The following is a 71,514-nucleotide window of genomic DNA, read 5'->3' as shown; positions in this document are numbered from 1 at the left end:
ACCCCGGAGCCAAACGCTCTCATACCCAGAATGGCTGCTTCTCAGTGTCCGCACCTCGGCTCTGGAAGGCCCTTCCACCGTATCTTAGAGTTTGTAGCGCCACCTCGGCTTTCAGGCGCAAGCTAAAGCCTCTGCTATTTGAATAATTTCAGTGTTTTGCTCCCCTCCTGTTTTCCCTGTCTTGTCTGACTTAATTGCTGAAATCTTTAGCTGTTTTATTTGCTGTTTGTTTCGTCTCTGCGCTTCTATACCTTTGGGCGTTGTCCCAGCGCGTTACAAATAAAAGAAATAAATAAATGTATCCGTGCCAGGAGAGTATAAATACAGTGTTCCTCGCCAGCCCTCCTTCTCCAAGTGTCCAGGCAGCCCCTGGGCTCTTTATCCAGAAGCAGATACAATGTATCTGTGCCAGGGGACTGTGGATACAGTGTTCCTCGCCAGCCCTCCTTCTCCAAGTGTCCAGGCAGCCACTGGGCTCTTTATCCAGAAGCAGATACAATGTATCTGTGCCAGGGGACTGTGGATACAGTGTTCCTCGCCAGCCCTCCTTCTCCAAGTGTCCAGGCAGCCCCTGGGCTCTTTATCCAGAAGCAGATACAATGTATCTGTGCCAGGGGACTGTGGATACAGTGTTACTCACCAGCCCTCCTTCTCCAAGTGTCCAGGCAGCCCCTGGGCTCTTTATCCAGAAGCAGATACAATGTATCTGTGCCAGGGGACTGTGGATACAGTGTTCCTCGCCAGCCCTCCTTCTCCAAGTGTCCAGGCAGCCCCTGGGCTCTTTATCCAGAAGCAGATACAATGTATCTGTGCCAGGGGACTGTGGATACAGTGTTCCTCGCCAGCCCTCCTTCTCCAAGTGTCCAGGCAGCCCCTGGGCTCTTTATCCAGAAGCAGATACAATGTATCTGTGCCAGGGGACTGTGGATACAGTGTTACTCACCAGCCCTCCTTCTCCAAGTGTCCAGGCAGCCCCTGGGCTCTTTATCCAGAAGCAGATACAATGTATCTGTGCCAGGGGACTGTGGATACAGTGTTACTCACCGGCCCTCCTTCTCCAAGTGTCCAGGCAGCCCCTGGGCTCTTTATCCAGAAGCAGATACAATGTATCTGTGCCAGGGGACTGTGGATACAGTGTTACTCACCAGCCCTCCTTCTCCAAGTGTCCAGGCAGCCCCTGGGCTCTTTATCCAGAAGCAGATACAATGTATCTGTGCCAGGGGACTGTGGATACAGTGTTCCTCGCCAGCCCTCCTTCTCCAAGTGTCCAGGCAGCCCCTGGGCTCTTTATCCAGAAGCAGATACAATGTATCTGTGCCAGGAGAGTATAAATACAGTGTTCCTCGCCAGCCCTCCTTCTCCAAGTGTCCAGGCAGCCCCTGGGCTCTTTATCCAGAAGCAGATACAATGTATCTGTGCCAGGGGACTGTGGATACAGTGTTCCTCGCCAGCCCTCCTTCTCCAAGTGTCCAGGCAGCCCCTGGGCTCTTTATCCAGAAGCAGATACAATGTATCTGTGCCAGGGGACTGTGGATACAGTGTTCCTCGCCAGCCCTCCTTCTCCAAGTGTCCAGGCAGCCCCTGGGCTCTTTATCCAGAAGCAGATACAATGTATCTGTGCCAGGGGACTGTGGATACAGTGTTACTCACCAGCCCTCCTTCTCCAAGTGTCCAGGCAGCCCCTGGGCTCTTTATCCAGAAGCAGATACAATGTATCTGTGCCAGGAGAGTATAAATACAGTGTTACTCACCAGCCCTCCTTCTCCAAGTGTCCAGGCAGCCCCTGGGCTCTTTATCCAGAAGCAGATACAATGTATCTGTGCCAGGAGAGTATAAATACAGTGTTCCTCGCCAGCCCTCCTTCTCCAAGTGTCCAGGCAGCCCCTGGGCTCTTTATCCAGAAGCAGATACAATGTATCTGTGCCAGGGGACTGTGGATACAGTGTTCCTCGCCAGCCCTCCTTCTCCAAGTGTCCAGGCAGCCCCTGGGCTCTTTATCCAGAAGCAGATACAATGTATCTGTGCCAGGGGACTGTGGATACAGTGTTCCTCGCCAGCCCTCCTTCTCCAAGTGTCCAGGCAGCCCCTGGGCTCTTTATCCAGAAGCAGATACAATGTATCTGTGCCAGGGGACTGTGGATACAGTGTTCCTCGCCAGCCCTCCTTCTCCAAGTGTCCAGGCAGCCCCTGGGCTCTTTATCCAGAAGCAGATACAATGCATCTGTGCCAGGGGACTGTGGATACAGTGTTCCTCGCCAGCCCTCCTTCTCCAAGTGTCCAGGCAGCCCCTGGGCTCTTTATCCAGAAGCAGATACAATGTATCTGTGCCAGGGGACTGTGGATACAGTGTTACTCACCAGCCCTCCTTCTCCAAGTGTCCAGGCAGCCCCTGGGCTCTTTATCCAGAAGCAGATACAATGTATCTGTGCCAGGGGACTGTGGATACAGTGTTCCTCGCCAGCCCTCCTTCTCCAAGTGTCCAGGCAGCCCCTGGGCTCTTTATCCAGAAGCAGATACAATGTATCTGTGCCAGGAGAGTATAAATACAGTGTTCCTCGCCAGCCCTCCTTCTCCAAGTGTCCAGGCAGCCCCTGGGCTCTTTATCCAGAAGCAGATACAATGTATCTGTGCCAGGAGAGTATAAATACAGTGTTCCTCGCCAGCCCTCCTTCTCCAAGTGTCCAGGCAGCCCCTGGGCTCTTTATCCAGAAGCAGATACAATGTATCTGTGCCAGGGGACTGTGGATACAGTGTTCCTCGCCAGCCCTCCTTCTCCAAGTGTCCAGGCAGCCCCTGGGCTCTTTATCCAGAAGCAGATACAATGTATCTGTGCCAGGGGACTGTGGATACAGTGTTCCTCGCCAGCCCTCCTTCTCCAAGTGTCCAGGCAGCCCCTGGGCTCTTTATCCAGAAGCAGATACAATGTATCTGTGCCAGGGGACTGTGGATACAGTGTTCCTCGCCAGCCCTCCTTCTCCAAGTGTCCAGGCAGCCCCTGGGCTCTTTATCCAGAAGCAGATACAATGTATCTGTGCCAGGAGAGTATAAATACAGTGTTCCTCGCCAGCCCTCCTTCTCCAAGTGTCCAGGCAGCCCCTGGGCTCTTTATCCAGAAGCAGATACAATGTATCTGTGCCAGGGGACTGTGGATACAGTGTTCCTCGCCAGCCCTCCTTCTCCAAGTGTCCAGGCAGCCCCTGGGCTCTTTATCCAGAAGCAGATACAATGTATCTGTGCCAGGGGACTGTGGATACAGTGTTCCTCGCCAGCCCTCCTTCTCCAAGTGTCCAGGCAGCCCCTGGGCTCTTTATCCAGAAGCAGATACAATGTATCTGTGCCAGGGGACTGTGGATACAGTGTTACTCACCAGCCCTCCTTCTCCAAGTGTCCAGGCAGCCCCTGGGCTCTTTATCCAGAAGCAGATACAATGTATCTGTGCCAGGAGAGTATAAATACAGTGTTACTCACCAGCCCTCCTTCTCCAAGTGTCCAGGCAGCCCCTGGGCTCTTTATCCAGAAGCAGATACAATGTATCTGTGCCAGGAGAGTATAAATACAGTGTTCCTCGCCAGCCCTCCTTCTCCAAGTGTCCAGGCAGCCCCTGGGCTCTTTATCCAGAAGCAGATACAATGTATCTGTGCCAGGGGACTGTGGATACAGTGTTCCTCGCCAGCCCTCCTTCTCCAAGTGTCCAGGCAGCCCCTGGGCTCTTTATCCAGAAGCAGATACAATGTATCTGTGCCAGGGGACTGTGGATACAGTGTTCCTCGCCAGCCCTCCTTCTCCAAGTGTCCAGGCAGCCCCTGGGCTCTTTATCCAGAAGCAGATACAATGTATCTGTGCCAGGGGACTGTGGATACAGTGTTCCTCGCCAGCCCTCCTTCTCCAAGTGTCCAGGCAGCCCCTGGGCTCTTTATCCAGAAGCAGATACAATGTATCTGTGCCAGGGGACTGTGGATACAGTGTTCCTCGCCAGCCCTCCTTCTCCAAGTGTCCAGGCAGCCCCTGGGCTCTTTATCCAGAAGCAGATACAATGTATCTGTGCCAGGGGACTGTGGATACAGTGTTACTCACCAGCCCTCCTTCTCCAAGTGTCCAGGCAGCCCCTGGGCTCTTTATCCAGAAGCAGATACAATGTATCTGTGCCAGGGGACTGTGGATACAGTGTTACTCACCAGCCCTCCTTCTCCAAGTGTCCAGGCAGCCCCTGGGCTCTTTATCCAGAAGCAGATACAATGTATCTGTGCCAGGGGACTGTGGATACAGTGTTACTCACCAGCCCTCCTTCTCCAAGTGTCCAGGCAGCCCCTGGGCTCTTTATCCAGAAGCAGATACAATGTATCTGTGCCAGGGGACTGTGGATACAGTGTTCCTCGCCAGCCCTCCTTCTCCAGGTGTCCAGGCAGCCCCTGGGCTCTTTATCCAGAAGCAGATACAATGTATCTGTGCCAGGGGACTGTGGGTACAGTGTTCCTCGCCAGCCCTCCTTCTCCAAGTGTCCAGGCAGCCCCTGGGCTCTTTATCCAGAAGCAGATACAATGTATCTGTGCCAGGGGACTGTGGATACAGTGTTCCTCGCCAGCCCTCCTTCTCCAAGTGTCCAGGCAGCCCCTGGGCTCTTTATCCAGAAGCAGATACAATGTATCTGTGCCAGGGGACTGTGGATACAGTGTTACTCACCAGCCCTCCTTCTCCAAGTGTCCAGGCAGCCCCTGGGCTCTTTATCCAGAAGCAGATACAATGTATCTGTGCCAGGAGAGTATAAATACAGTGTTACTCACCAGCCCTCCTTCTCCAAGTGTCCAGGCAGCCCCTGGGCTCTTTATCCAGAAGCAGATACAATGCATCTGTGCCAGGAGAGTGTAAATACAGTGTTCCTCGCCATCCTTCCTTCTGTAAGTGTCCAGGCAGCCCCTGGGCTCTTTATCCAGAAGCAGATACAATGTATCTGTGCCAGGGGACTGTGGATACAGTGTTCCTCGCCAGCCCTCCTTCTCCAAGTGTCCAGGCAGCCCCTGGGCTCTTTATCCAGAAGCAGATACAATGTATCTGTGCCAGGGGACTGTGGATACAGTGTTCCTCGCCAGCCCTCCTTCTCCAAGTGTCCAGGCAGCCCCTGGGCTCTTTATCCAGAAGCAGATACAATGTATCTGTGCCAGGAGAGTATAAATACAGTGTTCCTCGCCAGCCCTCCTTCTCCAAGTGTCCAGGCAGCCCCTGGGCTCTTTATCCAGAAGCAGATACAATGTATCTGTGCCAGGGGACTGTGGATACAGTGTTCCTCGCCAGCCCTCCTTCTCCAAGTGTCCAGGCAGCCCCTGGGCTCTTTATCCAGAAGCAGATACAATGTATCTGTGCCAGGGGACTGTGGATACAGTGTTACTCACCAGCCCTCCTTCTCCAAGTGTCCAGGCAGCCCCTGGGCTCTTTATCCAGAAGCAGATACAATGTATCTGTGCCAGGGGACTGTGGATACAGTGTTCCTCGCCAGCCCTCCTTCTCCAGGTGTCCAGGCAGCCCCTGGGCTCTTTATCCAGAAGCAGATACAATGTATCTGTGCCAGGGGACTGTGGGTACAGTGTTCCTCGCCAGCCCTCCTTCTCCAAGTGTCCAGGCAGCCCCTGGGCTCTTTATCCAGAAGCAGATACAATGTATCTGTGCCAGGGGACTGTGGATACAGTGTTCCTCGCCAGCCCTCCTTCTCCAAGTGTCCAGGCAGCCCCTGGGCTCTTTATCCAGAAGCAGATACAATGTATCTGTGCCAGGGGACTGTGGATACAGTGTTACTCACCAGCCCTCCTTCTCCAAGTGTCCAGGCAGCCCCTGGGCTCTTTATCCAGAAGCAGATACAATGTATCTGTGCCAGGAGAGTATAAATACAGTGTTACTCACCAGCCCTCCTTCTCCAAGTGTCCAGGCAGCCCCTGGGCTCTTTATCCAGAAGCAGATACAATGCATCTGTGCCAGGAGAGTGTAAATACAGTGTTCCTCGCCATCCTTCCTTCTGTAAGTGTCCAGGCAGCCCCTGGGCTCTTTATCCAGAAGCAGATACAATGTATCTGTGCCAGGGGACTGTGGATACAGTGTTCCTCGCCAGCCCTCCTTCTCCAAGTGTCCAGGCAGCCCCTGGGCTCTTTATCCAGAAGCAGATACAATGTATCTGTGCCAGGGGACTGTGGATACAGTGTTCCTCGCCAGCCCTCCTTCTCCAAGTGTCCAGGCAGCCCCTGGGCTCTTTATCCAGAAGCAGATACAATGTATCTGTGCCAGGAGAGTATAAATACAGTGTTCCTCGCCAGCCCTCCTTCTCCAAGTGTCCAGGCAGCCCCTGGGCTCTTTATCCAGAAGCAGATACAATGTATCTGTGCCAGGGGACTGTGGATACAGTGTTCCTCGCCAGCCCTCCTTCTCCAAGTGTCCAGGCAGCCCCTGGGCTCTTTATCCAGAAGCAGATACAATGTATCTGTGCCAGGGGACTGTGGATACAGTGTTCCTCGCCAGCCCTCCTTCTCCAAGTGTCCAGGCAGCCCCTGGGCTCTTTATCCAGAAGCAGATACAATGTATCTGTGCCAGGGGACTGTGGATACAGTGTTCCTCGCCAGCCCTCCTTCTCCAAGTGTCCAGGCAGCCCCTGGGCTCTTTATCCAGAAGCAGATACAATGTATCTGTGCCAGGGGACTGTGGATACAGTGTTCCTCGCCAGCCCTCCTTCTCCAAGTGTCCAGGCAGCCCCTGGGCTCTTTATCCAGAAGCAGATACAATGTATCTGTGCCAGGAGAGTATAAATACAGTGTTCCTCGCCAGCCCTCCTTCTCCAAGTGTCCAGGCAGCCCCTGGGCTCTTTATCCAGAAGCAGATACAATGTATCTGTGCCAGGAGAGTATAAATACTGTGTTCCTCGCCAGCCCTCCTTCTCCAAGTGTCCAGGCAGCCCCTGGGCTCTTTATCCAGAAGCAGATACAATGTATCTGTGCCAGGGGACTGTGGATACAGTGTTCCTCGCCAGCCCTCCTTCTCCAAGTGTCCAGGCAGCCCCTGGGCTCTTTATCCAGAAGCAGATACAATGTATCTGTGCCAGGGGACTGTGGATACAGTGTTCCTCGCCAGCCCTCCTTCTCCAAGTGTCCAGGCAGCCCCTGGGCTCTTTATCCAGAAGCAGATACAATGTATCTGTGCCAGGGGACTGTGGATACAGTGTTCCTCGCCAGCCCTCCTTCTCCAAGTGTCCAGGCAGCCCCTGGGCTCTTTATCCAGAAGCAGATACAATGTATCTGTGCCAGGGGACTGTGGATACAGTGTTACTCACCAGCCCTCCTTCTCCAAGTGTCCAGGCAGCCCCTGGGCTCTTTATCCAGAAGCAGATACAATGTATCTGTGCCAGGGGACTGTGGATACAGTGTTACTCACCAGCCCTCCTTCTCCAAGTGTCCAGGCAGCCCCTGGGCTCTTTATCCAGAAGCAGATACAATGTATCTGTGCCAGGGGACTGTGGATACAGTGTTCCTCGCCAGCCCTCCTTCTCCAAGTGTCCAGGCAGCCCCTGGGCTCTTTATCCAGAAGCAGATACAATGTATCTGTGCCAGGAGAGTATAAATACAGTGTTCCTCGCCAGCCCTCCTTCTCCAAGTGTCCAGGCAGCCCCTGGGCTCTTTATCCAGAAGCAGATACAATGTATCTGTGCCAGGGGACTGTGGATACAGTGTTCCTCGCCAGCCCTCCTTCTCCAAGTGTCCAGGCAGCCCCTGGGCTCTTTATCCAGAAGCAGATACAATGTATCTGTGCCAGGGGACTGTGGATACAGTGTTCCTCGCCAGCCCTCCTTCTCCAAGTGTCCAGGCAGCCCCTGGGCTCTTTATCCAGAAGCAGATACAATGTATCTGTGCCAGGGGACTGTGGATACAGTGTTACTCACCAGCCCTCCTTCTCCAAGTGTCCAGGCAGCCCCTGGGCTCTTTATCCAGAAGCAGATACAATGTATCTGTGCCAGGAGAGTATAAATACAGTGTTACTCACCAGCCCTCCTTCTCCAAGTGTCCAGGCAGCCCCTGGGCTCTTTATCCAGAAGCAGATACAATGTATCTGTGCCAGGAGAGTATAAATACAGTGTTCCTCGCCATCCTTCCTTCTGTAAGTGTCCAGGCAGCCCCTGGGCTCTTTATCCAGAAGCAGATACAATGTATCTGTGCCAGGGGACTGTGGATACAGTGTTCCTCGCCAGCCCTCCTTCTCCAAGTGTCCAGGCAGCCCCTGGGCTCTTTATCCAGAAGCAGATACAATGTATCTGTGCCAGGGGACTGTGGATACAGTGTTCCTCGCCAGCCCTCCTTCTCCAAGTGTCCAGGCAGCCTCTGGGCTCTTTATCCAGAAGCAGATACAATGTATCTGTGCCAGGAGAGTATAAATACAGTGTTCCTCGCCAGCCCTCCTTCTCCAAGTGTCCAGGCAGCCCCTGGGCTCTTTATCCAGAAGCAGATACAATGTATCTGTGCCAGGGGACTGTGGATACAGTGTTCCTCGCCAGCCCTCCTTCCAAGTGTCCAGGCAGCCCCTGGGCTCTTTATCCAGAAGCAGATACAATGTATCTGTGCCAGGGGACTGTGGATACAGTGTTCCTCGCCAGCCCTCCTTCTCCAAGTGTCCAGGCAGCCCCTGGGCTCTTTATCCAGAAGCAGATACAATGTATCTGTGCCAGGGGACTGTGGATACAGTGTTCCTCGCCAGCCCTCCTTCTCCAAGTGTCCAGGCAGCCCCTGGGCTCTTTATCCAGAAGCAGATACAATGTATCTGTGCCAGGAGAGTATAAATACAGTGTTCCTCTCCAGCCCTCCTTCTCCAAGTGTCCAGGCAGCCCCTGGGCTCTTTATCCAGAAGCAGATACAATGTATCTGTGCCAGGGGACTGTGGATACAGTGTTCCTCGCCAGCCCTCCTTCTCCAAGTGTCCAGGCAGCCCCTGGGCTCTTTATCCAGAAGCAGATACAATGTATCTGTGCCAGGGGACTGTGGATACAGTGTTCCTCGCCAGCCCTCCTTCTCCAAGTGTCCAGGCAGCCCCTGGGCTCTTTATCCAGAAGCAGATACAATGTATCTGTGCCAGGGGACTGTGGATACAGTGTTCCTCACCAGCCCTCCTTCTCCAAGTGTCCAGGCAGCCCCTGGGCTCTTTATCCAGAAGCAGATACAATGTATCTGTGCCAGGGGACTGTGGATACAGTGTTCCTCGCCAGCCCTCCTTCTCCAAGTGTCCAGGCAGCCCCTGGGCTCTTTATCCAGAAGCAGATACAATGTATCTGTGCCAGGGGACTGTGGATACAGTGTTACTCACCATCCTTCCTTCTGTAAGTGTCCAGGCCTTGTGGTCTGAACAAACGCTACGAACATCGTAAAGTGCTGTGAAACCTCGAAGAGTTTGGAACTCTAATTTAGGGTACAAAGGTTGAAGTCAAGCTTCTGAGTGACTGTGCAGTCCTAACAAGGATTCCCCTACTGAGAGAAATGCCCCCGCCAGGAAACTGAATAGAGCACCCTTCGCTTTGGTGATTAAGAAACCAAGACCCTTTAGTTAGCTGGTAAATGTTCCTTCTTGGCGCTAGCCCATCCGCATCATCAGAACTCTTGAATTAGTGATGAATTTGCACCTCGGCTTAAAGGAGCATGAGATGTGGCCCCTCCCCCATCCGCCCGCCACCACGTGATCAGTTGCGTTACTTCTCGATCTTCACGTAAAGAAGTTTCATCAACAAAGTCTCACTTTCCTTTGGTTTTCTTCCGATTCAAATCAGCTCCTTGTGGTTTATATCGCAATTACTCCACAAATCCGAATTTCCCAGGTGTGTTGTGTATAACAATTTCTCCGCATATTATTGCAATCATGTCTTCTGCACAAAATGACACGCGGTGCGATTTAGGATCTCAAACCTACTATTGTCCAAAAACGACTTGAGCTTAGGTTAATGTATAGGCTGCAGAGGGGAACCAAAATCTGATCCTAACAGCCCCCCCCCCCCCCACCCTCTGGACAAACCTGGCACACTCCATCAGGGTAACAACTAAGAGTGATGGGTGGCAGGTTTTGAATAAATCACAACCACGGGCATGGTTTGGGGCAACCGTCCAATCCTATGTTGTTTAGATAGTTGTGGCATTACAGATGGGGAAATCCCATCAGGCTTAGTCCTACAAAAGTGGGCAGCCCGGTGCAAACTCTTAGGGCACATCCTGAGGCTCTAGACCACAAAGAGCCGCAGGCATGTTTCAGCATTGTCAGCGAGGTGACGCTTAGGACGCTGGGCACTGGACCGCCGAGGCCACGTCACACTCAGGGTGACTTGTGCAACACTGCGGAGGGATTTATGGGAGGAGTGGAATCAATCATAGCCACTGGCATTGCTGTGGGCACACCCCGAAGCCACTGTGGCTTTCATTCTCCCCCTTGTGGTCGGAGCACAGGCCTGAGCGTGCAATCAACAAGCAGGGCAGCTGTGCAGGTCTGGAAGCAATTAGCAAGCAGGGCATGGCCCTCAGCAGCCTCGATCCTGTGCCCAACCCAGCAAATGAGACTTTTATGTATTCGTGGATTGGTGGTGTATAAGGCACCACAATTATACAGCTTAATTCAGAGCCATGGGGAGTCTGTGGACAGGGAAGGGTTTAAGGGGTCTGGGGAGAAGTGTAGACCCGGGGATACGGAAGACGAGGAAAGGACGGTTGGGGGTACAAGTGTAGCCTAGTTGAGAAGGGGGCAGGAAAGTGTAGGAGGGGAGTGTTATGAATGTAGACCAGGGAAGAAGGGAGGTGAGGAAGGAAAGGAGGGAGATGGGGAGAAGTGTAGACAAGGGGATAAGGGGGGGCAGAGAAGGTTAGGAGGAGGCATGGAGGAGTGTAGACCAGAGGAGAAGGAGGGAAGGTTAGGAGGGGGGGTGGCAAGGTTGGGGGGAGTATAGACCAGGGGAGAAGGAGGGCGGGGAAGGTTAGGAGAGGGGTATATTTTTTTTTTATTTTTTTATATGTTTTATTGGTTATGTTTTTTTTAACCTTTAACATAACATGATTCGAATCCGCTTTGACAAACATCATATGCATCCAAATCCAGTGGATTCCTTAAAAAGAAGAAAGAAAAGCCATCCTTTGTGTCCAGTTAAAAATTAGAGATTTACGGCGAGGAGACGTGTGGGGTCAGTCCCTGCCAGATAGTTCTGACTATTCGGGTCAGTTGGAGCCTCTTTTCCTCCCGAGGTTCTTTGAACTGTATCTTGGGTGTTGTTTACCAGAAAATGTTCTATGAACTTGAGCACATCAAGCGTTTTACCAAGCTTCTCCACTGCTATCAGTCTCTCCCAATATTCCTCTTCTGTGCTTGAGGTAATAAGTGAGACATAATCTCCCAGACATTGCTTTCTTTCAACTGCTAATTTTGGACAGGATAGCGTTAGTGTTTCCACAGTGTCGACGTTTTGCATCCATAGGCGCAATCTGTTTTCTTTGAAGTTGCACCTCTTTGGTTGGTAGGATGTTTAGTCTGCAGCGCATCAGCAGATCCCTGTAGTGGGAGTAGCGTGGTGGATCTTTAATGTTTTACGTTCCCAGATGATGTTATGGCATAGTTTGTTTCCATGCTTTAAGGTACTCGTTTCGTCCCAGTCATTTTCCTGCAAGATTTTCTAATTTGCTTTGTTGGGATTTGTTCTTACAGTATCTTCGTTTATGTTATAATGAGTTAGAACCGTCTGGCATTTCACTTTCCACAATTGGAGGTTTTTGTCCCTTTCTCCTGTCGTTGTTTTAGCCAGAATCTCGAATCTTGGGGGAGTATAGACTAGAGGAGAAGGAGGAGGGGGAAGGTTAGGGGGGCATGGAGGAGTGTAGATTAGGGGAGAAGGAGGGCGGAGAAGGTTAGGAGAGGGTGGGAAGGTTGGGGGAGTGTAGATCAGAGAAGAAGGAGGGCAGGGAAGGTTAGGAGGGGGTAGGAAGGTTGGGGGGGAGTATAGGCTAGGGGAAAAGGAGTGCGGGAAGGTTAGGAAGCTCCAGGGGAGAAGGAGGGCGGGGAAGGTTAGGGGGGCATGGAGGAGTGTAGATTAGGGGAGAAGGAGGGCGGGGAAGGTTAGGAGGGGGTGGGAAGGTTGGGGGGAGTATAGACCAGGGGAGAAGGAGGGCGGGGAAGGTTAGGGGGGCATGGAGGAGTGTAGATTAGGGGAGAAGGAGGGCGGGGAAGGTTAGGAGGGGGTGGGAAGGTTGGGGGGAGTATAGACCAGGGGAGAAGGAGGGCGTGGAAGGTTAGGAGGGGGGTGGGAAGGTGGTTGAGTGTAGTATAGACCAGGGGAGAAGGAGGGCGGGGGAGGTTAAGAGGGGGGATGGAGGAGTGTAGATTAGGGGAGAAGGAGGGCGGGGAAGGTTAGGAGAAGGGTGGGAAGGTTGGTGGGAGTATAGAGCAGGGGTGAAGGAGGAGAGGGGAAGGTTAGGAGGGGGTGGGAAGGTTGGGGGTGAACTGGAGGCTTCCAGCCGTTTAAGATGAGCAGCAAAACCCTGGAGATGGGTGGGGATGCAGATTTTAATTAACATCAATAATTCAGACAATGCAAATAGCTTGGCAAAAGTTTGTCTGTTTTAATGCACGTAAGTAAAACAGGGAGTACAACGAACATCAGCAATCGCTCGATACTCACCTCTCAATCATTTCATAAAAAAGATGGCTTTTCTTGGCTCAGTGAACTCCTTAGCTGAAATATATTCTGTTTAATTCAATTGCTTTTGTAACTGCGACACTGATATGAGGCCTTCTTGCTTTGTTCCGTACTCCTTTATACGTAGTGGAAACATCCATCCTTTACTTGTCCATATGTATTTACATATGTATATGTTGGCGCTTGCCGCGGTCTAATCTATTTAAAGCATGTGGCTAGCTTCATGATTGCTTTGCTGCTCGCGTTTCATTGCATCTGTACACATTTAAACTCAGTATCTTCATCAGGTCTGTGGCATAAGTCTCTTCATCTTGATCCCAAGATGTCGCTTATCCTTGGTACTTCTTTGTTTCTTGTAAATCGTCTCCCTCTCTGGTCTAGTTATCATCTATCTGGGTGTCTATTCAGCTTTGTAAGACATTACCATTCATCCTTGTCTTTTAGTTTCTTTGCTTCGTCAGGAATCTCATTTAAATGGCCATCATATTGTCTTGGATGCAGGTATGGTTTCCTCAATGGGTACTTCACTTCCCATATTCTCTTAGGTATAGGTATTCTTATGGGTACTGCACAGAGCCCACGCTCTTCTCTTTCCTGGTTTAACTGCTCAGTATACGTCACATCTTTTGGTTCATACGTTTCAGGTAATGTAGGCGGGACCGGTGGAGTGGGGGTCCTTGGCTCCTCCTCTACAGGGGGAGTATAACCAGGGGAGAAGGAGGGGCAGGGAAGGTTAGGAGAGGGGTGGGAAGGTTGGGGGGAGTATAGACCAGGGGAGAAGGAGGGTGGGGAAGGTTAGGAGGGGGAACAGAGGAGTGTGGACTAGGGGAGAAGAGGAGGCTAGGAAGGAGGGAACATGACACATAGGGCTACAGGAAGCATGCCCTGGATGTTAACAGGGCTTTGTAGCGGAGCCAATACCCATCTTATTTGGCATAAGATACTTAAAGGCCCTATGAGTACAGGTAAGTGGGAGTTTGAGGGGGGTTGAAACCGTGCCTGGGCCAACTCCCCCCATTCGGGGAAGACCTTCATTAACAGTCGCTTTTTAGGGTTCTCCTGATTTTGAGCCAGTTGCTCTCCAGCCTCCATTCAGTGGAACACATCGCCAATATATATATATATATATATATATATATATATATATATATATATATATATATATATATATACATCTATTGACATATAATCAATTAACAACAGAGGTTCATCATATAACGCTGTTCAAGAAGATATATCCTATCAAACCCATATAATACAGCAGATTACAAAAACGCCTAGAAATTGCATATCCAACTTCAACATGTTTCTGCCACGTTTGCTGAGTGTGTGGAATTCAACAGGGCAAGACATTATGGCCACACCTAGTAATCCTGGTGTGGAAAACTGCATCCAGCAGTGCAAGAGAGCAAGACTTCAATTTCGCCCCCCTTGGAGTGACCACAATACAGGAATTGTGCCAGCAGTACCTATGTTGGTTTGCCCGGCAAGCGTTGAGCCTGATGCTGCCCATTGTTTGCGCCTGAAACAAGAAAGAGAGAAGGTTTTGCGCTGTCCCTTTAGAAATAACAGGAATATCCAAGGTGGCTACCTGAAAGGTCATGCTCAGGAGTCTGCGCCATCGACCTCTTTGCCCTTATCACAGTATACAAAGAAAGTCAGATAACACTAGTCTACTCTCCCCCCCCCGGACGCCATGGGATGTCCCAGACTGAAGGGTAGCTTGACTTTTTAAACAAAGCCATGAAATCTTGAAGGGAGTCTGCGGTTCTCCAGATCAATACAGGCATGGTGCCCTTCAGGGTGTCGCGGGAGTAGCGGGAACAAGTGGAAAGCGTCTAGGAGTACAGAGAGGGTCCTCACTGTGCATAGAAGCAAAGGTCCTGCATGCATGCGTGCCACATTGACCTGGACGCATGTCCTAAGGCTGGTTACCAAATTCACCTGGAAGTGGTTCCTAAGTCTTATGTACCGCGTTGACCTGGAAGAGATTTATAAGGAAGAGCTGCTGCAATGACCTGGAAACAAATTGCAATGCAAAGGTACTGAATTGGCCCGGAAGAGATTGCGAAGGCCGAATGACCACTCTAATGTGGAAGAGACTCTGTTGCCCTAGTACCGCATTGACCTGGAAGTGATTCCTAACACTTTGGTACCTCAGTGACCCGGACGAGACTGTATTTGATTCCCAGACTGGGAAGCGATTATTGAGTGGGTGCAAGATTGCACAGTAAGCAGTGGTCAGCCTCACCCACACCTCTTGGCCATGGCCAATAGGATGTGATAGTTGCACACCATGCAGCATAAGTGAGCACTGAATGAGAGGCACGTGCCAGCAGACCGCCCCGAATGGCAAAAGTGCGCTATACTATCGCCCTTCACGTTGCACTACAGTACAATACAATCAAGATTTCTTCTACTGCTCTGTGAATTCCACCCTGATCAGAAAGCTCTATAAATGGACCCGCACGCAGTGACAGAACGCTTTGCGCAGAAATAATGGCAGTTTGTCCCACCCTAAATTTGTGCACCTTAGGGCCCAAATCATAAAATTATTTGCGGGGGAAATTGGGGATTTGCGCACCAAACTACGCGTGAAACCCTGTATATCGATTCATGGAATCGACTGCGCTGCACTTTTTTGTAACTTGGGCGGATTTCGCCCAAGCCTCTGTGAGTGGACGAGTGCCTTGCGCGAGACACCACACAGAGCGTGGGCAAGGCCTGCGCAGAGAGCGCAGTAGAGGGTGGAAATCGAAAAATGAGGAACAAGGGACAAAGTGGCCGATATGAGTGACGGGCCACAGGCAGTTCATAGCACTCCCTCAAATGCACATGACAAAACGTATTCATGGATGTGACCGCGCAACCTCTCGCCTGCAAAATGCCCACGCAAATGCCTCTATCTCTATGCCTCCCGAAGGCAGGCGTAAGAGCACTTGCACATAGGAATCGCAGCGTGGATGGGGTTTGCATGTCAGATTTAGGGGTGCATCTAGGCAGCCGGGGATCCAATCGGACTTAGGGGGTTCACAAACGCAGTGTAGTGTGGTGCAGGGATGGTTTACGGGTGTTCGCACTCATATTTTCAGAGTTTTAGCCAAGTTATGATACATCGTACGCATGTCATCGGGGTGCCGGTAACAGTTACGGGGCACACCGCGCACGGTCCCCAGGATTCAGGCCCCCTTGCACTGTTTGAAAGGTGCGTGTGTTCGTGCCCTGGGGAGCACGCAAAGGTAGTTGTTCTGGCTGTTATTGCTTTGCGTGGGAGCGTATCGGGGGCGTTCCGGCTGCGACTTGCGTATACGGTTAATTTGCGCCGAAGGTTACATGAATACGCAGGGCATGCATTATTTATTCTGCGCCCAGGCTCGCGCAGTGTCGTTCCGACGCGCAGCCATTGCGGGTGAAATTCGTGCTTTTCCATGAATGGGGTCCCATGTATCTGCACCCTGTCCCCGTGCACCCTGGCCTGTCGCAGCCACTGAAAGAGCCCCGGCGCATTGTCCGGAACGCAGCCGAGGCGCGCAGGAAGGGCGCAGGGAGGGCGCAGAGCCAGGGGCCCGTGCTGCCATGCCTAGGATGTGGTGCAGTCGGACTGCGAGACAGTGGGGAAGGGGAGAGAGGGTGCCCGGAGGAGGGCTCCCGGCAGCTGCCGGAGTGGGAGGAGAGGGGGAGGGCCCGCAACCCTCTTCCCGGAAAGCACATGCTCGGCTGAGAGTTTATAAGGCGGAGCGACGAGCGCTGGAACCAGTCCCCAGTCCCAGCTCCTGCTGCCGGAGACAGCGGACCCCCCTGAACCTCCTCACACCCCGGACCCCCAGAATCCCCAAGTACTGAAAGCACCCGCAGGAGACAGCAAACCGGAGAAAACCCGCTAACCGGAACTGTGCAGGAGTTCCCGAGGATCTGGGCCCACTAACCCTCCAGGGGTACGCGAACTCCCCCCAAAAAATAAGCAGAAGTATTCTCGGACTCTGTGCCCAAGGACCCCCGGGGAGCCTCAGAAAACCAGGCACCGCAGCAGAACTTGGAGGACTCACGCAACTTCAGACCCCCGGAGGGCACCAAGGAAGGGTGCGCCCCTCGAAGGACCCCAGACTCCACGCACAAGGACCCCCTTCACCCCAGGAGCCCTCGTTTCACCCGGAGTCTGTCTCACGGAGCACCCTTTACAGAGAGGACCCCCAAAGACCCCTCCTATGGAGCCGCGGAGGAGGACCCCCGAGGTGAGCCTGGAGCGAGGGTTACCAATATGCCGATCTGCGCTCTGACGCGTGCGGTAATATACCGATCCGTGCTGTAATAGACCGACGCACGCTGTATGCAGCACGATGTCTGGGCATGTCTATGCCATCGGTTTAGCATTCCGCCATTGTGTGCTGAGAGATACCTGTGCGTGCTATAGTATCACGCAGTGTGATGTGCTATAAGGGTGTGTGTGCTGTCGCATAGCTATCTTGCGCTTCGACGCTATGCACTATAGCAGGCGGCGCTATACACATGCAAGATAACACCTGTGCATGTTCATGCCAATCAGAGCTGCGGTGTGCCGGTGCGTGCTATAATCCATCAAAGTGTGATGTGGCATAGGACGAGTGCTGCGGTTACTGTGCTCCACCTCTACTTCATGTCCTATGTTATGTGGGATTCGGCCCACACATGCCGGTCTGTGCTGTAAACTGATCCGGGCATTAATAATATGCAGGCCTGGGCATTAACCATAAGCTGCTGCTTTCAGGACCCTACTCGTGGCAGGCGTGGTGTAAGGCACGCAGCGCCCCCATGCCGCGGGGATTTATGGTATAATGCACGGGTGTGTGGTGTGCTGGGGCCCACTCGTGCAGTCAGTCGCCTGTGTGCTTCACACGCCAGTGCATGCGTTGATGTGGGCGGCGAGCCTGCGCCAGGTCACCAGTGCTGTCTCGTGTGCTATAGCGCCCAGTGCGGAGATAAGCGCTCGCTCATGTGCTGTGATGTCCCGCCAGCTCCTATGATATATGATGTTATGTTGTGTTCGCTTCATGGTGTGATATGACGCTTTCCGATGCGACATTTCGCCCTCTCTTGTTGTTTACTGGTCTCTGTTGTGATGTCCCGCTCTCTGCTATGACGTACTGCTCTGTACACACTCTGCTGTGTGATGTCACTCTCTGGGTGGATATGCCGGTATTTGCTGTGATATCGCGCTGTCTGCTAGATGTACTGCTCTGTACACACTCTGCTGTGTGATATCACTTTCTGGGTGGATATGCCGGTATTTGCTGTGATATCGCGCTCTCTGCTAGACGTACTGCTCTGTACACACTCTGCTGTGTGATATCACTTTCTGGGTGGATATGCCGGTATTTGCTGTGATATCGCGCTCTCTGCTAGACGCACTGCTCTGTACACACTCTGCTGTGTGATATCACTCTCTGGGTGGATATGCCGGTATTTGCTGTGATATCGCGCTCTCTGCTAGATGTACTGCTCTGTACACACTCTGCTGTGTGATATCACTCACTGGGTGGATATGCCGGTATTTGCTGTGATATCACGCTCTCTGCTAGACGTACTGCTCTGTACACACTCTGCTGTGTGATATCACTCTCTGGGTGGATATGCCGGTATTTGCTGTGATATCGCGCTCTCTGCTAGACGTACTGCTCTGTACACACTCTGCTGTGTGATATCACTCACTGGGTGGATATGCCGATATTTGCTGTGATATCGCGCTCTCTGCTAAGACGTACTGCTCTGTACACACTCTGCTGTGTGATATCACTCTCTGGGTGGATATGCCGGTATTTGCTGTGATATCGCGCTCTCTGCTAAGACGTACTGCTCTGTACACACTCTGCTGTGTGATATCACGCTCTGGGTGGATATGCCGGTATTTGCTGTGATATCGCGCTCTCTGCTAAGACGTACTGCTCTGTACACACTCTGCTGTGTGATATCACTCTCTGGGTGGATATGCCGGTATTTGCTGTGATATCGCGCTCTCTGCTAAGACGTACTGCTCTGTACACACTCTGCTGTGTGATATCACTCTCTGGGTGGATATGCCGGTATTTGCTGGGATGTCCCGCTCTTTCTGGTGAGGTATGCATTCTATAATGTGGTATATCGTCGCCTGTGTTTACGTGCTGCCGTCCTCTGCGATATGCTCCGCTGTCTGGTGGGATATCTCGCTTTCCCGTGTGACATGTCGTATAAACCTTCTACTGAATGTTTCTCCTCGCGCTCACCACCCCAGCAAAGGGTGCAAGCTTCAATTTGAAAAGAGGGGCATGTTAGGCGACTCCCCCACCCCCTCCCGCGTTTCGAACTATTCAATGCAGGCGTGGTGTTTGTGTGTTTGCGGGGTGACCCCCTGCTGTGAAGGGGGGAGATGCCTCTTGGGCGCTGCGCCTGGGTGGGCTCCGCAGCTTCCTGCCGGAGGGCAGAGAGCTGTGCTGCAAAACGAAGCTCCATGCGGTAATCTGCAGCGCGGCCCCCAAAATGAAACTGAAAGTAAATGGCTGAAAAGGGTGCGGGGAGGGGGGGGGGGGGGATTGGACGATTGTGTCGCAGGTGTGGTGCACCCTAGTTTATTGGGGCGGGGCTGGTGGGGTAGTGAGAGGAGGCCTGGGGGCCAGGGAGGCCTGGGGCCAGGCATTTCCCGTGCGCGATCCCCCCCGTTTTTCTCCCAGTTGCCACCAGTCATTTAGTGGGTCTCTGATATTATCCTAGAAAAGTGGTGATATCCCAAAGAAATGTGATATTTCACTGGAGAAGTCAATTCTGTGAGAACACTCCAGTCGCCCCCCGCACCCTCCTCCCCGAACAGTGCATGGATGTCCAAGGCAAATGTCCCCTCACAGCGTAACATGTTCAGTTAGTCTAATAAAGCTATCAAAACGTGCGTTTTTTGCGGCTTGAAAACGCCAAAGGTGCAGGTTTACTCCAGGGGGCTTCCTGGACCCCGACTCCTTCTGGCAGAGCCCTTCCCTTTGGGTCCTAGATCGATTTCTTACAGAGTATTGTGTCAGGCTGGTTTATCACATGATTAGTATCATTCCAAGCCACCTTTCTGGAACACAAAAGGCTGCTTGGGGCCTTGCACGGATAGCACTGCACGCGTGCATGAAACTAGAGCCGCGTGGGGGAAAGGGTTAACTCTCAGGTAACTGCAGCCAATAGTTACAACCGGAAGCAGGAACAGCAAAGGCGCCCGAACTCAAGGAGGAAACCCAGGAACCAGTCAGACTGGATGGGTGGCAAGGGGGGTGCACCCGGCCTGGGAGGCAGAAACACGGGCACCCCAGGAGTCACAGACTACCTGGCGCAGAGGCCTGGACACACCACAAAGGGGGGGGGGGGGGGGGGCGTGGAGCCAGCCCGAACATGTCACAGTCACCGGAGTGACCACCTAAGTCCCGTCCCCCCCACTGATCTGAGGAAAAAAGTGAAGGCTCGGGGGTCAGTGTTGATAAAGTGCCCCTTTATTCATTGGTCACCCTTCCTTTGCCCCTCACATACATTTCCAGCCCAATGGGGAGGCGATTTGGCCTGATATGATTTGATGTCATTTATAACGCGCCTGTACACAAGTGTTTCTCGGCGCCCCAAGACAATGGAGGGAAGCAGAGGGAGGACAAAACAAACCATCTTACAAGGCCTTGTGTCATTCAGATCGTGCAGGTGCACTAACGCCAAGTGCAGGGAAGGGAGAGGGATGGGAAAAGTGCAGCCAGGGCAGCACGGCTCTGGAAAAGTGCAGCCCGGGCAGCACGGCTCTGGGTAAGTGCAGCCCGGGCAGCACTGCTCTGGAAAAGTGCAGCCCGGGCAGCACGGCTCTGGAAAAGTGCAGCCAGGGCAGCACGGCTCTGGAAAAGTGCAGCCAGGGCAGCACAGCTCTGGAAAAGTGCAGCCCGGGCGGCACGGCTCTGGAAAAGTGCAGCCAGGGCAGCACGGCTCTGGAAAAGTGCAGCCAGGGCAGCACGGCTCTGGGTAAGTGCAAGGAGAACAAGGGGCTGCAGGCATACAGTTATAGCCTCGAAGTGTGTGGTAGGTCCGGAGGCAGTGCAGGGGTGACTGAGCAAGAAAGAGCCTGGTACCCAGTGCCCAGGGGCAGTGCAGGGCTGACTGAGCAAGAAAGAGCCTGGTACCCAGTGCCCAGAGGCAGTTCAGGGGTGACTGAGCAAGAAAGAGCCTGGTACCCAGTGCCCAGAGGCAGTGCCGGGGTGACTGATCAAGAAAGAGCCTGGTACCCAGTGCTCAGAGGCAGTGCAGGGGTGACTGAGCAAGAAAGAGCCTGGTACCCAGTGCCCGGAGGCAGTGCAGGGGTGACTGATCAAGAAAGAGCCTGGTACCCAGTGCCAGTGCCCGGAGGCAGTGCAGGGGTGACTGATCAAGAAAGAGCCTAGAACCCAGTGCCAGTGCCCGGAGGCAGTGCAGGGGTGACTGATCAAGAAAGAGCCTGGTACCCAGTGCTCAGAGGCAGTGCAGGGGTGACTGAGCAAGAAAGAGCCTGGTACCCAGTGCCCGGAGGCAGTGCAGGGGTGACTGATCAAGAAAGAGCCTGGTACCCAGTGCCAGTGCCCGGAGGCAGTGCAGGGGTGACTGATCAAGAAAGAGCCTGGAACCCAGTGCCAGTGCCCAGAGGCAGTGCAGGGGTGACTGATCAAGAAAGAGCCTGGTACCCAGTGCCAGTGCCCGGAGGCAGTGTAGGGGTGACTGATCAAGAAAGAGCCTGGAACCCAGTGCCAGTGCCCGGAGGCAGTGCAGGGGTGACTGATCAAGAAAGAGCCTGGTACCCAGTGCTCAGAGGCAGTGCAGGGGTGACTGATCAAGAAACAGCCTGATACCCAGTGAGACTCTGAGGGTAGCCAAGCTAGCAGTCGGTACAGCAGACAAAGCCTTGTGGACAATGCAAAGGGTCTTGAACTTGATCCTCGCAGACACGTCTCGCAGTCCTGTTCTGGATGAGTTGCAGAGGGTTTAGAGTAGAGGAAGGCAGAGTGAGTAAGTGGCTGTTGCAGTAGTCCAGCCTAGAGAGAAGCAGTGCTCTGAGGACAGTGAACTTCTGGGGGAATCAGGAAGGGGAAGAGTGCCTTTGACGAGGTGCAGCTGGTAGTGGGACTTCTTGGCGTTGTCCGAGATGTGCAGAGAGAAAGAGAGAGTGGAGTCTAAGATGAAACCAAGGTTTTTTGCCTCACAGGAAGGCGAAGGAAGAGGTCCCAAAGCTGGCAGCCAGAGTGAGAGAGGGAACGCAGGGGCAGGGGTCCCAATGAGAAGGATCTCAGTCTTACTGGCATTAAGGAAGAGATCACTGGAGGCACAACAATGAGCGAGAGAGGAGAGGAGTCTGAGGGGAGCCTGAAGGAAAGCCGAGTGTCATCTGCATCACACTGAACGTTAGAGGAGAAGGTACAGATCAGCTGGGCCAAAGGGGCCAAGTAGAGGTTGAAAAACCAGGGTGGGAGGATAGAGCCTGGTGAGTGCCACAGGAAGAGAGAGAGGTGGCCGTAGAGAAAGGGACCAAGTTGGACCTGGGGGTGGGGCGGTCCAAGAGGAAGGAGGTCAGCAATGCCAGGGCCTGATCCGTGATGTCCAGGTTCTCATGGAAACTGCATATAAGGCAGCCAATGGGTAGAGTAAATATCTGGAATTTATAAGGTACGTTATTAGCCAAAAACGACCAGGGTACGACCTTCAGACATTACCTTGGACCTGTGAGGCGACCATGCATTGATAGCGGAAGTGAGGTCCATATGAGAAGGGCTCAGAGAGGGTGCCACCCAGTGGGTTTGGCTTTAGTTGCAGGTGAAACCCCAGAAGCAAGTAGAGAAATGATGTGCGTGGGGCGCCTGGAAGGCGGTGATCAGAAGAATGGCGCTAGGAATTCCCCGGCACGTGGGCAGCAGGTTATACATTAGTAAGAGGCTGGGTGATGTCAGCCATTGGCGGCAGGTCAGTTACGGTAAACACGACACCTTCTGAGTGGTGACAGTGGGGGACCTCAGGGGTCCGCACCAGCACCTGTAATCACCCCTTATCTGTCGGTGCTACATGTGAAGAGTAAAGCAGGTTACCCTCTACTGCATGACACATTCATCCTTAACAGGGCAGTTCAGGTCACCATTCCAACTTACATTCTCATTTAGAGAGCTACTTCTGGTACAGACCCTGGGAGGGGTCATTATCGCAGAATAATGACCAGTCCACAAGTTAAAACCGAGGCTCACCTAGCAACCATAAGCCGGGGGAGGGGACCAGTGAATTTTCTCCACTCAATTTCGGGAACATTGATCGACCCTAGTGCTGACCAGTGGTGATGTATGGTCAATAGTGACAAAGAGTGCTAGCCAGTGGTGATGTATGGTCAATAGTGATAATGAGTGCTGGCCTGTGGTGATGTATGGTTAATAGTGATAAAGAGTGCTAGCCAGTGGTGATGTATGGTCAATAGTGATAATAAGTGCTGGCCTGTGGTGATGTATGGTCAATAGTGATAAAGAGTGCTAGCCAGTGGTGATGTATGGTCAATAGTGATAAAGAGTGCTGGCCAGTGGTGATGTATGGTCAATAGTGGTAAAGAGTGCTGACCAGTGGTGATGTATGGTCAATAGTGATAAAGAGTGCTAGCCAGTGGTGATGTAAGGTCAATAGTGATAAAGAGTGCTAGCCAGTGGTGATGTATGGTCAATAGTGATAACGAGTGCTGGCCTGTGGTGATGTATGGTCAATAGTGATAAAGAGTGCTAGCCAGTGGTGATGTATGGTCAATAGTGATAAAGAGTGCTAGCCAGTGGTGATGTAAGGTCAATAGTGATAAAGAGTGCTAGCCAGTGGTGATGTATGGGCAATAGTGATAATGAGTGCTGGCCTGTGGTGATGTATGGTCAATAGTGATAAAGAGTGCTGCCAGTGGTGATGTATGGTCAATAGTGATAAAGAGTGCTGGTCAGTGGTGATGTATGGTCAATAGTGAGAAAGAGTGCTAGCCAGTGGTGATGTATGTTCAATAGTGATAAAGAGTGTTGGCCAGTGGTGATGTATGGTCAATAGTGATAACAAGTGCTAGCCAGTGGTGATGTATGGTCAATAGTGATAAAGAGTGCTAGCCAGTGGTGATGTGTGGTCAATAGAGACAAAGAGTGCTAGCAGTGGTGATGTATGGTCAATCGTGACAAAGAGTGCTGGCCAGTGGTGATGTGTGGTCAATAGTGACAATGAGTGCTAGCCAGTGATGATGTGTGGTCAATAGTGAGAAAGAGTGCTAGCCAGTGGTGATGTAAGGTCAATAGTGATAAAGAGTGCTAGCCAGTGGTGATGTAAGGTCATTAGTGATAAAGAGTGCTAGCCAGTGGTGATGTATGGTCAATAGTGAGAAAGAGTGCTGGCCAGTGGTGATGTTAGGTCAATAGTGATAAAGAGTGCTGGCCAGTGGTGATGTATGGTCAATAGTGATAAAGAGTGCTAGCCTGTGGTGATGTATGGTCAATAGTGATAAATAGTGCTAGCCAGTGGTGATGTATGGTCAATCTTCACAAAGAGTGCTAGCCAGTGGTGATGTGTGGTCAATAGTGATAAAGAGTGCTAGCCAGTGGTGACGTATGGTCAATAGTGATAAAGAGTGCTAGCCTGTGGTGATGTATGGTCAATAGTGATAAAGAGTGCTAGCCAGTGGTGATGTATGGCCAATCTTCACAAAGAGTGCTAGCCAGTGGTGATGTAAGGTCAATAGTGACAAAGAGTGCTGACCAGTGGTGATGTAAGGTCAATAGTGACAAAGAGTGCTGGCCAGTGGTGATGTGTGGTCAATAGTGATAAAGAGTGCTAGCCAGTGGTGATGTGTGGTCAATAGTGATAAAGAGTGCTAGCCAGTGGTGATGTATGGTCAATAGTGATAAAGAGTGCTAGCCAGTGGTGATGTATGGTCAATCTTCACAAAGAGTGCTAGCCAGTGGTGATGTAAGGTCAATAGTGACAACGAGTGCTGGCCAGTGGTGATGTAAGGTCAATAGTGACAAAGAGTGCTGGCCAGTGGTGATGTATGGTCAAAAGTGATAAAGAGTGCTGGCCAGTGGTAGCGTATGGTTGATAGTGATAAAGAGTTGTGGCCAGTGGTAAGGATGGCTCGTCGGTAGTGCCGAGGAGTGGTAGCCAGTGGTGGATAAGGATGGCCAATACTAATGAAGAGGGAAGGAGTGGTTAAGCAGTGCATGAGGGGGTGGTATGGTTGTCTAGAAGGACGCGGTCAGGTTTATAGAGAGGGCCTGGTCAGTTTGCATAAGGAGTGTAGGGCTCTGGTTTGGCATTAAGGGTTTCTCTGGTAGCCCCCTACACAGTCGTGGCCAGCTACAGACCTGGAACACACCTACAATCTGCCCAAACCAGCATCATATCCTGGGAAGCAGCCGACCTTCTTTGGGGTCTTCTGGCAGGATACAAAGACCCTTGTGCTGACCCAGGGACTGTGCACCTCCCGCTCGTATCTGCTTTGCCCCCACCTCCTGACCGTGCCCTCTCCATGCCTCCCTCCTAAGGCCGTGCCAGGCCCTGTGTGGGATCTGAGTACTTCACCAGCACTTTACCAGACAAAGCCTACTCCCTGGTCTGGCCCTTTGCAGACTGGTCGATACGTCCTGATGTTTACAGCCCTTGTTTGGTAGGGTGATTATAACGAGCAAAGTCCCAGCTTCCATTGCGCCCTCAGAAGGGTTTCTTGCTCAATGACTACCACAAACATGTTTCACAAGTACAATTGTGTGCATTCTAATGTTCCCAAAATGCTTTTTGATTTTATGCAAATCTCCAGACTTGGATTTCCGCCCCTTGGCCCCACCTCCTCCCACCTCCTCCCCCCCCAAGGAGGAGAGGGTCCCCCAGTACTTTTTTTCCATTTCCAGCACTTGTTGATAATGATCCTTGATTGGGTTGTGCCAGCATTGTGCCCCCAGTGGTGTGCCAGGATTCTCCCGGAAACCGTGAGGTGTCTGACCGTATCTGTCAGTATAGAGTGATGTGCCAGAATTCTTTCCAAAACAGTGAGGTGTCTGAACGTATCTTGCCAGAATAGGGTGATGTGCCAGGATTATTCCAGAAACCGTGAGGTGTCTGACCGTATCGTGCCAGTATAGAGTGATGTGCCAGGATTCTTTCAGAAACCGTGAGGTGTCTGACCGTATCCTGCCAGTATAGAGTGATACAGTGAGTTGTCTGACCGTATCGTGCCAGTAAAGAGTGATGTTCCAAGATTCTTCCAGAAACCGTGAGGTGTCTGACCGTATCTGTCAGTATAGAGTGATGTGCCAGAATTCTTTCCAAAACAGTGAGGTCTCTGACCGTATCTTGCCCGAATAGGGTGATGTGCCAGGATTATTCCAGAAACCGTGAGGTGTCTGACCGTATCGTGCCAGTATAGAGTGATGTGCCAGGATTCTTCCAGAAACCGTGAGGTGTCTGACCGTATCCTGCCAGTATAGAGTGAAACAGTGAGTTGTCTGACCGTATTGTGCTAGTATAGAGTGATGTTCCAGGATTCTTCCAGAAACTGTGAGGTGTCTGACCGTATCTGTCAGTATAGAGTGATGTGCCAGAATTATTTCCAAAACAATGAGGTGTCTGACCATATCTTGCCAGAATAGGGTGATGTGCCAGGATTATTCCAGAAACCGTGAGGTGTCTGACCGTATCGTGCCAGTATAGAGTGATGTGCCAGGATTCTTCCAGAAACCGTGAGGTGTCTGACCGTATTCTGCCAGTATAAAGTGAAACAGTGAGTTGTCTGACCGTATCGTGCCAGTATAGAGTGATGTTCCAAGATTCTTCCAGAAACCGTGAGGTGTCTGACCGTATCGTGCCAGTATAGGGTGATGTGCCAGAATTCTTTCCAAAACAGTGAGGTGTCTGACTGTATCGTGCCAGAATAGGGTGATGTGCCAGGATTCTTCCAGAAACAGTGAGGTGTCTGACTGTATCGTGCCAGTATAGAGTACCATGCCAGGATTCTTTCAGACACCGTGAGGTGTCTGACTGTAATGTGCCACTCTAGAGTTACGTGCCAGGATTCTTCCAGAAACAGTGAGGTGTCTGACCGCATCCTGCCAGTATAGAGTGATCTGCCAGGATTCTTCCAGAAACAGTGAGGTGTCTGACCGTATCATGCCAGTATAGAGTTACATGCCAAGATTCTTCCAGATACAGTGTCTGACCGTATTGTGCCAGTATAGAGTGACGTGCCAGGATTCTTCCAGAAACAGTGAGGTGTCTGACTGTATCGTGCCAGTATAGAGTTACATGCCATAATTCTTCCAGAAACAGTGAGGTGTCTGACCGTATCGTGCCAGTATAGAGTTACTTGCCAGGATTCTTCCAGAAACCATGAGGTGTCTGATCATCTCGTGTCAGTATAGAGTGATATGCCATGATTCTTCCAGAAACTGTGAGGTGTCTGAATGTAACCTGCCAGTATAGAGTAATGTGCCAGGATTCTTCCAGAAACAGTGAGGTGTCTGACCGTGTCGTGCCAGTATAGAGTGGCGTGCCAGGATTCTTCCAGAAACCGTGAGGTGTCTGACCGTGTCAGTATAGAGAGTGATGTGCCAGGATTCTTCCAGAAACAGTGAGGTGTCTGACTGTATCGTGCCAGATAGAGTGATGTGCCAGGATTCTTCCAGAAACAGTGAGGTGTCTGACCGTAACCTGCCAGTATAGAGTGATGTGCCAGGATTCTTCCAGAAACAGTGAGGTGTCTGACCGTATCATGCCAGTATAGAGTGATGTGCCAGGTTTCTTCCAGAAACAGTAAGGTGTCTGACCGTATCATGCCAGGATAGAGTGATGTGCCAGGATTCTTCCAGAAACCGTGAGGTGCCTGACTGTAACCTGCCAGTATAGAGTTATGTGCCAGCATTCTTCCAGAAACCGTGAGGTGTCTGACTATAACCTGCCAGATAGAGTGATGTGCCAGGATTCTTCCAGAAACTGTGAGGTGTCTGAATGTAACCTGCCAGTATAGAGTAATGTGCCAGGATTCTTCCAGAAACAGTGAGGTGTCTGACCGTGTCGTGCCAGTATAGAGTGGCGTGCCAGGATTCTTCCAGAAACCGTGAGGTGTCTGACTGTGTCAGTATAGAGAGTGATGTGCCAGGATTCTTCCAGAAACAGTGAGGTGTCTGACTGTATCGTGCCAGATAGAGTGATGTGCCAGGATTCTTCCAGAAACAGTGAGGTGTCTGACCGTAACCTGCCAGTATAGAGTGATGTGCCAGGATTCTTCCAGAAACAGTGAGGTGTCTGACCGTATCATGCCAGTATAGAGTGATGTGCCAGGTTTCTTCCAGAAACAGTAAGGTGTCTGACCGTATCATGCCAGGATAGAGTGATGTGCCAGGATTCTTCCAGAAACCGTGAGGTGCCTGACTGTAACCTGCCAGTATAGAGTTATGTGCCAGCATTCTTCCAGAAACCGTGAGGTGTCTGACTATAACCTGCCAGATAGAGTGATGTGCCAGGATTCTTCCAGAAACAGTGAGCTGTCTGACCGTATTGTGCCAGTATAGAGTGATGGGCCAGGATTCTTCCAGAAACAGTTAGGTTTCTGACTGTATCATGCCAGTATAGAGTTATGTGCCAGGAATCTTCCAGAAACAGTGAGGTGTCTGACCCTATCATGCCAGTATAGAGTTACGTGCCAGTGTTGCTCCAGATTCAGTGACGTACCTGCTGGTTTTGTTTCATTATAGAGACGGGTGTCAACATAATTCCGGATAGAGTGATGTGCAGGCGAAAGCGTGATGTCAGCCGGTATTGTGCCAGGAGAGAGTCATGTGCCAGTCTTGTTCCACATATGCTGATTTGCTGGCTAGCATTGTGCCAGGATGCCATCATGTGTTGGCATTGTGCAAGGTTACAGTGGTAAATCAGTGCTGAACAAGAAGAGATGACCGGCTCCTGAGAACAAAGGTGCCCTGTTGGGGTTTGTGCTTGAGTACAGCAGAGTGCCAGCAATGGGGCAGTATTCAGGGGCACACCAGATGTTTGCGTGCCAGGTGAAGTCATGTGCTAGGCAGAAACATGCCCTTGGTGTTTCTAGATACATTGGCGGGCCTGCATTGTGCCTGAGGGCAGAAATGGTTTCGTTGGAAATATGCCAGAAGACTCTGCTGTGCCAGTATTGGGTCCAGCTAGACAAATGTGCTGCCCTGTGTAATGTATATTGTATGCATTGTGCCAGGAGATCCTGCTGCGTTCTGCCATTGTGCCAGGGTACATTAATGCATAACACAGTGATATGCCACCCTATTATGCCAGACTACGGCAGTGGGCTGCATTGGCCTGAAGGAAGACAGAGTTAAGCATCTGGGCACCGTTATGGGGAGCAAAGCCTTCTGGGGTAGCCTGATGGGGGGCCCTGTGTAGTCCTCAGTCCAATACTGAAAAGCTGCAGGTGTTCCTTTCTAGAGCTGGAAGTGATGGAGCACAACTGCAGTGTCGCCTCGCTCTGCTCCCCCCCTTTCTCAAAAGGAAAAACGGTAGAAATTCTCTCTGATGATCACAAATATTCTTAAGAGTTTACTATGTAAAGGATCAGATCTTTTGTTGCAGTTTCTTTCCTTATCTTATTTTTTCGTTTATTTCTTTTTTCTTGTTGTTTTTTTTTCTTCTTCAAAGAATATTTTATACTCATGCAGCAGGTAATATTTACCTAATAGTTTCTTTTATATCGTTTGCGAAAGGTTCTCACTTGTTTATATGTGGGAACCAAAACACTATTAAAAAAAAGAAAGACCTGCGCCAGTATTGTCTCTGTTGTGTTGTGTTGTGAATCAAATGGACGTCTGCTGCTAACTTCTCCCCCAAGGCCACAGCTTGGATCACCCCCTTCCTCCAAGATAGAGCCACAAAGGTCTTCTCCGACCAAGCCTGCGCACACCCCAACTTCATCGAGTGTGGAGTCCCGCTAGGTCAGATCATCTCACTCACCGGATACAATATAGTCACCAGGCCACTGTTGCCCATCCTTGACGCACTAGGCATCACCGACACGAATTACGCTGACGACACTCAGGTTCTCATTCCACTCTCAGGCAACTATGAATCCGACACCAAAATCCCTCAACTCAATCTACTCTACCATCCAAACATGGAGGGCAGAAAACTGGCTATGTCTAAATGGAGACAAAACGGAACTACTCCTAACCCCTCCTCTGAAACCCAAAAGAGACTTGATGACCAATATAGTACCTTCACCATCGACAACTTAAAGTGCTTGGAGGGATCTATGACTAGACAGGTCCACGCCTAGCACCCGCAGCAGCCTATCACCCCAAAGTGCTAACCGCAGCCAGCCCCTTCCTCTCCGACCTAAACTGCCTAACCATAGCCAGAGTCATAATCGGATCCCGACTCGACTACTGTAACGCCCTCCTAGCCGGATAAACTCCAGGCGGCCATCTGCATTTCCAAAAGAGACCACATAACAGCTGCCAGGGAACAAGCCCACTGGCTCCCCATCAGAGAAAGGGTCATCTTCAAAACACTGACCCCTACACACAAATGCCTACACAACACAGCCCCCGTACCTCTCACAGAGAATCACTAGAGTACACACGCGAAAACCCACTACACCAACCGCATCACAGTGCGCAAGGTCCTGAGGTCACACGCTGTGGACTCCAGCTTCCCATTGGAACTCGCTTCCGCCTCACCCCACGGGGCGCTCACTGCTTGTGATCCGTGGTCTGTACCCTTAGCTGCTCAGGCAACTTGCATGAAAATAAGGTACAGACTCTCCTTAATTTTTCCGGGAGGATAGCTCAGCGCAACAAGACGAAACGAAGCAACACAGGTTCGATCCCCGGGTCCGTGCTTAATAACCTCTGGGTATTAAGCGCATTATAAATACGCAACTAAGAGACATAGTCCTGTAACAGCGTCTCGATGCCCCCGGGCTGTGCGATCGCTTTAAAAATACAAACAGATAAATAAAATAAATTAATAGCTACACTCAATGTAACCAGCAGCAAATTATGCATCATGTAACCAAGGCACCTGCTTGTAACAGCGCCTCGGGGCTACAAGTGCGCTTTATAAATCTAAATAAATAAAAAAGTAAATATATATGCGTTGGGACAGTACCATGCAAAGATACAATGATGCGCCCGCAATCTTGTGCCAGCAGGGTGCCAGCAGGGTGCACGGTCCTGCCCCAGGACTCAGTGACTGCTCAGCTGGTTGTGCGCTTGCATCCAGCGAGGCCATTGTCGTGCCAGGGATCAGGACAGCGGAAGCTGGTGTTGTGCCGGGAGATGGCATCCTCTGCCTATTTGGGCCCCAGGCTGTGTGCCCGCTGCAGGCCTCTCTTGGGCAGAATCCAGCGCTTAGCAGAGACTAGGTGCCCGGCTGCCACCTGTTCGGCTCCTGGGAGTTGACTTTCAGAAGCCTTCCCTTGGCCCTGGGGGGGGGGGGGGGGGGGCTGGCTTCACTACGCCCCCACAGTGTGCAAACACTTCTGCAGGTCGTGACTGGGTGGGGCCGCCATGCGGGGCGTCACGTGGTGTGTCTGGGCTGCGAGCAGCTCGCGGGAGTGAATGGCGGGCCCGGTGGGGGGGGGGGGGGTGCACGGCGGGGTGCAAGAGGAGAGAGTGTGTGGGGGTGCAGGGAGTGCCCCGGACTGACGGTCCTATCCTTCTCCTCAGGTGCAGGCGGTGGCGCTGGCGGCCCTTTTCACGGTCACGTGGCTTCTCGGCGCTGCACTTCCGGTGTCCGGGACCCGCCGTTGTTATATACACATCACGGAGCAACACATGGCGTTCCTGGATGATCTGGTAAGTGAGGGGGTGACGGCGCACAGGGGGCAGTGAGGAGGCAGTGAGGCCCCGAGGACTCATGGGACTGTCCCGGGGGAAGTGCTGACCACTGCACGCTGCAAAGACTCCAGTGGCGAAGGGCCAGGAATCAGGCAGGACTCAGAGCAATGAGGAGTGAGAAGGTGGGGTATGGGTGGGCGACGGGACACGGGGGCAAAGGAGGCCACCAGCAAAGAGGGATTAGAGGGTTGTTGAGAGCAGATAGACAGCAAAGAGGAGAGAAAACCAGGTGTAGTTTCCACTGTACCAATACCCTCACTATCTGCCCTGAGTATCTTATCATGACTATTGAGGAGCTTGCTCGCTGTCTGTGTACTGATTAACACTGCCATCTGGTTACTGATTAACACTGCCCTCACTATCTTATCATGACTATTGAGGAGCTTGCTCACTGTCTCATTACTGAGGCGCTTGCTCACCGTCTGATTACTGATTAACACTGCCCTCACTATCTTATCATGACTATTGAGGAGCTTGCTCACTGTCTCATTACTGAGACGCTTGCTCCCGTGTCTGTTTGCTGATTAACACTGCCATCTAATTAATTACCGCTTAACACTGCTCTGTGCTTACTGATTAACACTGCCCTCACTGTCTTACCATGACTATTAAGGAGCTTACTCACTGTCTCATTACTGAGGAGCTTGCTCCCCTGTCTGTTTACTGATTAACACTGCCCCTGATTACAGATGAACACTGCCCTCACTGTTTTACCATGACTATTGAGCAGCTTGTTCACTGCCTCATTACTGAGGAGCTTGCTCACTGACTGTGTACTGATTAACACTGCCCCTGATTACTGATTAACACTGCCCTCACTGTCTTATCATGACTATTGAGGCGCTTGCTCACTGTCACATTACTGAGAAGCTTGCTCCACTGTCTGTTTACTGATTAACACTGCCCTCACTGTCTTATCATGACTATTAAGGAGCTTGCTCACTGTCTCATTACTGAGAAGCTTGTTCCCATGTCTGTTAACTGATTAGCACTGCCATCTGATTACTTGTTAACACTGCCCTCACTGTCTTATCATGACTATTGAGGAGCTTGGTCACAGTCTCATTAATGAGAAGTTTGCTCCCCTGTCTGTTTACTGATTAACACTGCCCTCTAATTACTGATTAACACTACCCTCACTGTCTTATCATGACTATTGAGGAGCTTGGTCACAGTCTCATTAATGAGAAGCTTGCTCTCCTGTCTCACTATTTTTTGACACTGCCCCCACTATCTAATTGTGATGACCTCAGGGTAGATATTGAGTCGTGACACTAAGTGGGATGTGGGACCAGGACACTCAGAAGGGGAAATTGTAGTTGGCCCCTGAGGTGGAAAGGGAAAACAGCACCCTGAGGAGGAGGGTGGGGGAGGGGAAGACACAGGAGGAGAGAGTAACCACTGTCTGCTTCCTTTGCAGATCGGTAACCAGATGAACACACCCTGCAATATCTCTTTCACCTTCGTGGACTTGAAAGCTGAGGTGAGTGGCTGTTAGTGGTCCAAAGCCGAGTGGAAAGGCCAAGAATTGATAAGCACTCACACCAGCTGTATACTGCAAGGCCGTGGGCGAGGGGCCAGGGGTTCGGCCTGAGGGTGCCTGCAAAGGGCAGCCTGTAATGTGTGTGCTGCAAAGCGCACATTCCTTGCAGTATTTTAATTTATGGTAAGATTGACAACATGGGGACAGTAGCTGTGGCCCCCTGAGGCTTGAGGCCCATTTCAACTGAAAAGGTTGAAATGCCCTGGTGCTATCCCTGCAGAGGGCGGCCTTGTCATGTTGAAAGTTTTGTCATCTGAGCAAGGCAGCTCTGTCTACAAAAAGTCTTTCATGTGGAGGGGCGGTCTCTTCTTGTGAAGCGCCATCTGTCTTGAGGTCGCTGTCCAGAGGCGTGAGTAGGGCCTGAAGGGGCAGGGCCCACCCAAAATCTATAAATGCTGATTCATCAGTGTTGTGTGGGCATTTACAGGTGTTACTGTCACTGCGGTGGGTCCAACTACATTAACTTCAGGTCCCACTTGTTAGACAATCCTGGCTCTGCCTCTTGGGGGCGGGGGGGGGGGTGTGGGTGTTGGGGGTGAAATGTCTGCATGCACACACGAGTCTCCTAACTCTGCCTCTGTTGTCCCATGTCCTCCTCTTTAGGGTGATGAGGGGTACAAGGCCTGCTATGTGACGCGAGCCATGCACTGGGTAGGGAAGATCCTGGAGCACCAGGTGAAGAGCTACAGAGACGGCTCCACAAACCGGAAGCACGCGAGGGAACTGAAAGAACTCCACACGAGACTGATCGCAGACGATTGCATCTCCCCGACACACTCGCCGCCGGAGGTAGCGCCACCTGGGGCGGGGTGGCAGGGGGGGGTTACAGGAGTGATGGGGAAGGGAGGGATCGAAAGGGGAGGGTGGGAAGAGAGAAGGGTGGGGGGCCTGGGCACCCCCCAGGAAATCTCTGACCACGTTAATACCTTTTCAGTGCCACCGCCCTAACATCCGGGCAGCAGCACCCACAGAAATTCCTAAATTGCCTCCCTGGGGTGGGGTATCAAGGGGCATTAGAGGAGGGGCTGCAGGGTGACATCACCCACATGAAAGATGATCTCCTTATGGGTGAGAGGACAGTGGCCCAAAAAAAGCAGGAATGAGAAAGTAAGCAGCATGTGGGTAAAAGGGAAAGTAAGAAGTGGCGCGAGAGGGAAGTGGATGCATGGGGTGCAACATATTGGAGGCAGGGTGCAAGGAATCTGCAACATATAGGAGGCAGGGTGCGAGGAATCTGCAACATATAGGAGGCAGGGTGTGAGGAATCTGCAACAGAGGGGAGGGAGGCTGCGAGAAATCTGCAACAGGAGAGGCAGGGTGCAAGGAATCTGCAACATATAGGAGGCAGGGTGCGAGGAATCTGCAACAGAGAAGAGGCAGGGTGTGAGGAATCTGCAACAGGAGAGGCAGGGTGCAAGGAATCTGCAACAGAGGAGAGGCAGGGTGCAAGGAATCTGCAACAGGAGAGGCAGGGTGCAAGGAATCTGCAACATATAGGAGGCAGGGTGCGAGGAATCTGCAACAGAGAAGAGGCAGGGTGTGAGGAATCTGCAACAGAGGAGAGGCAGGGTGCAAGGAATCTGCAACAGGAGAGGCAGGGTGCAAGGAATCTGCAACATATAGGAGGCAGGGTGTGAGGAATCTGCAACAGAGGGGAGGGAGGCTGCGAGAAATCTGCAACAGAGGAGAGGCAGGGTGCAAGGAATCTGCAACAGAGGAGAGGCAGGGTGCGAGGAATCTGCAACAGAGGAGAGGCAGGTTGCGAGGAATCTGCAACGGAGAAGAGGCAGGGTGTGAGGAATCTGCAACAGAGGAGAGGCAGGGTGCGAGGAATCTGCAACGGAGAAGAGGCAGGGTGTGAGGAATCTGCAACAGAGGAGAGGCAGGGTGTGAGGAATCTAGAACAGACGGGAGGCAGAGTGCAAGGAATCTGCAACAGTGGGAAGGCAGGGTGAGAGGAATCTGCAACATATAGGAGGCAGGGTGTGAGGAATCTGCAACAGAGGGGAGGCAGGCTGCGAGAAATCTGCAACAGAGGGGAGGCAGGGTGCAAGGAATCTGCAACAGAGGGGAGGCAGGGTGCGAGAAACCTGCAACAGAGGAGAGGCAGGGTGCGAGGAATCTGCAACAGAGGGGACTCAGGGTGCAAGGAATCTGCAACAGAGGAGAGGAAGAGTGCGAGGAATCTGCAAAAGAAGAGACTCAGGGTGCAAGGAATCTCCAACAGAGGGGAGGCAGGGTGCAAGGAATCTGCAAAAGAGGGGAGGCAGGGTGCGAGGAATCTGGGCAGAAACATGTTTTTTTTTGTTTTCCAGAGGGAGAGGAACATGGTCACAGTGACTGTTCTTTCTACTCTGGGGGTGTTCATTGGTGCTTGTGTAAAGTTCTGTGCACGCCTGCCTAGTGTGCACTCTCACGCTGGTGTAAAGTGAACTTTCCTCTCTCCGCAGAGCTGCACCAAGACCTTCTCCACGTCTCCCGCAGACATGCTGATGGAGGTGCAGAGAGTCTTCAGCATGACGCGGAGGCTCCTCAACCTCGCGAAGCCGAACCCGGTGACGTGCCAGGATGACATATGTGAGGAGCCGGAGGAGCCTGTGGAGCCGGAGGAGCATGTGGGCCCAGAGGGCTCGGAGAGAGAGGGCACAGCTGCCACCCCAGGTGAGTGCTGGGCAACCCCTCGCTGCTATTCTGAAATGAGTCCATGGGGAGCAGAGCAGCAGGGAGCATCGAGGGGCTGTCAAGGAGGGTTTAGGCCACTCTATATATATTGTAAATCCTGCTGGATATACAGTACAGAGCTGTAAGTTGGTACGCACTATGACACACTCTTTCTCAGCCTATTAACTTTGAAAATGCACTCTCCTTTTCTTTGAGGGAGTAAGGAAAGCGGGTTTAGGGATTTCATGGCACTCATCCAACACCTGAGTGGATCATGGCTGATCCCTGGGGATCTGGAAGGTTTCCAGGTTAACCTGACGAATCAGTGGTAATCTGTCCTTCCTGAGCCCTGCTCAGCCGCTTTCAGTTTAGGGCCCTTTAGGAACGTGCATATGTAATGGATGGGATCATACAGAATAACTCTGAGTCCAAATAACCGAAGCAACTCAGGAAGATGGCAAAGTACTGTTTTATTAACAATTGTCTAAAACAGGGAGTTACAACGAACATCAACAGACGTTCGCTCAATTTCTCTCAGTGATCTTTTCACATAACATAGACTTTATACAAAAAATACATCAGAGGTGATGTCATACTATGTGGAAAATAATAGAAAACCTACTAGGGATTGTGATAGGCTTAAGGGGAACATCAAAGTATACTTACATGGGAACTAGGATTGTGATTGGGGCGACAATACATGCCTACCTCTAAAACACGTCATCTTTAAAACCATCAAGTGCACTGTTTTCAATTGGTCTTCAAACTATAAGGTCCTTCATTATACTGCATAGTACAATTGGGTGGCACGCTTGTGCCACGTCTGGAGCATTCGGTTCACTTAGAAGCATGTAAACCCAGACCCAGGTGCAAGGAGGTGGCCCTGACTTTACCTCCCCACCCAATTAGCCCAACATCTCTCATCACCCATGCCTTCTGCCATGAAGTTTGTCTTTGAACTTGGCCTTGCAAAGTATCCTTGTCTGTGGGAACACATGGGAATGAGAGCACTCACTATCGTTGTTCTAGGACTGCACGTTCAACTCTATTTTCATCCTTGGGTCACGTGAAAGGAGACCAGAATTTGGTCCATTTTGTAGATTTTTAAATGTCTTAAATGAATAAAACTTGCCACTCTTGGTGTTCTTTTCTTTGCAACTTAACAAGAGATGATTCATCTTTCGCACGTTCATTCCTTTTAAGAGTAGATAACCGACCTTGGCTGCCTCAGTTTTGATAACAGGGCAGACAGCCTTGCTATGCAGCTCCACGATTTCAGCATATTCTTGCTGCAACACAATACTCGCCTTTTCTCTTCATGGGTCCTGGCTTACTAAATTCACAACACCGATTCCCAGCTCCTGTACAATGGCGGCTCTGCCTACATTCTATTCACTACGTATAGCCAGCTTCTCTGATGACTTAATCTACTTGCGTTCAGCGTCTGCACGCTTCATGGGTCCTGGCTTACTAAATTCACAACACCGATGCCCAGCTCCTGTACAATGCGGCTCTGCCTGCATTCTATTCACTACGTATAGCCAGCTTCTCTGATGACTTAATCTACTTGCGTTTCAGTGTCTGCACGCTTCATGGGTCCTGGCTTACTAAATTCACAACACCGATGCCCAGCTCCTGTACAATGGCGGCTTTGCCTGCATTCTATTCACTACGCATAGCCAGCTTCTCTGATGACTTAATCTACTTGCGTTCAGCGTCTGCACGCTTCATGGGTCCTGGCTTACTAAATTCACAACACCGATGCCCAGCTCCTGTACAATGCGGCTCTGCCTGCATTCTATTCACTACGTATAGCCAGCTTCTCTGATGACTTAATCTACTTGCGTTCAGCGTCTGTACGCTTCATGGGTCCTGGCTTACTAAATTCACAACACCGATTCCCAGCTCCTGTACAATGGCGGCTCTGCCTGCATTCTATTCACTACGCATAGCCAGCTTCTCTGATGACTTAATCTACTTGCGTTCAGCGTCTGCACGCTTCATGGGTCCTGGCTTACTAAATTCACAACACCGATGCCCAGCTCCTGTACAATGCGGCTCTGCCTGCATTCTATTCACTACGTATAGCCAGCTTCTCTGATGACTTAATCTACTTGCGTTCAGCGTCTGTACGCTTCATGGGTCCTGGCTTACTAAATTCACAACACCGATTCCCAGCTCCTGTACAATGGCGGCTCTGCCTGCATTCTATTCACTACGCATAGCCAGCTTCTATGATGACTTAATCTACTTGCGTTCAGCGTCTGTACGCTAATTGAACAGTTGATTCTCTGCAGAACTTCATGCATGTGTAATCTTCTTTCTCGTATTTAAAAGTTCACTTGACTCTTTACTTCGTCATTAGTTCCTGTAAGATCCATGCATCCTCTTCAGCCAATATCCCGGGATGTTGCACACGTCTCGTGTGACGTCACTAGCTTCTGTTTTTGCTCTTTTTCATATTCCTTCAGGGAGTTCCTCTCTGATTGGCGTCTCTTCGGGAATACATTCGATAGGTTTGTCTCAATGGGTATCTTCTTTTGAATATATGCTGTGGTATTGGCACAACTGCTGGTGTCAAACATGGCACCATCTCAGACTTCCAACATATAGGAGGTGGGGGGGGGGATTTCCTGCAGAGGCGTGTAACTGCTCCCCATCAGCTTTTCTGGATCATATGTGTTGGATGTCTACCCATCCTTCCTTTCTGGGGATGCAACCCACGGGTGGCCATCCAGGGTGGTGGTGACCACCCACCCTGCTCTTCTGCGGATTCAAGCAGAGTCATGCTGCATCTACCAGGATTGGCCATCCCATGTGGTGGGTGACAACCCATCCTTCCATTCTGGTGATCCAAGGAGAGTCATGCTGCATATACCAGGATTGGCCATCCCATGTGGTGGGTGACAACCCATCCTTCCATTCTGGGGATCCAAGGAGAGTCATGATGCATCTACCAGGATTGGCCATCCCATGTGGTGGGTGACAACCCATCCTTCCATTCCGGGGATCCAAGGAGAGTCATGATGCATCTACCAGGATTGGCCATCCCATGTGGTGGGTGACAACCCATCCTTCCATTCCGGGGATCCAAGGAGAGTCATGATGCATCTACCAGGATTGGCCATCCCATGTGGTGGGTGACAACCCATCCTTCCATTCCGGGGATCCAAGGAGAGTCATGATGCATCTACCAGGTTTGGCCATCCCATGTGGTGGGTGACAACCCATCCTTCCATTCCGGGGATCCAAGGAGAGTCATGATGCATCTACCAGGATTGGCCATCCCATGTGGTGGGTGACAACCCATCCTTCCATTCCGGGGATCCAAGGAGAGTCATGATGCATCTGCCAGGTTTGGCCATCCCATGTGGTGGGTGACAACCCATCCTTCCATTCCGGGGATCCAAGGAGAGTCATGCTGCATCTGCCAGGATTGGCCATCCCATGTGGTGGGTGACAACCCATCCTTCCATTCCGGGGATCCAAGGAGAGTCATGATGCATCTGCCAGGATTGGCCATCCCATGTGGTGGGTGACAACCCATCCTTCCATTCCGGGGATCCAAGGAGAGTCATGATGCATCTACCAGGTTTGGCCATCCCATGTGGTGGGTGACAACCCATCCTTCCATTCCGGGGATCCAAGGAGAGTCATGATGCATCTACCAGGATTGGCCATCCCATGTGGTGGGTGACAACCCATCCTTCCATTCCGGTGATCCAAGGAGAGTCATGCTGCATCTACCAGGATTGGCCATCCCATGTGGTGGGTGACAACCCATCCTTCCATTCTGGGGATCCAAGGAGAGTCATGATGTATCTACCAGGTTTGGCCATCCCATGTGGTGGGTGACAACCCATCCTTCCATTCTGGGGATCCAAGGAGAGTCATGATGTATCTACCCGGTTTGGCCATCCCATGTGGTGGGTGACAACCCATCCTTCCATTCTGGGGATCCAAGGAGAGTCATGATGTATCTACCAGGATTGGCCATCCCATGTGGTGGGTGACAACCCATCTTTCCGTTCTTGAGATCCAAGCAGGCCCAGTTTTCATCTACCGGGATTAGCCCTTCACTTCCTGACAACTCCTTAGACTCTGTCCATTGCACATGGGGGTATGGGCTGCTTTGACCCCCAACATCATCCTCAAAATAGAGTGAGGACAAAAAGGGACATTTTAACATGCTCTCCTCTATTGAAGGAACGGAGGGCACGCTTAGGCTCTGCAATAAGGAGCTGAAAGAGGGTGAGACGGAGATGGGGGGTCCCAGGATGACAAGCAGTCATGCCAAAGTTCAATGTCCAAGGGCATCCTGGCATCTCTACGCTGGCACAGTGCCAGCTACAGTCTAAAGGACATCTCTCTGGCTGATGAAAGACCACTTGCAGTCCCAGAGGCCAGTACACTCCTCTGCATTACCACCTGCCACGCTAGAGGCTCGTGGCACACACATAGACTCACCTTCGTCTGATGGGTAAAGGGCATTAGGGTGTTGGTATTTGGGGAGACCCAGGAGAAGGCAGGATGTGGGCCACGTCTCGCTCCATTGCCATTTCCAGGGTGCCCTATTGCATGCACTGGTGCTCACTCGTCTGACCTTCTGCAGATGTTGCAATTTACTCAATGATTTTATCCGATTGTTTCAGGTCCAGCTCAGGACACCTGCACCTGCCCCACCCTTGAACCCCCCGATTCTCCTGCATCCTTCAAGCCTGGCTCACCTCAGCAACACAGCAAGGATGCCACAGGTATGAAGGTGCTGCCTGCCACGCGGCACAGTGAGGGAGGTGTCAGGGTAGCCAGGACTACACAGAACATCCCAGGGACGCCTGCAAGTCAGGAGGTCCCTGGGAGCCTCTGGACCCCTCCAACCATCATGCCTGCCCCCACCCTGGAGCCTGCACACACACCTTCGCTCCTCAGCACAGAACTGCTCTCAGGCACTAGACTGGCACCACATCCCTCTTCCACACCTGATTCAGGGAAGTACCAGGAAATTCCTGTGACTGATGCTCACTCCGCAACCCCTGGGGGCAGCACTTCTCTAATCCAGGGTGAAAACCTCACGGCAGGTTCTCCCAACACCATTGGTGGCTCCGGTGGGAGTCCTATGAGGGCTGTGACTAGGGCGGTTATCACTCATCAGACATCAGTGAAGAAAAGTAGCATTGCCCGCTCTGAGGACTTCTCATCTGTGACCGAAGGGGTCGCCCCTCACCAAGCTTCCACGGAAGACAACATCATCGTTGGCACCACTGAGGCCCCCGTGTCTGTGAGTGAAGGGGCCGCCCCTCACCAAGCTTCCACGGAAGACACCCTCATCATTGGCAGCACTGAGGCCCCCGTGTCTGTGACCGAAGGGGCCGCCCCTCAACAAGCTTCCACAGAAGACACCCTCATCATTGGCAGCACTGAGGCCCCCGTGTCTGTGACCGAAGGGGCCGCCCCTCACCAAGCTTCCACGGAAGACACCCTCATCATTGGCAGCACTGAGGCCCCCGTGTCTGTGACCGAAGGGGCCACCCCTCAACAAGCTTCCACAGAAGACACCCTCATCATTGGCAGCACTGAGGCCCCCGTGTCTGTGACCGAAGGGGCCGCCCCTCAACAAGCTTCCACAGAAGACACCCTCATCATTGGCAGCACAGAGGCCCCGCTGGCAGTCAGTGACGAGGCTGCTCTTGACCAACACTCCTTCAAAGACACCGCCATTAGTGGCACGGATACCCTCATATTAGTGACTGGAAAGGCTTCCCTGCTCCAAGAATCCTGGAAAGACATCACCATTGGGAACTCTAAGGTTCCTATGGCTGTGACTGGTGTGCAGCCTACGCAGGTGCTGGACCTTCTCAGGACTATGAACACCCCTACTTCCCCTAGCACCATGCTGGTAATCCCTGAGGCCATTGCGCAAGCACCTACCGTAGAGAGTGGCCCTGGCATTTACCATCTACCGTGGAGGCCCGGGCCCCCTGGTGTACTTAGAGGGCTAGAGAACCAGCAGTCTGATGAACGAGGGGAAAGTGTCGCTGGCCCACACCATGACTCTAACCTCCTCCCTCTCTATGGCCCAGGACCAGAAAACGCAGCGGGATCTGGCCAGGAAGAGTCCATGGGAAGGGCCTACACGTACCTGCTGGTGCCATGTATCCTGGGTATCCTGCTGGCGCTGAGTGGACTCCTCTACTACAGACGTCAAAACCAGGTATGTCTCCACTCTCCTCCACTGCCTTATTACTAATGAACACTGCTTCGTTATCTGATGAAGACTATTGAGGTTCCTCGCTGTCTGATGACTGAGGAACACTGTCGTCCTCAAGGCAAATAGCGTAACGGGTAGAATCCCTATCTGAAGTTCTTGGATGGCAATTGGGTCACATAATGGATCGAATTCAGAGAAAAGTCCTAATGGGATGGACAAAATGTGCGCCGAAATTCGGCGATGCAGATGTAGCACAATTAATTCAGCACAGAAGGTTAATATCTTGTATATATGGTAGAAATATCTGGATCAAAAGTAAGAGGGATGGATTCATCCGGCGCACATTTTGTCCATCCCATTAGGACTTTTCTCTGAATTCGATCCATTATGTGACCCAATTGCCATCCAAGAACTTCAAATGGGGATTCTACCCGTTACGCTTTTTGCCTTGAGGACGACCTCATGGGTCGAAACACGTGTCGGCTGTGACCGCAATAAATCACTTTCCACATTATTGGACTTGTCGCTTATTCAAGGACATTTGAGCTCTCATTTTACTATTGAGGATCTGACCATTTGAATATCGAGTCCTCTGCACACCACAACTGCACAAACTCCACTTCATGCTATTAACTGTTGGAGGAACCCGGGGGAAGCTCCCGTGCAGTGGCTGCTGCAATGGACTACCCATATTCTAGAGAAATTGAGCGCATCCCAAACCTGTCACTCCCCATTATCTATGTTTTATTACTGATTAACACTGCCCTCACTATCTGATGAAGACCATTGAGGAGTTTCCTCACTGTCTGATTACTGAGGCGCTTCCTCCACTGCCTTATTACTGATTAACACTGCCCTCACTATCTGATGAAGACCATTGAGGAGTTTCCTCACTGTCTGATTACTGAGGCGCTTCCTCCACTGCCTTATTACTGATTAACACTGCCCTCACTATCTGATGAAGACCATTGAGGAGTTTCCTCACTGTCTGATTACTGAGGCGCTTCCTCCACTGCCTTATTACTGATTAACACTGCCCTCACTATCTGATGAAGACCATTGAGGAGTTTCCTCACTGTCTGATTACTGAGGCGCTTCCTCCACTGCCTTATTACTGATTAACACTGCCCTCACTATCTGATGAAGACCATTGAGGAGCTTCCTCACTGTCTGATTACTGAGGCGCTTCCTCCACTGCCTTATTACTGATTAACACTGCCCTCACTATCTGATGAAGACCATTGAGGAGCTTCCTCACTGTCTGATTACTGAGGCGCTTCCTCCACTGCCTTATTACTGATTAACACTGCCCTCACTATCTGATGAAGACCATTGAGGAGTTTCCTCACTGTCTGATTACTGAGGCGCTTCCTCCACTGCCTTATTACTGATTAACACTGCCCTCACTATCTGATGAAGACCATTGAGGAGCTTCCTCACTGTCTGATTACTGAGGCGCTTCCTCCACTGCCTTATTACTGATTAACACTGCCCTCACTATCTGATGAAGACCATTGAGGAGCTTCCTCACTGTCTGATTACTGAGGCGCTTCCTCCACTGCCTTATTACTGATTAACACTGCCCTCACTATCTGATGAAGACCATTGAGGAGTTTCCTCACTGTCTGATTACTGAGGCGCTTCCTCCACTGCCTTATTACTGATTAACACTGCCCTCACTATCTGATGAAGACCATTGAGGAGCTTCCTCACTGTCTGATTACTGAGGCGCTTCCTCCACTGCCTTATTACTGATTAACACTGCCCTCACTATCTGATGAAGACCATTGAGGAGCTTCCTCACTGTCTGATTACTGAGGCGCTTCCTCCACTGCCTTATTACTGATTAACACTGCCCTCACTATCTGATGAAGACCATTGAGGAGTTTCCTCACTGTCTGATTACTGAGGCGCTTCCTCCACTGCCTTATTACTGATTAACACTGCCCTCACTATCTGATGAAGACCATTGAGGAGCTTCCTTCACTGCCTTCATTATCTGATGACTTAAAAAAAAATGTATTTGTGCATATTGGTGTCCAGCCTTTACACATAAACACATTACATCATATGTCATTGAAACATATCACTTATGATAAAAATGAGGCATCATTTACAAAACATTTCAGTTCAAAGGTCATTATAAAACATTATAAAACACTGGTGTATATGAACATTATAATCTTGTGTGACTAGTACATTATCAAGATAAAATGTCAATTTAAAAAACTCAGTGATAAAATTCATGATCTCTCCAGGTTATGCAGCAAGTAGATAATCCAGCACGTGGCAATATTAAGAATAATGTGGCCATGTATCAGTTCACTTACGTGTGCACTTAATCAGGTTCTATATATGGAATGCGGCCGCCGTGGTCATTAAGGACTCGGCACAATACACAGAGCTCCAAAATAGATCAGAATCATAGTCCTGAAATTCTGCGTAACCTTTATTCTAGCAAGAAACCAGGTGACTGCAATTAGTAAGCACGTGTCTAGCGGTTTCTAGTTCCCCTTTACAAAATCTACATAGAGGGTCAGTGTTGGCAACACTGGGAACAACTCAAATCTCAAATATGTAATAAAAATTGTCAAGGGCGGAGAGCAGCACTTTGTTAAGTAACTACATGGTCTGCCAGAAAAACCACCTTGTTGGTTGTATCTCTCACACTAAGATTTGCCTGCAAGCTTTGCCAATGTCTGTATTCGATCCCATTCTGGAGTCTTTTTAACATGGCCCGCCAGGCAAAACTATATAAGAGTCTCAAGAAATGTAAACACCCCGATTTCGTAAAGGTGATCTCTGACCATCCTGTCCAGTTCTACGAACCAGGTACTTCGAGAGTACCTTGTCTGATGGACAGAAGTTGGCCTCATTAATGAGTTACAGACGGGGTTGTCTCCCGGTAAGGCCAAAAGGGATCGTAATATTTTGGCTTCCAGAGAAATCCACCATTTAACAGAGCCTTCAGGATAGACCTCCAACATATACAGAATACTAGGAACGACTGAGGTTCTATAAGCACGGACCTTTGCCTTAATGGAGACTCCCCCAATACCAGCAATGATCTTTCTGAGCACCACCCACTTTTTCCAGACACTAGGTAACATTTTCAGAGGTAGATGTTGATTTAGGATTATTTCGTAGATATATACCTAGGTATTTCTACTCAGTATATCGTTCAATTGGTGGGTGCAGGGCTCCCACCCACCAATTAACGGAGTTATTTTTAGGAGCCTTCCTGCCAAAAATAAGGATTAAAGTTTTATGAGGGTTAATTACCAAACCATTTTTAGAGGCATATTGTTGCAATGTCCCTAGGGAGCATTGAAGTCCAATCGGGGTTCCCGCCAGAACCGCAGTGTCGTCTGCGTATGGAAGACAGTGCAATGGTCTGTTAGCGTACCTAGAAGGATGCTTATTTCCGACTATATCAAGACATTCATGAACATCGGAAATGTATAAGTTATACAACAGGGAGCTAGGGGGCATCCCTGCTTTAACCCTTTGTTGCTAGAATTAGATTCTGATAACTCACCCTCCTGAGATAGACGGTTCTGATTTCCGTATCAGAGTCTAGTAACTTCATGAAACAGAGCAGTGAGGGGGCACTGCCCCAACTGCTTAGTTTCCACCAAAGTCTGCTTCATATGACACTGTCGAAGGCACCCGAGTAGTCCACAACACGTCTGCATAATGCCAAGCGTGGCATTGATCACTCACAGGCGTTCCTGTGTGTGATCACTCACGTGCATTCATGTGTGTGATCACTCACGTGCATTCATTTTGTCTGATCATTCATGTGCATTCCGGTGTCTGATCACTCATGTGCATTCCTGTGTCTGATCACTCACAGGCACTCCTGTGTCTGATCACTCACGGGCATTCCTGTGTCTGATCACCCACGTGCGTTCCTGTGTCTGATCACTCACATGCGTTCCTGTGTCTGATCACTCACGTGCGTTCCTGAGTCTGATCACTCACAGGCACTCCTGTGTCTGATCACTCACGTGTATTCATGTGTCTGATCACTCACAGGCGTTCCTCTGTCTGATCACTCACGTGCATTCCTGTGTCTGATCACTCACGTGCGTTCCTGTGTCTGATCACTCACAGGCACTCCTGTGTCTGATCACTCACGTGCATTCCTGTGTCTGATCACTCACGGGCGTTCCTGTGTCTGATCACTCACGTGCATTCCTGTGCCTGATCACTCACGTGCGTTCCTATGTCTGATGCCTGAGGAGTACTCCCGCCTGTGCCGGAATACTCCCCACTGATCCGTGATCCAGGCAGCTCTGACAATAATGGCCTCTATCATGTAATTCTCGCCCAGTTATTTTTTGGGATGAGCAAGTTTTCATGTAAATGTGAGAAGAGGGCCTACAGGTACCATAATGCACTAGAATCTGCCCCACTACTGGCGGGGTAGTGGGCTGTCTTGCATTTAGGAGTGATTCCTATAACAAATGTGCCGCACAATATCTGATGGGAGGCAAGAAAGGGGCAGAAATTCAGGAAAAAGGCACTGCAATCACTGACACTGGCAGTGCCGTCTGACGGGCTCTGGGGCCTTGCACTGCAATCACTGACACTGGCAGTGCCGTCTCACGGGCTCTGGGGAACACTCACAGTGAGAGCCTTGCACTGCAATCACTGACAGTACTGACGAGAAATGGGGCGGCGTGAAACTTGCAGAAAAGTTTGCTGCCCAACTCCATGAAAACCTCATGTTATTTGTTTTTTCTCCAAACAGATTCTGAGGCGAGAGCTGCAAAGGACGTCCACCAGAATAGAGCACCAGGAAGACAGGTGGGCCTCGCTGCATGAGGGGGGTTCTAGAGGCAACTGGTGGGTAGGGAAAGGAGAGGCAGAGAAATGGACACAGAGAGGAGAAGAGGCAGTGAGGTGTCAGAGGCAGAAAAATGGACACAGAGAGGTGAAGAGCAGAGAAGGTGGCAGAGGCAGGGACATGGGCACAGAGAGCAGAAGAGGCAGAGAAGGTGGCAGAGGCAGAGACATGGACACAGAGAGGGGAAGAGGCAGAGAAGGTGTCAGAGGCAGGGACATGGGCACTGAGAGCAGAAGAGGCAGAGAAGGTGTCAGAGGCAGAGGAATGGACACAGAGAGGGGAAGAGCAGAGAAGGTGTGAGAGGCATGGACACAAAGAGGGGAAGATGCAGAGAAGATGTCAGATGCAGGACATGGACACAGAGAAGAGAAGAGGCAGAGAAGGTGTCAGAGGCAGAGACATGGACACAGAGGGGAAGAGGCAGAGAAGGTGTCAGAGGCAGGGACATGGGCACTGAGAGCAGAAGAGGCAGAGAAGGTGTCAGAGGCAGAGGAATGGACACAGAGAGGGGAAGAGCAGAGAAGGTGTGAGAGGCATGGACACAAAGAGGGGAAGATGCAGAGAAGATGTCAGATGCAGGACATGGACACAGAGAAGAGAAGAGGCAGAGAAGGTGGCAGAGGCAGAGACATGGACACAGAGAGGGGAAGAGGCAGAGAAGGTGTCAGAGGCAGGGACATGGGCACTGAGAGCAGAAGAGGCAGAGAAGGTGTCAGAGGCAGAGGAATGGACACAGAGAGGGGAAGAGCAGAGAAGGTGTGAGAGGCATGGACACAAAGAGGGGAAGATGCAGAGAAGATGTCAGATGCAGGACATGGACACAGAGAAGAGAAGAGGCAGAGAAGGTGTCAGAGGCAGAGACATGGACACAGAGGGGAAGAGGCAGAGAAGGTGTCCGAGGCAATGGCATGGACACAAAGAGGGGAAGATGCAGAGAAGGTGTCAGGGGCAGGGGCATGGACACAGAGAGCAGAAAAGGCAGAGAAGGTGTCAGAGGCAGAAACATAGACACAGAGAGGGGAAGAGCAGAGAAGGTGGGAGAGGCATGGGCACAAAGAGGAGAAGAGGCAGAGAAGGTGGCAGAGGCAGGGACATGGACACAGAGAGCAGAAGAGGCAGAGAAGTTGTCAGAGGCAGAGACACGGACACAGAGGGGAAGAGGCAGAGAAGGTGTCAGAGACAGGGACATGGATACAGAAAGGAGAAGAGGCAAAGACGGTTTCAGGGGCAGGTACATGGATACAGAGAGGGGAAGAGGCAGAGAAGGTGTCAGAGGCAGGGACATGGACACAGAGAGGGGAAGAGGCAGAGAAGGTGTCAGAGGCAGGGGCATGGACACAAAGAGGCGAAGAGGCAGAGAAGGTGTCAGAGGCAGGGACATGGAAACTGAAAGGAGAAGAGGCAGAGAAGGTGTCAGAGGCAGGTACATGGATACAGAAAGAAGAAGAGGCAAAGAAGGTGTCAGAGGCAGAGACATGGACACAGAGGGGAAAAGGCAGAGAAGGTGTCAGAGGCATGGACACAAAGAGGGGAAGATGCAGAGAAGGTGTCGGAGGCAGGGACATGGACACAGAGAGCAGAAGAGGCAGAGAAGGTGTCAGAGGCAGAGACATGGACACAGAGAGGGGAAGATGTAGAGAAGGTGTCAGAGGCAGGGACATGGACACAGAGAGCAGAAGAGGCAGAGAAGGTGTCAGAGGCATGGACACAAAGAGGAACATATGCAGAGAAGGTGTCAGAGGCAGAGACATGGACACAGATGGACACAGAGGGGAAGCGAGGCAGTGAAGGTGACAGAGGCAGGGACATGGATACAGAAAGGAGAAGAGGCAAAGACGGTGTCAGAGGCAGGTTCATGGATACAGGGAGGGTGAGAGGCAGAGAAGGTGTCAGAGGCAGGGACATGGAAACAGAGGGGAAGGGAGGCAGAGAAGGTGTCAGAGGCAGGGACATGGACACAAAGAGGGGAAGAGACAGAGAAGGTGTCAGAGGCAGGGACATGGACACAGAGAGGGGAAGAGGCAGAGAAGGTGTCAGAGGCAGGGACATGGATACAGAGAGGGGGAGAGGCAGAGAAGGTGTCAGAAGCAGGAACATGGACACAGAGAGGGGAAGAGGCAGAGAAGGTGTCAGAGGCAGGGACATGGACACAGAGGGGAAGGGAGGCAGAGAAGGTGTCAGAGGCAGGGACATGGACACAAAGAGGGGAAGAGGCAGAGAAGGTGACAGAGGCAGGGACATGGACACAGAAAGGAGAAGAGGCCGAGAAATGTGTCAGAGGCAAGGGCATGGACACAAAAAGGGGAAGATGCAGAGAAGGTGTCGGAGGTAAAGGAATGGACACAGAGAGGGGAAGATGCAGAGACGTGTCAGAGGCAGGGACATAGAGAGGGTGAGGGAGGCAGTGGAGGTGAAAGAGGCAAGGACACGGACACAAAGAGGGGAAGAGGCAGGGAGATGGACACAGAGAGGGGAAGAGGCAGAGAAGGTGTCAGAGGCAGGGACATTGACACAGAGGGGAAGAGGCAGAGAAGGTGTCAGAGGCAGGGACATTGACACAGAGGGGAAGAGGCAGAGAAGGTGTCAGAGGCAGGGACATTGACACAGAGGGGAAGAAGCAGAGAAGGTGTCAGAGGCAAGGGCATGGAGACAAAGAGGGGAAGAGACAGAGAAGGTGTCAGAGGAAGGGGGAACATCGACATAGACAGGGGAGGAGATGAGACAGTGACAGTGTGGGGAGGAGATGGAGACAGTGGTAGTGTGGGGAGGAGATGAGGCAGTGACTGTGTGGGGAGGAGATGGAGATAGTGACAGTGTGGGGAAGAAATGGAGACAGTGGCAGTGTGGGGAGGAGATGGAGACAGTGTGGGGGAGGAGATGGAGACAGTGACAGTGTGGGCAGAGATGTAGACAGTGACAGTGTGGAGAGTAGATAGAAACAGTGACAGTGTGGGAGGAGATGAAGAAAGTGACAGTGGGGGAGGAGATGGAGACCGTTTAGTTTAGTTTATTATTTGTATGGCGCGCCATACCCTGGAGTATCAGGGCGCAAACAGACAGGGATATGCTCAACTTAGTTACAGATACATAGAAATCAGATGAAGGTACAGAGATGCGCTGAGCTTGGTTACAGATATGCTCGGCTAATTGCAAGTACAAGGAAACGGCAGGATGTGTAGAAATAGACATCAGCAATATTACAGTAAGCAGATATGAACAGGGAGAGATCAAGGACAGGGGAGCAAGGAGCATGCTCCTGCATGGTCCTGTTCACGTAATATATAGTTATATACAGTTATGTACAATGTGACAAGGGGAATAGTTAGCTGTCATTGGCTCTCAGCCACCTAGTGAGGTTTTGTCTAAATTTTGCGCAGTGACAGTGTGGGGATGAGATGGAGACAGTGCAGTGACAGTGTGGGAGTAGATGGAGGCAGTGCCATTGTGTGGAGGAGATACAGACAGTGGCAGTGTGGTGAGGAGATGGAGACAGTAGCAGTGTGGGGAGGAGATGGAGACATTGACAGTGTGGGGAGGAGATGGAGACAGTGACAGTGTGGGGAGGAGATAGAGCCAGTGGCAGTGTGGGGAGGAGATAGAGACAGTGACAGTGTGGGGAGGAGATGGAGACAGTGGCAGTGTGGGGAGGAGATGGAGACAGTGATAGTGTGGGGGAGGAGATGGAGACAGAGACAGTGTGGGGAGGAGATGGAGACAGTGGCAGTGTGGAGGAGATACAGACAGTGGCAGTGTGGTGAGGAGATGGAGACAGTAGCAGTGTGGGGAGGAGATGGAGACAGAGACAGTGTGGGGAGGAGATGGAGACAGTGACAGTGTGGGGAGGAGATAGAGCCAGTGGCAGTGTGGGGAGGAGATAGAGACAGTGACAGTGTGGAGAGGAGACAGTGGCGACGTGGGGATGAGATGGAAACATAGGTGATGTGAGGGTGAGGCATAAAGAAGATGCAGACAGTGGCGATGTGAGGGTGAGGTATAGAGGAGATAGAGACAGAAGCAATGTGAGGGTGAGGCTTCGAGGAGATGGAGACAGAGGCGATGTGAGGGTGAGGCATAGAGGAGATGGAGTCAGAGGCCATGTGAGCATGAGGCATAGACGAGATGGAGACAGAGGCGTGTGAGGGTGAGGCATAGAAGAGATGGAGACAGAGGCGATGTGAGGGTGTGGCTTAGAGGAGATGGAGACAGAGGCAATGTGAGGATGAGGCATAGAGAAGAGGAGACAGAGGCGATGTGAGGGTGAGGCATAGAGGAGATGGAGACAGAGGCGATGTGAGGGTGAGGCATAGAGGAGATGGAGTCAGAGGCCATGTGAGCATGAGACATAGACGAGATGGAGACAGAGGCAGTGTGAGGGTGAGGCATAGAGGAGATGGAGACAGAGGCGATGTGAGGGTGAGGCTTAGAGGAGATGGAGACAGAGGCAATGTGAGGATGAGGCATAGAGGAGAGGAGACAGAGGCGATGTGAGGGTGAGGCATAGAGGAGATGACATGGGGATTTAGGCAAAGATGGAGTGAGAGGGGAGATGAGGATCAAGGAGATGGGAAGTTGGAGGCAGTGGCAGAGATAGAAGCAGGGAAAGGGAGATGGAGCCAGAGGAAGACAGGTGGGGTTTGTGACCAGCAAGGAGGGGTGGGGAGCGAGGGTGGAGTCAGAGACATAGAGGGGGGCCGGTGGAGAGGGACATGTGACCGGCTGGGGATGCAGGTGTGGAAAGAGGAAGCAGCCCGGTGCTTTTTTGGGACTCCTCCCTTCTCTAGGGTTCTGGGTGCAGCCTTATTTCTACTCGGGGTCATTGCCCTCAATGTGACCACTGTGCCCTTCTTTGTCCTCTAGGCTTCTGAACAGGCGATACAGAGACGAGCTGGAGGTGGAGCTGGAGGTGGGGGTGTGAGGTGAGTTATGAATGAGGTTACATATCTCTGCGGTTCCAGGGACCTGAAAGGGGTAACCCAGTACTAAAGAATCCCTGGCTGCACTGGGGAGGCTGGGGCATCTAAGAACCCATCTCCCCAAGTATCTGCCATGGGAACTCTAGGACGTGAGCACCTCCTGTGTCTACCACGGGAACTATGGGAGCCCAGGACCTACCGTGTCTACCACAGGAATCCTGGGGTCCCAAGACCTCCTATGCCTACCACAGGAAACTGGAGGCCCAGGACCCCCTGTGTCTACCACAGGAATTCTGGGGAGCCAGGACCTCCTGTGACTACCACAGGAATTCCAGGGTCTTGGGACCTCCTGTGTCTACCACAGGAATCCTGGGGTCCCAGGACCTCCTTTACCTACCACAGGCATCCTAGGGTCCCAGGACCCCCTGTTTGTACCACATATATTCTGGGGTCCCAGGACCTCCTGTGTCTATCCCAGGAATCCTCGGGTCCAGGACCTTCTGTGCCTACCACGGGGACTCTGGTTCCTCAGGACCTCCAGTGTCTGCTACAGGAACCCTGGTACCGCAGGACCACCTCTGCCTACCAGAGGAACTCTGGGGCCCCAGGATCTCCTGTTCGTGCCACCAGAACTCTGGCACCCCAGGACCTCATGTGCCTACCACACGAGCTCTGGGGCCCCAGCACCTCCTGTGCCTGGCACATGAACCCTGGAGTAGTAGCACCTCTTCTTTCTTCTTCAGGGACTCTGGTGCCCAAGCACCTCCTTTGTCTCCCACATGAACTCCTCTGCCCCTCTTGTGTCTGGATATCTTTAGTGATAGAAGGGTACAAAAAAAGTAGTGGAACCGTGACTCTGGCGGGGACAGAGTAGGAAGGATAGAAGCAACGGGCAAAACATTTTTCAGGGGTTGCGGCCATGCTGGTAGACAGCCAATTGAGTTGGAACAGATTTCAGTTTAGCTGTAACGGATACCCGGTGGTAAAGTGGAGAAGTGTGCTTTAACTTCACAAAGAACAGTTTCTCAATGGTGAAAATGGTTGCAAAAGTACTGGAGCCGTTACCAGTGAAAAATAAAAGTAGTGGAACACCGTTCCTGACTATTCCCACTCACTTCGACCACTGGATATCTTCAGAAACCCTACCTGTATTCGGCCCCTGACATCTGAGGTCTGCTGCTTCCTCTGTGTCTAGATGTCTTAGCCTCAGTCGTTGGACTCCAGAAACCCTACCTGTGACCTAGAACCCAAAGCAGTGAGTTGCCTAATGCAGTGCAATGAGTAGGGACAAGGTTAATAGACCTAGAACCCATTGCAGTGAGTTCCACAATGCAGGGCAGTGAGTTGGGAGGAGGTACACACGTTTGGAACCCCATTCAGTGAGTTCCATAATTCAGTGCAATGAGTTGGGACAATGTAAATGGACCTGGATCTGAATGCAGTGAGTTACACAATGCAGTACAGTGAGTTGGGACCAGGTACACAGGTTTGGAACCCAAAGCAGTGAGTTCCATAATACAGTCTTGTGAGTAGGGACAGGGTCAATAGACCTAGATTCCAATGCAGTGAATAACATGATGCAGTGCGATGAGTTGGGACAAGGTAAATAGACCTAGATCCCAATGCAGTGAGTTACACAATGCAGTACAGTGAGTTGGGACCAGGTAAATGGACCTAGATCCCAATGTAGTGAGTTGCAGGAACCCAGGTTTGGAACCCAAAGCAGTGAGTTCCATAATGCAGTCCAATGAGTAGGGACAGGGTCAATAGACCTAGATTGAAATGCAGTGAATAACATGATGCAGTGCAATGAGTTGGGACTAGGTAAATATACCTAGATCTCAATGCAGTGAGTTACATGACGCAGTACAGTGAGTTAGGACCAGGTAAATGGGCCTAGATCCTAATGTAGTTAGTTGGGACCAGGTACCCAGGTTTGGAACCCAAAGCAGTGAGTTCCATAATGCAGGGCAATGAGTTGGGACCAGGTACAAACACTTTGAACCCAAAGCAGTGAGTTCCATAATACAGTCCTGTGAGTAGGGACAGGGTCAATAGACCTAGATTCCAATGCAGTGAATAACATGATGCAGTGCGATGAGTTGGGACAAGGTAAATATACCTAGATCCCAATGCAGTGAGTTACATGACGCAGTACAGTGAGTTAGGACCAGGTAAATGGGCCTAGATCCTAATGTAGTTAGTTGGGACCAGGTACCCAGGTTTGGAACCCAAAGCAGTGAGTTCCATAATGCAGGGCAATGAGTTGGGACCAGGTACAAACACTTTGAACCCAAAGCAGTGAGTTCCATAATACAGTCCTGTGAGTAGGGACAGGGTCAATAGACCTAGATTCCAAAGCAGTGAATAACATGATGCAGTGCAGTGAGTTGGGACTAGGTACACAGGTTTGGAAACCAGTGCAGTGAGTTCTGTAATGCAGTGCAATACATTGGGACCAAGTACAAAGACTTGGAACCTAAAGCAGTGAGTTACACAATGCAGTGCAGCGTATTCGACATATTGTGGTAATTGTAGTGATCTATAAGAAAGGGAGGCAGGGGTTACTATGTTTTGCATGATGTTGTAGGAAACATTTTGTTATGGGAAATGTATACAGGCCTGGTTGATTCAATGTGTAAATAATGGTTGTTTTATCTAATGTTATATTTATTGAATGTGTGTATTTTATGTGATGTGTTAGTGTTAAAAGGTTTTAATTTAACCAAAACACTTCAATAAAAATCATAATAATAATAATGGTTTGGGGCCAGGTAGAAAGGCTTATGTGAGGAACTCTTGCTAGAGGGCCTTTGTAGCTCAGTGGCACGACAGGGCCTTTCGTCCTGTGGTACATCACAGCGGAGTGACCTCCGGCTCCCCACTCCTTCATGCGCCCCCGTGCAGTGGGCACAGTAATCCCCGTGTGTTACTTATCCTGCCAGGACCCGCCTGCAGTGTGTGCATGCATGCTTGTGTGTGCCCAGGACCCGCCTGTAGTGTGTGCATGCATGCTTGTGTGTGCCCAGGACCCGCCTGTAGTGTGTGCATGCATGCTTGTGTGTGCCCAGGACCAGCCTGCAGTGTGTGCATGCATGCTTGTGTGTGCGCCAGGACCTGCATGCAGTGTGTGCATGCATGCTTCTGTGTGCACCAGGACCCGCCTGCAGTGTGTGCATGCATGCTTGTGTGTGCCCAGGACCCGCCTGCAGTGTGTGCATGCATGCCTGTGTGTGCACCAGGACCCGCCTTCAGTGTGTGCATGCATGCTTGTGTGTGCACCAGGACCCGCCTGCAGTGTGTGCATGCATGCTTGTGTATGCACCAGGACACGCCTGCAGTGTGTGCATGCATGCTTGTGTGTGCGCCAGGACCCGCCTTCAGTGTGTGCATGCATGCTTGTGTGTCGCGACTCACAACCCTTGGCAAGCTTGTAGTGGTGTGTTGAGTCCATGTTCTAACCCAGACCCCTTTCTCCTGTTTCCGCAGATGCCAGTCTATGGTCCATGAGAAGCATAACGTGGGTCGCGAGGGCTGCGCCCCTCAGAGAAGAGAGCACAGGGAGCTTTATTCGCGGTGGCTCTGCCATGAGGACCCTGCGCGATAACCAGGGGCGCAATACCCTTCAGAACTCGGCAGAATGGATGTGCGCCCTGCTCTGAAGTGGACTCTGAACCTGTGCCCTGGAGAGAGGCCTCCTCTCGTTCTTGCCTGAAGACCAGACTGCGCTGGACTGGTCACTCACTGCATAAGAATGGGAGCAGTGCTCCATACAGGAGTCCTGCCCTTCAGCCCTCTCCCTGCACACGGTGCATCTGCAGGGTCTGGCCGTCCCTGCAGCGCTCTCAGCATGACAGCCATTTCTTCATGTTTTCCCTCGTGAAACAATGTCAGTCGCATTTTTCAGCTTGAAGGGACTTGCCCAGGGGATGTGTTGGAATTCCAGAGTCAGCAGCAGCTGCCAAGACTGTGAGCTTTAACTGTCTGCATCCCAGTGCACCAGAGGCCGGCCCATGGCTGGGAATCATTGGAACCAAGTGGGACAGTGGCCAGAGTCTACATATCCACCTGTCCCGGGAGATCGAGGGCCACAGCCTGGCTGCACATGTCCCACCATCCCTGATCATTCTGAGAGCGTCCAGGGATATCAGACCTCATGGACTGGCTGCACATGTCCCACCGTCCTTAATAATTCTGAGAGCGTTGAGGGATATCACACCTCATGGACTGACTGCACATGTCCCACCGTCCTTAATAATTCTGAGAGCGTTGAGGGATATCACACCTCATGGACTGACTGCACATGTCCCACCGTCCTTAATAATTCTGAGAGCGTTGAGGGATATCACACCTCATGGACTGGCTGCACATGTCCCACCGTCCTTAATAATTCTGAGAGCGTCGAGGGATATCAGACCTCATGGACTGGCTGCACATGTCCCACCGTCCTTAATAATTCTGAGAGCGTCGAGGGATATCACACCTCATGGACTGGCTGCACATGTCCCACCGTCCTTAATAATTCTGAGAGCGTCGAGGGATATCAGACCTCATGGATTCAATCTATGAACAGTTATTTTGAGAGTGTGTTGGGGGCAGGGGGTGGTTGGAGGTCGGGGTTCCTGTACAGCAGAAGAAGTATATTGCACTTTTTGGGGGTGGAAGTCCGTAATGAAAGCTATGGCAAGTAATGTTCAGAGAATTTGTTTCGGTTTCAAAGGCAGTAGGGAGCTAATGTAAATACGCACTTTCTAGAAAAAGCAATTGCCATGTGGAGGGAAACGGAGAGCATAGAGCAGTGGTGGAGTGTAAGAGTGAGTGTCGCGACTCCCAACCATGCCGACAGATCCTTGCCCTTCAGAGACTTTTGCTGATTGGCTGGCACTCGCCTGATTAAGATTTTAGGCTTTAAGGAACAACTCCATCAGATCTGCTCCATATCACCCAGAGACATAAGAGAATCAGAGAGGCATTCTGGGTAAAGAGATGTAGGAGGATCAGAGAGGTATTCTGGGTAAGAGAGATATAGGAGGATCAGAGAGGCATTCTGGGTAAAAAAATGTAAAATAAGGGAGTACACTTCAACACAAGGGTTCCCTCAAATTCAAGTTGAAGAACTTCAACTGCTTGGTGTTGCAGTAAATGGGGCTGGGGAGGGATTCAGTGCACCCCATTAGTCGGTGTGAGATGATGGGAAACAGAGCGACACTGAATGGACACAAGATGCGAGGTGACTTGAATGGGTGCGACCCCTCACCCTTACCACACTCCAAACCCCTAGACCCCATATCTAGTGGGGAATTGACTATCATTGTTGGTATCCTGTCCCCTCATTGTTGAGGTCCTGCTCCCTCAATGTTGGGGTCCTTTCATCTCATTGTTGAGGTCCTGTTCCCCCATTGTTGAGGTCCTGTTCCCCCATTGTTGGTGTCCTTTCCCCTCATTGTTGAGGTCCTGCTCCCTCAATGTTGGGGTCCTGTCACCTCATTGTTGAGGTCCTGTTCCCTCATTGTTGGGGTCCTGTTTTACTTAATTTCCCCAACCCAATGCCAACTTCCCAACAAAGGTGCCCTGCGTGAGAGAGTCCTTGTGGGCCTACGCTGCAATTAATACCCATTTGCCACCAAGGAGTATTAACCGCATCAGAGAGATCAGTGATACCCGGAGGTGAGGGTCAGTGGCACCTTTACGTTTTCCACAGAAAGCATCAGTGATATCTCACGGTCATCCATAGGGAGGGGGGGTTGTATACTCTGGGGTCCTGCCCCCACCTTAAGGATCAGCATTACAGTGAGAACCTACCCATTGGACACATCATTGATACTCGTCAATAATTCACCAAGGTGCTCCGCGTCGGAAAGGCCAGTGGTACCCGGTTTCCACACAGGAAATGTCTGTGGTACCCGAGGCTCCTCCCTGTCAGAAGAACCAGTGGTACTGTGACTTCCACCCCAGAAGGGGTTCAGTACCCGAGGCTCCTCCCCATCGGAAGATCCAGCGGTACTGTGACTTCCACCCCAGAAGGGGTTCAGTACCCGAGGCTCCTCCCCATCATACAGGCCAGTTTTACTGTGGCTTCTGCCCCCAGAGGGTATGCAGTACCTTAGGCCCCCCATCATCAGAAGGGTCAGAGGTACAGTCAGGATTAGCATAAGAAGGTGTATTAATAGCCGGGGGTCCTCAAAATAAGTTAGTGGTCCTCTAGAGACAATCTAGTGGTACTTTAGTGTATTCTGCATGGTAAGAGCCCCATGTACATTAAGGTCTGCAGGCGTGTACAGGACTGAGTCCCCCATGGCACCACTCTCTGAAGGGAAATACAGCTGTGGGCCACTCTGGCAGCACTCATGTAAAACGTGTAGTGACAGAACACTCGGCTACATGTTTCTCTCTGCTGCAAAGGCTCAAAACTCCTGGACTTTCTGCAGGGCTTTTCACTACTGCACTGTCAGCCTTCGGGAATAGTGGCATACATACGCGAAAGCTGACTGTTACAATACTGTGCGGAGGGGGTGGGACTAGGAGGACCCATAGAAACAGTACTCTACAACATCCCCAGAGGCTTGATCCCATTGTTTATCTGGAGCAGAATGAGTATTGGGCCACCTTCTTCTGGGTGATATGGAGTGCAGGAATAATAGAGTGCTGCATAGAAATAATGAAATGCTGCATAGGAATAAGGGAGTGCCGCATAGGAATAAGGGAGTGCCGCATAGGAATGATGGAGTGCCGCATAGGAATGATGGAGTGCCGCATAGGAATGATAGAGTGCCGCATAGGAATGATGGAGTGCCGCATAGGAATAATGGAGTGCCGCATAGGAATGATGGAGTGCCGCATAGGAATGATGGAGTGCCGCATAGGAATGATGGAGTGCCGCATAGGAATGATAGAGTGCCGCATAGGAATGATGGAGTGCCGCATAGGAATGATGGAGTGCCGCATAGGAATGATAGAGTGCTGCATAGGAATAAGGGAGTGCCGCATAGGAATGATGGAGTGCCGCATAGGAATGATAGAGTGCCGCATAGGAATGATGGAGTGCCGCATAGGAATAATGGAGTGCCGCATAGGAATGATGGAGTGCCGCATAGGAATGATGGAGTGCCGCATAGGAATGATGGAGTGCCGCATAGGAATGATAGAGTGCCGCATAGGAATGATGGAGTGCCGCATAGGAATAATGGAGTGCCGCATAGGAATGATGGAGTGCCGCATAGGAATGATAGAGTGCTGCATAGGAATAAGGGAGTGCCGCATAGGAATAATGGAGTGCTGCATAGGAATGATGGAGTGCCGCATAGGAATGATGGAGTGCCGCATAGGAATGATAGAGTGCCGCATAGGAATGATAGAGTGCCGCATAGGAATGATAGAGTGCTGCATAGGAATGATAGAGTGCCGCATAGGAATGATGGAGTGCCGCATAGGAATTATAGAGTGCCGCATAGGAATGATAGAGTGCTGCATAGGAATGAGTGCTGTATGGCAATAATGAGTGCTGCATGTTCTCCTGCAGATGGAGTGTTCACTGCACATGCTCGCATGCAGGCATGTTGGAGACCGGCGTGGTCTCCTGCACAAATAGCCGGGTGCTGTACTGCGTCCTGCAGGAATGGGCTTGGGCAGCCTGATCTATAGGAATGCCCTCCGAAGAGCTCAACCTGCATTGCCTCTTGCAAGGCATCTTTCAGGGCTTTTTGAGGGGCTTCTTGGAAAGGTTTTTGAGGGTACATTGGAGGGATTCTTGTCCAGAAATGTTACCTGTGTTCAGGGTAATTTGGGACATCCACCTCCAAAAGCGTCAGGGACAGTAGAGTAAGGGGCCCGTACACCTGGCAAAGTGCACAATTAAATCCAACCCTGCCTAGAGCCTCTTGCCTGAAGCCCACCAGGCCCCTCCCTCACACCCACTTCACAGAGTCTCACTGCTTCTGTCTTTTATTCTAGCACTATTTATCTACCAAAACCCAGTGCCAATATCCTATCACCAACCTCCAACAGCCGTGCCCCAATCTATTCCATCCCCAACCAACACAGCCACACTTCAGTCCTTGGTCCACCCTCCATGCACCCATCAATCCATTCTCCCTCCAGAACAACCATCCATCCACTGTCCCTTCCTCCACTTGCACATGACTCAACCATCCATCCACCGTCCCTTCCTCTCCTTGCACATGACTCAACCATCCATACACCGTCCCTCCACTTGCACATGACTCAACCATCCATACACCGTCCTTTCCTCCACTTACACAGGACTCAACCATCCATCCACTGTCCCTTCCACCACTTGCTCATGACTCAACCATCCATACACCGTCCCTTCCTCCACTTGCAGATGACTCAACCATCCATCCACTGTCCCTTCCACCACTTGCACATGACTCAACCATCCATCCACCGTCCCTTCCTCCACTTGCACATGACTCAACTATCCATCCACCGTCCCTTCCTCCACTTGCACAGGACTCAACCATTCATCCACCGTCCCTTCCTCCACTTGCACAGGACTCAACCATTCATCCACCGTCCCTTCCTCCACTTGCACATGACTCAACCATCCATCCAGCAACCCTTTCTCCACTTGCACATGACTCAACCATCCATCCACCAACCCTTCCTCCACTTACACAGGACTCAACCATTCATCCACCGTCCCTTCCTCCACTTGCACATGACTCAACCATCCATCCAGCAACCCTTTCTCCACTTGCACATGACTCAACCATCCATCCACCAACCCTTCCTCCACTTACACAGGACTCAACCATCCATCCACCGTCCCTTCCTCTACTTGCAAATGACTCAACCCTCTAAGGATTTATCAAATCACCCACCTACCCCTCCAAACACCCTTCTACCCATCCCCCACCTGGCATTTCTTGCACACAGGGCTGGGAAAGTATTGTACCTACACAAGCTGGTCTTGTGCACCGTAAAATGTTTTGCATTTTATATATTGACTAAAATGTCTCTTGACGGGAAAATTACCTTGTGTGATACCTTAAAAAGGTGACTTATTTTTGATGGTCTGTTTTTATACGTTCAATTGTAAATAGTTTTAAAAAATATTGTTCTATATTTTAAATAATATTTTATTTAAGAGGATATAAAGTTGTTGCAATAATATTTAATAAATGTTTTTATATGTTTTGTAGACCGCATGTTCTCACTGTGGTGTCCTTTCTGTGTTGTGATTGGTTGAAGGCAGCTGTCTGTCAAGCCTCCAGCGCACCTCACTGGGTGGGTTCCGCTTGGGAACAGGGTGGAAGAGTCCATTGGCTGAGGTGGATGTCTATATGATGTAACAGGACAGGGATCTGCAAAAGTCATGAGAATGACCACACAATTTTATGTTTGAAATATGTCTGTCATGAAACTCTTCAAAGAGGATAACACAAATGGGGTCCTCCGCTCTATAGACCCTAAACACAAACACGCCCGCAAGCTACAAGACATATATATTCATTTCACGGTGCCCAACTACGGGTGCCCGGCTCCGGCTCTTCTGTACAGACTTTATAAATGAGTAACTCCGTTTCTCGCATGACTCTGTGAGTCTCTTGATGAATCCAAGATAGATGTTGCTGTTGTCTTCCTGTCCACTTCCAACCTTGGGAGACAGTCCAAACTAGACACCACCTGTGTCCTTAACAATAAGGGCCACGCCTGTTCAAGAGGTGTCTGCTGCATCCTAGGCTGGCACAGGTATCCCTTTCCCTCGTGACCTGCGTGACCCCCGGAAGGTTCATGAGATCATAGTTGGTCAGCAAGGGTCTGGCTCCGTTTGCCTTGGCCACCTTTCTCCCTCTGCTCCAGATTAAGCAATACAGCTTTTATAATGACCTTCTCGTTGGGGTCTTTTACCCCCGCAAGTGGCAACGAGTTAGAAGGCACCTGGGTGTTGGAAACATGCCGACCTGTTAAGACTCCACCTCTTCAGCTGCGAGGTGGATATTAAAAGAAGGTGCACCCTGCGGGTGCCGTGGAGCTCCTGCAGCATCTATAGGTCGCGAAGGAGAGTATTGGAGGGAGGGAGGGGCAGATTAAAAATAGTGAAACACCTACTGGGCATTTTTAGGGGTGACTAATAAGAAGAACGTGAAGGACAAGTTAACTACGTGTTTAGAAAAAAAAGCAATATAATTGAACATAAAGAATAAAAGAATATACTTTAAATAAGATGGAGGAGAACGGAGCACACATGAGGAGAAACTTTGATCTGTCTGTACAGCCGCCTATAGCATGTTTTCCGTCTCCAGGGAATCTCAGCATGAAATGGGAATTGTGGAGAGAATTGTTTGAGGCGTACTTACTAATGCTCAGGATGGCGAGGAGTTAAGAGCTTCAAAGACATTGGGGGTCATTCCGAGGTTGGCGGTAAGTATTGGTTTTTACTGGCATGGCGGAAAGAGCGAGTCCGATCTGGTACCACGCCGCTATTTACAGGCTATTCCGACCTCGTGGGCACGAGCTTTCCGCCATGCCGGTAAATCCCCTAGCGGCATACCGCTAAAGGCCCCGTTAAACCCCTTACCGGCATGAAGCGAGACGTTCTTAACAACACCGCCATCGAAGCTTCGCAGTCCGTAATTAGCGGTGACCGTAATTTACGAATACCGTAAATGACGGTCACCGCTAATTAACGGATACAGAAATTACATCATCGCACAGGAACGGGAAGGAGCGCGGCGGCCATCTTTAAAAACACAATCCATTGCCATCCTCTCCAGGCAGCACCCTTGGGACGAACCTGAACCTCGGAAAAGGCCTACACAACCGCCAACTATGCCCAAAGCCCCGAAAAAGTCAGCGGACCGCCTCCGCAAGCAGCGCTTCAGCCCAGAGGAGCTGTAGGCCATGGTGGGCCACCTGGAGGAGCACGCAGAGTTAATGTTCAGCAGCGACATGCGCAGAGAGGCAGTGGTCCGGAAAAAAAACATATGGGCAGAGCTTGCTCAAAGGGTGAGTGCAGTAGGCACCACCCCCCGCACCCACAGGGACTGCCGCAAGCGGTGGGACGACTTGCGGTTGAAGGTGCGGAGCATCCTCGCAGCCAACCGCAGCCAGGCACTGCTGACTGGAGGTGGACCTAGTTCACCAATGAAACTAGCGCCATGGGAGGAGACATGCGCTGCATTGATTGGCACAGAATCAATCGAGGGCGTCAGTGAAATGGAGTGTGGGGCTCCGTCGTCTGCTGATGGAGGTGAGTGTCCAAAGTCAACACCGCCAATGGCAAATACATGCTGAATACACAACCAAGGCCCGTCCAATGCACCTTGTCATACTGCCCTCCACCCATTCTGATAATGGCAAGACAACTGCCACCAAGGGACAAGTGCTACCACATAATGCCCACCAACCACAGTGCAGTAACTAGCACATCCCAATAAGCACACTGTGCAGCAGGCTTGGCAGTGTGCGAGTCAGACTGCACATGACCAGGCCAGGATTAGTGACTCCCACACCTGCGTACATATCCGACACATCCGTAGAAACCAGTGATTTAGTAACGGCCAAAATGCCACCAATCCAAAATGACTGAAATGTGAATGCTGCCACTAATGACATTAGCGTCTCACACAACCACTCATGTTGTACCTTTGTTCTACACCCACAGGCAGTGAGCATGAGGGCGATGAGCCTGAGAGAAGCCGTCCCACCGCATCCAGTGCCAAAGGCAGGGACCACCGTGTACCGGCCAGGAAGGACAAAACCACCACAGCTCCTCCAAGGCCCATTGAGGTTGCACCACCCCCATCCCTCACTGCATCAGCGCCTGCAACAATCACCACACCAAGGTCAGAGGAGTCCAGCATCTCTGGGGAGGTGGCAGCCACGGCCCCTCTGCAAATCGTGGACAGCCCCTTGTCCATCTGTGGGGCGTCAGAGGAGGACTCCTACCCCACTGTATACACCCCCGAGCCCTGCAATGTCCCCCAGGTGTCGTGCAGGGACTCTGGGGAGGGTGACACACCAGTCCGAAGTGCACGTGGCGATGCACCGGGAGACGCAGATCCCGTGCCCAGTACCCCATTCGTGGCCCTGTCAGGGCATGTCGACCCAATACCCAGCAGGGATGATACGCCATTCCAGGAAGCACTACGTGCAGGACAACTCACTGCCCTCATCACTGACTTCAATGAGGAAAACCGCCAGGGCAGGTTGGAGTTGTGTGTGAGGCACTTGGACGCATTGCAGACGCCCTTGTGGCAGCACGTCCCATTCATGCGACTCAGCAGGAGGACACCCCCTCAACCAGTCCCGCCACCTCGGCAAGCCCAGCGCGCCGCTTGCTGCGTTCTCAGCGGCGCAGGAACATGCCCCCCCGGGCACCAGGAGCATGGATCAATAGACAATGCTGCCACATGTGGCCTCAATGTGCCACACGGGACTACTGTTGCGGAGTTGGAGGGGAGGGGGGTGAGGGTGTGTATGGGAGTTGGGGGGAGGGGGGTGAGGGTGTGTATGGGAGTTGGGGTAGGGGGGTGAGGGTGGAGGTTTTGTTGTTTACGTGTGAACCTACTAATACAATACACTGGTTGTGCATAAAAAATATCAGTGGACATTGATCAATGTGCATGTGTCTTTTAATGACTCACAGTGCATGGTGTACATGTATCCCCACAACCAGTGCCCGATGCCCTGTCATCCTGACACCCTCAGCTGACTTGAGTGTCAGAAATATTGTCCAATCAATGATTGCCACACGGCACATCCCTCCTGTGCATCTGCACTGTGATGCTGTCCTGCCAATTCTTCATCCACCCCCTCATCATCATCTGGTGGTAGCAGTCCCAGGTGAGGGGGCAGTGGCACGTTCCGACGGATGCACATATTGTGCAGCTTTACACATGCCATGGTGATCCTGGCCACCTTCTTGTGGCTGTTGATGAGTGCTCCACCCGAACGGCTGTGGCAACAAAATGGTGTCTTCAACAGGCCAAATGTCTGCTCTATGGCCACCCGTGTATGGGTATGGGCTCGATTGTAGTCCTCCTCATGCCTGTTCTGTGGGTTGCGGATAGGGGCCATGAGCCACGGCTTCAAAGGGTAGCCACCATCACCTGCATGGAAGGGGAATGAAGGTAAGTGTTTGTACATTGATGGTGGTGAACTGTAGCAGTCTTGCATGGCAGCTGGTGATGATTCCTGGCCATACACACATGTCCCTGGTTGCATCAACCCCATTACTGGCCCGGCTATGTGTCCTGTGCCATGGAATGATGGAGGGGTAGCTTCTTCAAGATGGCTTATGGTGTGCACTCACATCTTGTTGCACGTGCACCGTATATGCGGGCAGCAGTGTTGGCCTGAATTCATTGATGTGTTGGGTTCTGTGAGATTTGGTGGCAGAGGGTGTTGACTGTAGTCAGTAGCATACTTGTCTTAATGCACTGATCAGTACCATGTGGACTTGCACCACTACTATGGGTGTGCGGAACCAGTGACACGCTGCTGTATCCCTGTTGGGCTCACTTCTATGCACTCCCAGGACGTCTGTCTTGTGTGGTCGGATGCAGGAGGCTGCGAGAAAGTGCATATGCAGTGCATGGTGCATGATGCCCTTACGGTGTGTGAGGTCCGCCGATGAGTGGTGCTTGTGTTGTGGTATTGGGCCAGGTTACCTGTCGGACGAGTATTGTTGTCTTTTCTACATTCTAGCATCACTGTGAGGTTAGGCAGTCATGTGCCATATCGATTGCCTTGTGGCACTGTGTTCTGTGGGGTGCACATCGTGCACCGGCGTCAACATTCCCACACAGGTGTAGTATGCACCCCCCCCCTTTCCCACCAAGTTGGGGTATGCATCCACCCTACTCATGGCCCCAATGCGCTGCAATGGCCCAATCAGGTGACTCACCAAGCAGCCAGGCACGTTGTCCAGCATGTTGCTCCATATAGCGGTGTAGCGTGGAGTTCCGCAGGACCAGGGGGTCATGTGTTGATCGGGGGTATCGGGCACGGCAATGTGTGATGGTTTTACTGGCATTTCATACCATCTGGACGTCAATGGATTGTTATTGCTTGCGGTTGCGATACGCCACCTCCATTGCATGTGGAAAGACCAATTCCACGTGGGTGCAGTCGAGGGCACCTATGCAATTTGGCATGCCTGCCAGTGCATGGTAGGCAATTTATGTATCCAATATCTCCTGGGGTGTCCGGGTTAGGGATATGTAGTCCCTTGTGTGTTTGATGAGGGCATCCAGCACTTGGTTAAGTATATGTGAAAATATGGCCTGTGGTATGCCATGCATGTGCCCCACTGTATGCTGCTACGTGCCTGTGGCAAGGAAGTGGAGAACAGACGCTACCCTGAGTAGAGGGGGGATTGCAGTGTGGATTTCTATGAGGCTCACTATGTCATCATGTGTCAGGTCCACTATGGTGGTGATGGTGTCCCGGTCAAGGCGGTACAGGGTGTGGATCTGCTCTGGTGTGAGGTTGAAGGGGGAGGCTCTGATGCGAGGGATTGGGGGCTGCCAGTGTGGTAATGGTGGCTGCACCGGTAGGGCATGCTGGGCCTGTCTCACCCTCCTTCTCCTCCTGTGTATCCTCTGTGGTGGGGGCTGTGGTTGTTGTTGTTGCTGTTGTTGTCATTGCTGCCTTGCAAGCAGGGCCTCCAGCTCCAGTAATCCTGCTACAATTGGTATCATCTTGGTGTGGGAGGGGGTGTGGTGGGTGGGTGTGCTCCTTTTGTGCTGTGCCAGAATCCATTGCCTCCACCTGTGCTGGTTGAGTGCACATGTGCCTCTTGGAAACACTGCTCAGGGTTCTTAGCACCTTCTCGGCGATGCCGGTATTTACTCCATGCCGGTAAGGTACTTTGCGGCCTTGTAGAGGCCGTTTTTTGCATGTCCGCATGACTTGGGATCAACTCCGGTTTACGCCATGCCGCTAATTTCGGCATGGGGTGTCGTGCGTGCGCCACGAGACTGCTATTTACGGCCTCATACTTTACGGCGCCGTAAATAACGGTCTAGAGGGTCAGAATGGCCCGTAAAGGTAAACGATGCCGGTAATCCTTTACCGGCATCGTTTTTCCCTTAACGCCCAACTCGGAATGACCCCCATTGTCATTATTGAAGACTGCGATAGGGGTAGACGCAGTGAGACTCATGAAAGACTTACCTCCAGCTCAGGAGGAAGTAGGGAAAGATGCAGTGAGACTCATGAAAGACTTACCTCCATCTCAGGAGGAAGTAGGGAAAGATCTACTTGCCATATGGATATCCAGGTTAGAGGAACGATTTGCAGAGAAAACCCAACGGTTCCATTTCTATTCCAGAGAACAGATGCCTGGTGATGGCATTGATGACTGTGGCAGCATTAAGAGGCCTGGCGGCAAAGTGTGAGAATGACCCGTGATCAAGGGCTGCAAGATCAGCTATTGATGAATGCATTGAACAAGAAGATTAGAGAGACTTTGGCTGGGAGCTAATCCTGATTTGCATTCTGCAATAGAGATAGTCAGGAGTATTAACACATCAGAGCTAAGCATTAAAACTCACGAAGGGGAGAAAAAAGATATCTTGTAGGGCATTGGGCCTCTTAAGAAGATGATGCAAAGAGGAAGAAGGGATGTGCAGAGTTCATATGTGCGCCAACCTACAGGAAAGAGGAGAGATTGGTGTTTTTTAGGTGCGGAATGGACGACCCTCATGCTAATAACAAGCACTGTCCAGCCTGGGAAAAAGACTGTTCACATTGTGGTCGCAAAGAACATTTTTCAAAACGTGTTAAGTGAGGCATACGAACAAGGTGCATTACATGGAAGACAATGTAGTCAGCAGTTAGGACAGCGCAGCAGGTTACGTCTTAATGGTGAATGGAGATCTAGAACAGGATGGTCAGCTTCATATGATGGACACAAGAAGAGACTAATGGCAGATTCATGTCCAAAGCAGACCATCTTGGGATTAGAGCACTTCAAGGATGTTTAGGGGAGTGTAAAGTGTTTAAACCTGATATTAATCGAGGAGGTTATGGTGGGGGCAAGATTGACATTTTAGGGTATGTTCTCTGTGACATTGAATACAATGACAGGAAAACGCTTGCGAAAGTGTATATGCGGAAACCGGAGCACCCAATTTAGGTTGGATTCGGCAAGGAGAGTTACAGATGAAGTTGCATCCTGGGGAAGATGGACAAGTGTGCATAGGAGTAGGAAAAACAAAAGAAATACTTGATACTCATCCAAAATTATTCAAGAAAGAGTTGGGCATGTTGAGTAAATTTGAGCATGAGATACAATTGAAGGAGGTGCATTGCCTTTAAGAAACAAGGTTTGCAAAGTACCAGTTACAGTGAGGAAGTATTTGGATTTTCTATTAGAGCAAATGGTAAAGAACGAAATAATCGAACCCATTGAGTGTGCAGAATGGGTTTCCCTTGTTGTTTTGACTAGAAAATCTGATGACAGTGTCAGGTTATGTGTGGACTTAAGGAATGAGTTTGTGGTGGCTGATTGCCATTCTCTACCTAATCTGCAAGAGATGATAACGTTATTGGGCGAGGCAAGTGTTTTTAGCACCTTGGATATGACGAGTGCATATCATCAGGTGAAGTAACATAAAAATTCTAAACCATTAACAGCTTTTCTAACACCTAATGGTCTATATCAGTTGAAGAAGATGCCGTTTGGTTTGATGAGTGACTCTTCTGTGTCTGAGAGAATTATGCATAATCTTTTCAAGGGGTTACGTGGTGTTTTGGGATTTCGAGATTTAGGGCCTGACTTCGCACTGCTTACACAAGCCCTGATTCATGGAACTGTGCAAAGTGTATATTTGCAGTGCAAAGTCACTTTGTACTGCAGAAATGACTTTGCACTGACTTTGCACTACAAAAATACACTTTGCACATTTCCATGAATCAGGGTTTGTGTCAGCAGTGCAAAGTCACTTTGCACCTTGCAAAGAATTCCATGAATCAGGCCCTATGTTTTAATCTATGGTAAGAATGAGGAGGGACATGACTGCATGTTGAAGGAGATTTTAGCAATTTTGGAAAGAAGTGGCATGACCCTTAAATGTGAGAAATGCAAGTTTGGTGTAAAGGAAGTAGAGTATTTAAGACACTGTATTTAGGGAAAATGTATGAAATCAAAACAGAATCACATTGACACTATACAAGGAGCAACAGCTCTGGCAATGTAGAACAGTGAAGGTCATTTTTCCGCTTGAGAGAATTTTACTCACAATTTGTGGAAGGTTTTGCACACAAGACAGAACCTTTGAAGACATTACTAAGAAAAGGTAGAGTGTTCGAGTGGACTGAAGTGGAAGAAAAATGTTTTCAAGGCATTAAAGAGGAAATTGAAGTGGCTTCACCACTCAAAAACTTTGAGAGCAGGAAAAAATGTGTGTTCAGTGTGGATGCGAGCAGTTACGGCTTGGTGCTACCCTATTGCAAAGGGATAATGGACTTTTTGGGATTACGGGTGGTAGCACATGTGTCTAGAACATTAACTGAGGGTGACCGGACGTTTTCAGTTATTGAAAAAGAACCTTTGGCTGTGTCTACCTGGGCAATGGAGCATTTTAGAATATTTTTGTGGGGGCAGAATTTACAATTTAAAGAGATCACAAGCCGCTGTTGCATGTGTTGGCACCTGGAGGAGGCATGCACCTATCAGCTACATTGCAGAGATTAGTGTTCAAACCTCAAGCTTATACACTCAAAACAGACCATATACCTGGTAGGGATAATGCACAGGCTGATTGTTTGTCGAGATTACCGATGAAGGTACCTGATGATCTGGAAGATGAATGTGAAGTGGCTTGGATAGATGGTGAAGAGTAAATGGGAACTGAAGTGGGGTGTCTTGGTGATAAAGCGATCTCGAGATAAATGGCATGATTATGCAATTATGCATACCATATCAAAATAGTGACAAGGGTCATACCACAGGACTGAGTCCAATGATCCCGGTAGATTTGCCTGCAGGGCCATGGGAAAACATAGCAATAGACATAGCAGGACCTTTCTAAGTATTGCCAGAAGATTGCAAATACTTGGTGTGCGTGATGGATTGCTATTCAGAGTGGCCTGTTGTTCAACCCACGAGGGAGGTGAATACCATGAATGTGATGACTCTTCTAGAGAAACTATCCACTAAGGAAGGTGTACCAGAAAAAATGGTGTAAGATAACAGTGTACAATTCAAATCGACGGAGATGGTGGAATTCTTGAGTGAACATAATGTGGAACATGTGTGTACTCCCTTATATCACCCACATTCTAATGGCATGACCGAAAGGTTTAACAGGAGATTGAAGGAGTTTGTCCAGATGTGTGTGCAGATTAACTGGAATTTCAAGAGAGAGCTGGTTAAGTTCATTGAATCTTACCGAACTACTCCCCACAGTGTAATATCTCCTTTCCAATTAATGTGAGGAAGATTGCCCTGCTATAGGTTGTGTCCAGGATGGGTGAGAGATGAAGGAAGACAATACAAATGGGATGAGGGAATGCAAAGATAATTATGAGAGAGAGTGGAGGATAAACAAAGAGAGCAGATTAGGTATACAGATGACAAACAAGCTGCCAAAATGCTTGGGATACAAAAGGGAGATGGGGTTAGAATAAAGATACCCGGGAAAACGGTTAAGGGATTGGCAAGGTTTTCAAGTCCCAAAAGAGTGAGCGAGTGTAGGGGGTTGTGTGGACATTTGGAAAATGGGGAAAGATGGAACAAGATTAGGATAACATCTAGTCATGCTGGAATGAGTGCATGGGAAGAAGGAATGAGTGGTTCATGGCAGGAGTTGATAGAAGATCATAGAGAGAATGAGCAAAAGGATACTCCTGTTGTCGAGCAGTGTTATGGAACCACTTAACGAATATGAGATAGTGAGACAATCAACTCGGAATCCAATCCAGTAGTAGCACAACCTCTAACAGGGGTCTCCTGATCTCAGGGAGAATCTTTTCCATAAACACCCTTCTGTCTGTTTAGAACTATAGATAGACTTGTGGTTGGAGCAAAAGAGCGTATTATAACAACATGGTATGCATCAAGCTGTAAAGAAGAAATAATAAACTTTAGATTCTCAACAAAATAGTAGGCATAAAAGAACGGAAGAGCAGGAGGAAAACTAGCCTTAATACTGGGCAACTGAGCAGGAAACCTGTAGTGGTATGAAGGCTCTGAGTCTTGACTCATAGGTAGTGTTCCAACAAGTAATAATCCAAAACATGGAGGAGAAAACAATAAACTGGAAGGTTAGTGGGGACCTACCCGGACAGCACAAGGATGCTCTAACCACCCTATCATAGGCACCTGAGTTACTGCACAGTGCCCTGCCAAGGTGTCCACCAAAAGTTCTGATTCACCAAAGTACAAAACAAGGAAGATCCACAGCAGTCCAAAAGGCAGTCCGAGGTCAGTTGAAGAGGTAAGAATAGACGTTGAGCCAAGGGTATTCAATCTGTCCATTTAGCAAGCCGAGGTTGAGTATGGGAGACAGGTGTAGAAATGCAGTGTTGGGGCAGCCTACAACCCGCTGTGCAAACCAATGGTATAACTGGTATGGTATGATATGATATGATATTTGTGTCGCGTTCATACACAAGTGTTTCAGAGCACGATGAGGCAAGGGAGGGGAACAAGGGAGGACAAAACAACAATCTCACTAGGCCCCGTGACATTGAGAACGTGCAGGTGAAAGGGAAGTGGGAAAGTGCAAGGGGGAGGGGAGAGGTGGAAAGTGTTAAGATAGGGATAAAAAACAACAACTTGTAGTGCAGCCAGCAGGGTGACAAGTGCAGGGTTTAGCGCACAGACAAGGGGTGTATG

General features: G+C 50.8%; 1 protein-coding gene across 3 annotated transcripts; it reads left to right on the top strand.

The window, feature by feature from the left end:
• Positions 1-16,429: 16,429 nt before the first annotated feature.
• CSF1 (colony stimulating factor 1) lies at positions 16,430-60,864 on the top strand. Of its 3 annotated transcripts, none has more exons than XR_011282872.1 (10): positions 16,430-16,911; positions 31,357-31,485; positions 32,948-33,010; positions 33,674-33,859; positions 35,521-35,731; positions 40,384-41,942; positions 46,696-46,751; positions 51,649-51,707; positions 55,194-57,678; positions 57,745-60,864. XR_011282872.1 is itself a non-coding variant. In XM_069632977.1 (10 exons), the coding sequence occupies exons 1-9, from the start codon at positions 16,885-16,887 to the stop codon at positions 51,704-51,706; spliced, it is 963 nt and encodes a 320-aa protein (XP_069489078.1). In that variant the 5' UTR covers positions 16,430-16,884; the 3' UTR covers position 51,707; positions 55,194-60,864. The 3 variants fall into 3 exon arrangements, 2 of the variants coding, with proteins under 2 accessions (XP_069489078.1, XP_069489077.1); XM_069632977.1 differs by having other exon boundaries at positions 40,384-40,485; positions 41,812-41,942; positions 55,194-60,864; XM_069632976.1 differs by having other exon boundaries at positions 55,194-60,864.
• Positions 60,865-71,514: the final 10,650 nt, after the last annotated feature.

This window comes from Ambystoma mexicanum, chromosome 13 (genome assembly GCF_040938575.1).
Source record: "Ambystoma mexicanum isolate Mex_15411 chromosome 13, UKY_AmexF1_1, whole genome shotgun sequence".
NCBI classification, from domain to species: domain Eukaryota; kingdom Metazoa; phylum Chordata; class Amphibia; order Caudata; family Ambystomatidae; genus Ambystoma; species Ambystoma mexicanum.
The sequence above is the reverse complement of the archived record's forward strand: the minus strand, read 5'-3'. Positions and strand labels throughout refer to the sequence as shown.

Coding starts and splice junctions, on each gene's coding strand:
- CSF1 (XM_069632976.1), top strand. CDS start 16,885: ATGGAGCCGCGGAGGAGGACCCCCGAG. Junction 16,912..31,356: donor CGCGGAGGAGGACCCCCGAG/GTGAGCCTGGAG, acceptor CCTTCTCCTCAG/GTGCAGGCGGTGGCGCTGGC. Junction 41,943..46,695: donor ACTACAGACGTCAAAACCAG/GTATGTCTCCAC, acceptor TTCTCCAAACAG/ATTCTGAGGCGAGAGCTGCA.